The sequence below is a fragment of the Hyalella azteca genome, unplaced genomic scaffold (genome assembly GCF_000764305.2).
Source record: "Hyalella azteca isolate HAZT.00-mixed unplaced genomic scaffold, Hazt_2.0.2 contig3122, whole genome shotgun sequence".
Classification (NCBI taxonomy): domain Eukaryota; kingdom Metazoa; phylum Arthropoda; class Malacostraca; order Amphipoda; family Hyalellidae; genus Hyalella; species Hyalella azteca.
The window spans coordinates 116041-186443 of NW_025933375.1; the positions used below are offsets into that span (position 1 = coordinate 116041).

The following is a 70403-nucleotide window of genomic DNA, read 5'->3' on the forward strand; positions in this document are numbered from 1 at the left end:
GCGGGTCACGGGCCCATAGCGGGTTTCTCGCTAAGTATGGCAGATATTGGTCCGTGTTCTCTACCGCCGGTCGACAGTTTCACTGGGATGAAGTGTACGGATTTACGTTTTGCTAAGTGTTTGCGTTAAGACACTTTTTACAAAATAGTGTTTCATTAAAAATTGAATAACTCTATAGGCGTCTAATTCACATCATACATTCCTCATTAGTTGTACCTTTAAACAAAACAAAGAACCACCTCGTATCAATTAAAACTTCATCAAAAATTTAGTTTAAAAAAAGTGGGGGGTGCGCTGCCCCACGTTACCCTACTTCAGCAAAAAAATTTCCGAACTTCTCAGGTAAGGTTTTATTTTTGATAAAGAGCGCATAATTTCTTGGTATTAATTCTAGTGCATTCAATTCGAACTTCATTGTTACTGCAGTGGTACCGGACTTTCGATTGTGTCAACTATTGAGGTGCAGTACAATTAATAACAAATTCTAATATTTCATATCACTATTGAAGTTTTCAAAACTGGAGTGAACATTGAGTTCGATTTTACAAGGTTCATTGAATACAAGAATCATGTCGCCCTCCACCAACAACAGCTATATATAACGGTCAGCTTTATTCGGCTCACGCTGCTATAGATATAAGATATATAAAGATAAAGATATATTTAGAATACTAAGTTGTAGGAAGCTGAAAAACTACAAATTCATATATCTTAGCTATCATGCGTAGTATTAAATCAAAAGTATTTCGATGTGGTGTTTTATTTTAGTCTTTGTAAAATCATAGAAATTTTGCAAAAAAGGTAGTAGTGAGTTTCCTGATCCACAAAAATGCACAAGACATGAAAAGAAAACGAGACCATTCAGCTGCATTGCTTTGCTAATAACTAATTTCTGCTTTTATCAATTTACTTCGAAAAATGTTCAATAAATGCTAAAAATCTGTACTGATGATGAAATAATTAATTAAATCCGATAACTCGAAAGAATAGAGCACAAAATATAATATTATATTTTTAAACTGAAAATAAAACTTCACTGTACTCAGTAAATAACCAGCATAAATAAAATAATTACGTTGAGATCATTGAGGCTTACAATTGAACCAAACTTCGCCCACTTTAGATCTCCCCGAATTCTGTTTGCACGTCATTTTTCATGCGATGCGATGCCGACGCTTATTACAGCCATGGTGGGGTGTTCCGCCTAACAAGCTGCCTACAATCTGAAAAATATATAGCTCATATTGTCCAAATAGTGACGCACTCTCTGCATGCAGCACTGATGCTTCCTTTTGTCAGGAAAATCCGGGTCAAGATGACACACATAGACAAGAAGTGCATAGCTATTTTGACAAATTCTCCAAATTTTTCTGATTGCGCGCACTTCGGCAATTTGCCGGGAGCTACAGCGCTCTTAATCAATGACAACTTCACGTTTATTGGTGACACATATGCCAAGCAACGCTGGGTCGTAAGCCCCATAATGGTTGTCATTTCGTCGCAATTTCCAAGTCAGTCTTGACTCGGCCTTCAAGGGAAAATGGTTGAGAATTCGTTTGTAAAGAACGTGGTTAACTGGGTTCTAAAATTTAAATTAAGATCCGAAAAATCAAGTCATCCGATAACTATTTTCCATGTTCCAATGAACATTTATTATTCGAATGCCTAAAATACAAATATACTCTTATTTGAACTTCCAACAGACGTAAAAATTTTGATTTACGGCTCCCAATTATGTCTAATAAATAATATAAATTTTTCACTTTCAGTAGAGAACAACCAGCAAGACTAACCAAGTCTAGAGTCGAACAATTTTGTGCGTCAGTTACATGCATCTTTCCACATGAAAAGGCAATAAAATAAAATAACGAAGTTGATGTACACTAATGAATTTGCATTGAATATTAAGCTTTATATGGCTTCTAAATATTATGCTTATTAATGTAAAAGTCTCATGTGGTTATACGATGTAAGCGTTTTTAGGCCTCGCGCACGTTGGATGTCCACGCTGTAATATGAACTTGTCCAGGTTGTCCGCCGCTCAGGATCTGATTGCAACACGCGGCATAGCAGAAACCATATTGATTCTTGATAATCATATAATATCCTTGATAATAACACGTTGCGCGTTAATTAAATTCAAGCGAGCCTTATTGCTTAAAGAAACAAGCGAATATGAAGCTGACTGGAACCGGAATGCAACTGCTTAGAACTGCCCGCGGCGTAAGCAGAGCCCGCAGACAAACAAGTATGAAAGCTGCCACAAGTATGAAAGCTGCCACAGGTATGAAAGCTGCCACAGTATGAAAGCTGCCACAAGTATGAAAGCTGCCACAAGTATGAAAGCTGCCACAAGTGTGAAAGCTGCCTCAAGTATGAAAGCTACCACAAGTATGAAAGCTGCCACAGGTATGAAAGCTGCCACAAGTATGAAAGCTGCCACAAGTATGAAAGCTGCCACAAGTATGAAAGCTGCCACAGGTATGAAAGCTGCCACAAGTATCAAAGCTGCCACAAGTATACAAGTATGAAAGCTGCCACAAGTATGAAAGCTGCCACAAGTATCAAAGCTGCCACAAGTATGAAAGCTGCCACAAGTATCAAAGCTGCCACAAGTATGAAAGCTGCCACAAGTATGAAAGCTGCCACAAGTATCAAAGCTGCCACAAGTATGAAAGCTGCCACAAGTATGAAATCTGCCACAAGTATGAAATCTGCCACAAGTATGAAAGCTGCCACATATTTAAAACAAAGCCCATGAGCGCAGGCAACTCTTAATTTAAATTCCGGAGGTTGGATGGCTTCGCAAAGACGTTATTGCAGTGGAAACCTGCAGTAAATATGGCGAGAAAATGCTCTCAGAAATGTCAAAATATTATTGCAATAGAGGAAACTTGAAATAAATATAAAACCTACTCTCATGCCGAGTTGCTAAAAATGATCGGAAAGTTATCCTACGCAACTTTTTGTAGCACTTTAGAGACAGCAGAATTATTTTTAATGTCGCTTAAACCGAGATTTAGCCAATATTATTGACATCCCGGGAATTTTTATCAATTGTTTTTATTTATATTACAACCTGAACTATACGTGCACTGATAATTCACTTCCAAGCAACTGCTTAGCCATGTACTCTTAATACGCGCATCAGTTTCTATTCCAGATTTTATATAACTTTTCTTTTCAGTCAATAAGAGTAGAAATGAACAATCAGTTACAAAAATCCCCATACAACTGCCTTTATTTTGAAGAGTTTTACCTGAACTGAACTGACAGGTCACAGAGAAGTCTCTGACCCTGTTTTGCCGAGAGTGGAAAACACAACAGAGGTTTTCCCCACAAAAAAAAACTGCAGGGAGAATCAACAATCGAGCTAAAAGCTTTGACTCTCAACAAAGTGAATTGATATATAAATCAATAAAAAGCGATAGATAAATCTATTCAATCAAACTGAATTTAGATAAATATATCCGTGATTCAAGTCACTTTATTAATTATGATTAACTGATACATCATAATATTAACATCTAATGATATAATTTAACATTATAGGATAATTTCTGTGATAACAATAAACTAAAAAAACTCAACTAAAGTTATATGGACTATTAACGAAGGCTAGCAACACAAACACCGTAAAAAATGTCTGATATTATGTACGAGAATTTGTGCAATTCTAAAATTATTTTGTGTCAAGATTATAGTGAAAGACACGTTTCCAACTAAGGTCAGGCTGGTAGTAAAGACGCGTTCGAAAAACCTTAAGTTACTTTGACAACATCGCGCTTTGCTAAGGAAATTTACCCGAGTTTCTTAAAATTTTTAGCATAAATTTCAAGTATTTTGCATTGTAAAATCCTTGAAAAGTTTGGAAGCGCAAATATCATCAGCGGAAGAGAAGATTCGCGTCAAAATTTTGCAAAGCGAAGTAACAAAGGAAATATGTAATGTAAATTTTCGTGTTTCACGTTGCAAAGCATAAAATTGTACAGGTTCTTAATTAATTAAAATCAATAAAATATACTTACTGAAAATTTTTCTTATGTTCAAATCTATGAAATAAATTTTACTATGAAAAACACTGGGAAATTACGCAAAATTTGCTCTCATTTATGCAAACAAATTCGCTACGTAATCCGGACTCACTACATTCAATAGCAAATCCCATTTCGCGACTGAAATTATTAAGGCATATTTAAACTTCTTAGCCCATTTTTTGGGGGAAATGAAAGGAATCATTGTGAAAAAGAGTTCACAGTGAAGAAATGTATCTATGATTCTCCCTACTAGGCCATAAAATACTTGTTAGGTTTCGGAAATTTACGTGGGCATCCTTCGAAATTTCTGCGTGGCATCCCAATTCCGCAGATGCTTCGAAACTCTGGAACATTTACATCCCTCCACCTTGCATACGCTTCTCAAGTCCTCAACGTTTAAGTCTCCCCAAGTGCAGACACTCCTCAAGTCTGCAGTGTTTGCATCGCCCTTCCCTACAGACACTTCTCATGTCCTCCGTATTTACATCCACCATCATACAGATATTTCTCGTGTCTGCAGGATTTGCACCTCCCCACACTAAAGACACTCCTAAAGCCTGCATTCTTTTTATATCCTTGCCACGCAGACTCTCCTCAAATATGCAACGTTTTCAACCCCGATATATACATACTTCTCAAGTCAAAAGAGTTTTCAACTCGATATATCATACTTCCAATGTCTGCAGCGTTTGCATCTCCCATTCTACAGACATTTCTCAGGTCTGCAATGTCTGATCGCACAGTGCAGAGCAGCCCTACGGTCCTGCCCTCAAAACGCAGTTTTTACGTTTTTTGCGTTTTTAAGAAAGTTTTTACGAACCACACAAGTTGCGCTCAGCCGAGCGATTGCCGCCACCAGCACCCAACTCACTTGTCTAGGTAAAAACGTGGCTAAATTTTTCAGGGTAAAGGTATCAAACTTCGTAAAATTTTACAGAGTGCATGTATGTTACTCCACCGATATGTGCTATTCATCATTATATATTTAATTATATTAAAAAATATAATATAATATTTATTATTATAAGTTATAATTTATTGGTTACAGTATAATTATATATTTTAATGTAATTTGTAATATAATATCTGTGCATCAGACATTAATATAATAGAAAAATTTTGTCTAGTTCCAATTCCTCGAAAGAGTAATTGAAAAAGAAAATCAGATACCCCATTAGCATTTTTTTAAGCTTATTATTTATTGGGTGAATCAAAAGACCACAAGAACTATTTTGCAACTGACAAGAACACGGTACAAAAAAAAACTGTTCTTCCTATGCAATAATTGCCTTGATTTTCAATTTTGATTGCCTTTCATTTTGAACGAAGGTTGCCCTTCATACCGAATGGTGGTTACTCTTTGTTTTGGATGTTAATCTCCTTTTCTTGCCTATCATTCTAAATGTGGGTTGCCTTTCATTTTCATTTCAACTGGTAGAGTTTTTCTTACATTTTGATTAAAGATTCCATTTCATTCGGACTGGAATTTACCATTCACTCTGAATAGCAGCTGTTTTTCACTTTGAATGGCAATTGCTTGTCATTCTGAATGAGATACTTCTAAGTTTGATCATTATTGACCTTTAATTTTTGAATAGAGGAGATCCTTCATTTTGAAGGGAAAAAGCCTTTAAGTTTAAGCAGATGCTGCCTCGAGTTGTGTTTAACCGGAGGCAGTCGAGGTTAGCCGTTTTGCTGATAAGCCCAGTCGCGATTTTTCGGCTTAAGGTCAACAATGGAAAAACTAACAAGCTAGGGACCGGCATTCACCGCCAGCTATGTAGTTAGCATTGTATAACGGATGAATTTACATGGAAAAAGCTGATTTTATTAATTGTTAACAGAGCAGCTTCGTTGGGTTGTTTTTTTCGCTCGCATCAAATGATAATTATATATAATACAAACATACTATTGGCTAGTAGGAAAACTACAATTTTAAAAGATTGACAAGTTTGTAAGTGCAGGTAGAAATTTTCTGTAGTTTAGTAACCTAATTTTGAAAATTGAAAAGCTATGATTGCATCGAAAACAATACTAAAGGAGAGATAATTTTAACTAGTCTGATTACTGATCTTGTGCTATTTTGATAGGATTCGGTGTCTACATGTTTAAATTTGTCTTAAAATTAAGTGATAGTACTATTACTTTGAAATTTTTTCTAGTGGTGAGATATTATACATGGAACTCAGTACGGACGATTCTATGACGATAGAGACTGAGTAAATTAAATGTTAGATTTGCAGTCCGTAGACTTTTCCGTTCATTTTTCTGTGGCGTGTTTGTGGCCAAATGCCCGAGTCTAAAGTTCCGATAATATTTAACCGACTTAATATTTTCATGGCTTTATAATTTCACCACATGTCAATAAACGTATAAATACTTATATATAAAAATTTCATGAGAATTCGTAGCTTCATTGTGAGCTCACACCATAGTGATTTCAACGTCGACTCGATAACTACGGTTAAAATAATGTACAACATTGATTAAAAATGCTAACAAATCTCTAACAGTTGGAATTATATGCGCATAGCAAGTTAACTTGTAATCAAATTTCATGAATATATTAGGTTTTTATTGAATTAATCACGCCGAGATCGACGATCTACTGAGTTTCTTCGAGCCGACCATGAGTATATAAATTAAACTTATCTCACCTACTAGGATTTTTTATAGCCAACAATTGCAACGTTTTTCTTCGTGAAATTACCATTTAATTTGAACGCAATAATGAAACTGCCATGACAAGTCTCAGGGATGGGGACCTTCACTTTACACACATTCACACCCAGTCTTTTATAAGGGTTATATGTCAATTCTGTGCACAAACTAATCATGAAAGTTTTGCTAACCATAATCTTATTTATGATAGTGATTTAAAGTAATTAAGAGTTTGATAACAGCACAAAATGTTTCGGGTACGAAGGCTCTGACAGGTGTCAGCGGCCCACAGGTAGCTTACCTCGAATGCTAAGTCAGCACTTCTCCTTTATGAAGATAACCTCTGCAAAGCGCTAAGCGAAATAACACTTTTTATCATCATTGAATGCGACAAAAACTAGCAGCTACAGTTTTCATTCTACTCATTTTTGGCTTTGCAATAGTTATTCATAATCACGACTCGACCAGAGGTGTCTGGTAATGAGGTTTACGAGAGCGCGCTACCTACAGATGCACTCCTCACGACGGCCTGGCCCACACTGACGGAAAAAATCTTTGTTCTCGTTATATAGTGAGGAAATTTCCTGTTTTCCCACGTAATTCTTATTTGGTCGAAAAATTAATTCGGAAATAGTTTTAAATATTATTTTCTTCGTATAACTTATACAAAATATTGTTCGTCTCACAGCGAAAAATATTCGTTGTTGTTTGTAACTGCGTGAACTTTAACAAGGATAAAATTTTCAATTAATTTGATTTTGAAAATTATTTCAATTTGAATTTTAATTTTGGCTACACAAAATTTTTTCACTAATATTTGGATAAAAAAATTGAAATTAGTGAAAAGAAAATAATTCAATGAGATTAACTTTATTTTATAAATAAAGAAAATTATTTCCTATATTTAATATTCTTAATATTTTAAAAACTCTTGCTTCTCTCTTCAGACGAGATGGTTCTTTTCTCGGTCGACGTGTCTCGCCAGCCCGCGAATGCTGGAATAAACGTTTGAAAAATTATTTAAACTTTAAGTCCCATCACATTATTTACGGCAACTAAATAATTTATTTCTACAATATTTTCTGCGATCAATAATAGTGATTATTACTTGCAATAATAATGTAATAAGATGATAATAAATAATAATAATATTAATAATAATAATAATAATAATAATAAATAATAATAATAATAATAATAATTATTATTATAATTAATAATAATAATAATAACAATAATAATAATAATTAATGTTCAACGAAGTCACTGCAGTCAACGAGAGATGCAATAATTGGCGATAATTTAAAATCCATTGACAGTAATATCCTTATTAATAAAAAATTACTGAATGCACAACAAATCCAAGCGCATGAGCATATCCACAAATAAGTCGAAGAAATATACGTTATGAATACTTTTACGCACATTAAAATGCAGCTTTAACATTAAAAAATCAGTAAACAGTTGCAGAATTTAAGATTTTTTGTCGTCTGTAAGACACACTTCTGCAGTTTGTATTAATTCCCTGAGGAATCATGCGTGTAATGAAATTGCGTGCAATGAAACCGTGTCTTTGCCCCGACATTTAACTTTAAATAAATACTTAAATAATAAAAATTACAAGGGAAGTAATTATCACTTTTTAGATAACTATTGTGCAACATTTTCATGCCTAGATAATCAGCAATTTAAAGATTACTCGAAACTTTATTAAAATTCGGAATCAAATCTTACAAATCGCACATGAAACGTGCACATGCCGTACAAAAATACTACAGAAATTTAGGAATTTGTTATCAACGTTATCGATTCACTGTATCAGAAGAATCGCAATGATCCATCTAAATTTGTTAAATTACTGTTATTAAATGTTACTACAATTAATTCAAACTTACAATTAAATAATACTTATGAAGTAAATACCTCAACTTCTACATACTTTCAGTCTAATGTGAACATATATTCGCAGTTAATTAATTGACTGGATCTCATATCACATCATTTATATGCAGCTCCGAGCGTCCACATTTGCATAACTGCGAACATTCACTCTCAGTTAATCGACTGGAATTCAGCACATTTAAAGTGTCCATCCCGGAGGCTCTAGTTCCAAAAGACGAGACGAGAACTCAGTCATGTTCAGCAGCCTAGAGGCCGACTCCTCCCGATATTTAGGACTGATCTAAGCCGATAAAGAGCGGCCTAAGGGCTCAGAACTTGATCGATATTGGCCGTGGATTTCCAGATTTATTGGCAAGTCTGATCACTGGACTTGGAATCACCATAATTCTCCGTAAGACATCGCCATAATTCTCCGCGGATGACTTAATTTTCTACATAAGGATAAAATTACATAATAACAGCGATTTTTCCTTTGTTTTATTGTGGTTAACTCCTTTACTACGTTTATCATTCTTTATCATTGGTAACATAATACGGTATGCATCACCACACGATTGAAAACTTGACCCGCAAGAAACTTCGATGAAATGTAAACGCTTTACAACGAGCATTAGAAAGGTACGATACATTAATTAGAGACAATGTATAACTTGAGAAAGATTCCCCCGTTTTAATCGGCATGCCCTACTAACGATGAAGCCTCCAACACATGAATTAGGATTCAGTAATTCAGTAATGAATTAAGATTCATGAATTAGGATTCAGTAATTCCTAATTCAGTAATGAGTTAGGATTCAGTTAGGATTCAGGTTGAGAACTGCTAACCCTCTGGCAGGCTTGGCAGGTTCCCTATGGGATTCTATCACTATACGTTGACTCATTGTACCTCCGCTCGTAAATGTAATATCAATCTGAATTTTTTCATGCTTATCCAGCTTATCTGCACCAAAGAAATTTATCTATAGAAATAAAATATACTTATAACATCAGTTTTGAATGAAGAAAATGTTGTGCATCACTGTTCATTTTGCATGCGACTTGCCTAAATTTATGAGACATAAGGAATTACTTAAGTGATTCATGTCCCATTATAAGATCTGCACAGTCGAGGATGATATTTTGACAGGATCAGAGAGTCAGGATATTTGAATGAAACTAGCTTCTGGTGCTAAATACGACACTTGACAGATTATTTCACTAGGATAAATTTGAGGTTTGACGCTACTGAAGGGAGCAGAAAAGACATATAGAGGACGATCTAAAAAATTATTCCATTAGCCCTCAAATACTACCAGAGATTTAGAAAATTTCTTTGATCATTCTCTGGAATTGGAATTTTGCATTTAAAATTGGTGATAATTACATAACATTTACTTAAAAAATCAGAAATTAAGAATGTGACTAGACGGAACTTAAATATATAGCAGATGTAGAATAAAATTTTTAAACATTTTCAGAAATTGAGAATTGTGAGGGAACTGGTAGAAACATTTGAATTAAGTAAAGGAAGGGATAACCATAATAACCTTACAAAAGCATTGGTGTAACCTTTAGAATCAAATGCAGAACAGAAACCGCAAAACGCATAATTATGACAAATGACAGCGCAAGGTGCAAAGGCCGCCCCCTGCCGCCTGGGCCCCAGGTAAAATAATTAGAAATTTCAAGGGCACTGATATAAAATAATAATTTCATAGTATTTTTAAAATAGTATAGTATTAATATTATGTAATAGAATAATTTAATACTATAGTAATGGGGCAGGTATTATAACAAAAATACAAAATTATGAATGAGGAAACCACAAGACACTGACCAGCAGGCAAGGGCCGCCACCTACAGCCTGGGCCCCAGGTCAAATAATTAGAAATTTTAAATAAGAGCACTGATATGAAATAATTATTAAATAGGGCAAGTACAATCATATAAAAATTATATCAAGGTAGCTGTAATAAAATATTAATTAAATATGTCATGTATAATCATAAAAAAATATGAGTGAGGAAACCACAAGACTATTACCAGCAGGCAAGGGCCGCCCCCAGCAGCCTGGGTCCCAGGATGTAGAGCAGCAGCGTCGCGGCGGCCGCGTAGAGCAGCTTGCGCTCGAACATTGCCAGCACGCGCGACTGAGCGTCTGCTCGTGCAGTAATTGCTTTATTTAAGTCTTGGTAGAAACTTTATTTAAGTGCTGTTAGGAAAAGTATCTAGTAAAATTAATTTAGACAATTATTTAGAAACAGTATTTAGTGTAAGTATTTAAAAATGTTCAAGAAAAATATTAATTAAAGATATTTAGTGAACCCATAATGGAAGTGAAACCAAAATTATTTAGTGAAAGAATTTAGTAAGGGTATTTTTAAAGGATTTCTAGCAAGGGCTGGTCTAATCCAAACACTGAAGGCCGATCACTATTGAAGACCAGTCAATATATAGTGACGCCCAATCACTCTAAAAAGCCAATCACTATTTAAGGGCAGTCACTTTTTAAAGCTTATCATTATTTCCAGCCGACACTCCTAATTTCCTGAAACAAGAAACGGAATGCAAGTTCTGATTGCTAAAATCAACATCGTAATGAATGTTAATCACTGATTTTCTTACATTGACTTTCAACATTTTTTTCCTTTGTTAATTTATATTATAGTGTCAAAAATGTATCCTTTCCATGACTTAGCCTTGATAATAAATGGTTGAAGAAAGCTCTTTAAAGTGGCAAGTTAGGCGAAGGAAATGTTTGTTAGGCAAAGACGCCGCTGTTTGCTTGCCTCGAGTTGACTGGAAAATTTACTTCGAAGAAATTCACAGTGTTTGCTGTCGCTGGGACAGAGCACATTGGCATGGTAAGTACTCTCGCCAAAGTAGCACACTCAATTTTGGACTCGAGATTCCTGAGTCACTCAAATAAATGGGAAAATAATGGAAATTTTAATTTTCTAATTATCAACGATTTGAAGTTACGTGTTTTCGAATAATTTCGGTATGTGTTCATTTGTAATTATGAATAATTCACAATTACTTAGAGTTTGAAAATTAATTGTTCCTATTTATCGGCTTAATATTGACGAAAACAGCTTTTAAAGAACACCTCTTACAAAACGATAGGCCCAGAGGAACATTAAATCATAAAATACTATTACCTCAGATGTACAAAATTACATAGTAGCAGTACTCTTTCTGTAATTTTTCTGCAATTGCAATCTTTCTTTTTGTAATTTCCTGAAGATATTCATAAGAATATCTACTGCTGTTAATGTAATATTTATACTATTAGTACAATAGTCGGCCTCCTTACCATGCACCAGCACGCAGGCATGCCAGCCCTCGCCACTGCTTGTAGCGGCCGCCACACAGCCGGCGTGAGGCCGGAACGTGAGCACGGCCGAGTGTCGGCACCACGGCCGGCACAGCGCCCCTGCCGGCCGCTGCTCCTGCAGGGAGTAGCCTTCCTCGTCCTGCCACGTCACCGAGTACCTGGGAATGCAAGGTCGTCATTGGGACGTGGGAAGGCTCTTTAATGTATGATTCCTGCTGATATATGAAATATACTTAAATTATCCTCTAGATGCCATTTTACGCTACGTTTCACCTCGATGAATTTAAGTTACCCGATGACTTTTCCGTTCGGATGCTCCGGCGGTGCCCAGGTGACGTCACAGCGCCAGTGCGTGCCTGGCGCCTCAGTGCGGCACCAACTGTCGCCGGGTGTGGGTGGTCCTGGTGCTGCTCCACGAGTGAAATATAGTTAGTTATAATTTTTTATTTCGTTGTGTATTATTCCCATGTATAAATAATGCAATAAATTTTGTTGATATTTTGTTTGTTTATTCTACTGTTGATTTGTATGCAAAAAATTTTGTATTATACAATAATTTCATTGTATAATAAATTGATAAACATGCTTAAAGTTCATTATAAACGACGTTCATTTTAATTATAGTACGTAAAACTGTACAAATAATGCATGTCGTTTGTGAAAGGTCCTAAGGATGTAACTGAAAGAAAATTCATGTTGAACCTTGCTCGGCAAAACTAAGAACGAATTAAATATTTTTGGAGGACTGTCGAACGACTCGATCCATGAATCAATGTTTTTCAATGAAAGTACGTTAATGATATTTTTATCTAATTTGCTCTTAGAATAGCTATCCTCACAATATCAGCTCTGCTGGCAAAGTTTCTTGTTTTGAACTTGAACAATAACACGCTATTGTTCGAGTTCAAAACAACATGTCAGTCATTGCAATCAAAGGTTTTCTCAGAGTTGACTTACGACGAGTTTCGTTCACCAAAAATGATTTCCCTTCGGCACTCGCGAAAATGAATGGGTAATATTATCCCAGTAATGACACATTATTACACTGATACACTGATACCTCATAAATGGGTCAGGGTGACCCACACAGGAACAATAAATGCATTACTACCTCGACAAAAACTCACTCATAAATCATTTACTCAGAGCGCGCATTGAAATCAGATATCCTTCTAACCTATTGAAGTCTCCCTTGCTAAAAATTTATCTTTTTTAAACTTGGCAATTTTCTTTTATTTTAAATTCTCATAGAATTTGTAATTTAAGTTATCAAGTGATTTTATCACTCAAACTTTTTATAAAAAAATTCATTCTATATTAAAGTTTTTGCGACACCTGCTTCCAACGTGTGCACCACATCACACCGCGTGCTGTGCTCGGTCCTCCGCTGGTCAGTCACGCAAATTTCGTAACTGAAATAGAAAAATAAATTTAATTTAAATCAAACATATCTCAGGCGACAAAAATATGAAACTAAATTTCATACAGAAATTTAGCGGGAACATTTTTTCTCGAATTGAATGAGCGGTTAGTACATTATGTATAATAATAATAAATAAAATTCTTATTAATAATAACTATTAAAAATTGTTAAAAAAAGTAGAAATAACAATATTATTGATAATAACAAATAAATAATGAGTTTTAATATTTAATTAAATAATAAGTGATCTAATTATACCGCGTAGCAGGTCTCAGTCCCCGGACGAGGTGTCTGCTCGAGACGAGGGCTGCGGTCTCGTGGCCGGGGTGGCCCACGGCCCCGTCCACCCTCCTCCACGAGACTTTGAAGGACGCGTGGCCCTGACCATCAGTGGACTGGTGATGGCCGGTGGACAGACGCTGCCAGACCACTGTTATATTGGTGGCAGACACCGGGCCAAACACCAGGTACAGAGGATCTGGCAACAAACATTAATGGCGCAACGGGTCTGGCAAAAATCACAAATGGTGCAAAGGGTCTGGCAACAAACACAAATGGTGCAAAGGGTCTGGCAACAAACACAAATGGTACAACGGGCCTGGCAACAAACATAAATGGTACAAAGGGTCTGGCAACAAACACAAATGGTACAACGGGTCTGGCAACAAACAATCTGGCAACAAACACAAATGGTGCAACGGGTCTGGCAACAAACACAAATGCTACAACGGGTAAAACGGGACTATCCACAAGCAAGAAGAATTCAAGTGACACACCTAGTAAGTCAACAAACACAGATAATTTTAACCAAGATTCCTTTAATTGGAAATAGTTCAGTACAGCTTCATCATCAACAAACGGCTAATAAAGTCATTGCAATCAAAGGCTTCCTCTGAGTTGACTACGAGTTTCGTTCACCAAAATTTATTTCCCTAATTATCTTTACATACAATACGAATTCTAATTTCTCTACTGCACACGATCAAAATGCGAGTTAATTGTATGACAAATCATTATATTGATTAAGAAATAAATTCTCAAAGTTACTATATTCACCATGATTCGTGTTTAGATCTTTCGACGGCCTGGGTACGGTGAAGTAGGACTCTGTCGTTGTGATGTGACCGCAGGCATCGAAACCTTTAACTTCTACGCGGAACTGAGAGTCGAACTTCACTTCGCCCGTCAGCTGAAGCGAACTGGAGTTCGGGTCTAAGAATTTTTGGCGTCCCAGTTCCCGGCACGTCATCTGGAGGGAAGGTTGAATTATTTAGCTCAATCAAAGTGAGCGCAGGTAAATCATTAATAGTTAAGTCTGAATGGAGGAAACATTAATGATGGGAGAACGTAGGAGGCGAAATATTTGAAAAACTATAATTTTAATACTGTTAATTATCGGATCTGCGGTTGCGTTTTGTTTTAAGGAAAATCAAGAACCAAATGAAGTTGATTTTAAAATCTAGAACTTTCAGGATTTCAAACGCATTGTAGAGGAACGGTGCTCTAAAAACTGCGAGCAGATCTCAATTACAGTTTAATTATTTATTGTGATAGAATTGTTTAATATAATAGTTTAAGTTAAGTTTAAGTTTAAAGAATAGTTTAATTGTCTATTGTGAAATGTAGCTGTTAGTGCATGTGTGTAATAATTAATAAAATAAATTAACAAATACGTTCATCATAAAATTACACATTAGTAGAAGTTTTTTTGCACCTGGTCTGAATAAGTACATTGCTGCCAGGCGACCGTGACCTCAACAAAGGTCTGGACGGCAGCCCATGACAGGTTGATGCGCGGGTGAGAAGATGACGCGTCCGCTGTCGCTGAGACGGTTAAGCTCAGCGCTGCAACGCCGTTCAAACAAACAAACATAATTCATTAATCATTCCTAAAAAATCCTATCTCATTTATTAACGTGATAATATACTATGACAATTACTTAGACGGTTAGTGCTCGAATAGTTAGGATTCAAGGAGCAATTAGTTACTGGTTCGAAACTGAGCTAAGCTGTGAAAATTCTGGTCGAAATCGGCGCGATGGCCAAATGTTAAGAACAGCAAGCTCGAAACAGTGAGCTGCGTACCTGAAACCCAGCGAGCTGTAATAAATTCGCAATGTCTAGAGCAGGCCTTAAGCTGAAAACTATGAATTATAAATTATATTAAAGCAGCAATAACGGATATATCAGGTAGCATACAATAATTTGAAGCCTGAATGATCCATGTTATTTAAAAAATAGGCACTGGCAAAATATTTGGTTTGTTTCATTACATTCGTTCAACCTTAGATTTGCGATTTCAGCGTTTATAATATTATTAATTAGGCAGTACCATTATATTAATAATTATGGCGTACTATTAAATTATTATATAGTCAATTTATTATATTATTAATTAGGTCGTACTATTACATTATTATATATGTAGGTTGACTATTATAATATGAGGGCGTACGCAAGTCGCCGATTCTCAACATCGCGAACATTAAAATTTGCGATATAAGAAAAGATTTTCTGCTCGTGTTGACGAATTTATCATAATATAAATTGCGTCATCAGGTAACATAAATCCCTAGATTATTTAAATAAATCCTCATTGACGAGCTGTTTTCTCTACAACGATTCATATAACATGACAGTTGATATTCGGCAACAATTCTTCGGTCGCAGCATTTTCCGAAAAAGATTTCACTTCATGAGAAGCAAGAAACTTAATCAGGTCAATGCTACTTTGACGTATCTAACCATTTTCTATGTTCATAGACATTTTTATTTAGATACTACGAAGTTAGATAACAAATTAACACAAATTAATCGCCAAAATTTACATTTACCCCGGTCATGTGTGTGGCGTTCTCAGGAGGGAAACTTCACAATTTAAATTCAGACCGCAGACATGATATTGCATGCTTTCGCACAGTTTTGTTACATTCATATGGATAGAGGTTTATCAAATCTGAAAATTCTTGCTGAATTAATATGCAGGCATATATATTAACCAGGATCCAGGAACTACATGGGCACCCAAACGTAAGTTCCTACACGTAACGTAAGCCTGTCTCCTATCATCGAGGGTTGAAGAGAGAATACAATAATTAATAAAATAATAAATAACAATAATATTAGAAAAAATAATAATAAAGCGAATTTTTAATCCGCATTGTATTGTAAGTTTACGAAAAATTAAAAAATTACGATAGCTCAACAGCAGAACGCTTATTTATTTTTACTCTACTTACATTCAGTAAATGATGAGCGTGACCACAGAAGAGTCGACAAAATAATAAATAATAAAGTCATTTCCTTATAAATACTACTAATAAAAACAATAAAGGAAGCAATCAGCAGTCAATAAACTTTCACATGTGAACACTCATTTCTTAATAAAAATGTGACAGAGGTTCTTCGTTACCATAAATCTTTCAACGTATATGCAATCCGCAACGAATAATCATTTTAAAAATTATATTCGGTCTCTAAAATCAAGCCAGAAAAGATGTATATAATTCAGACCGGTCCGACACTTCAGCGAACTCGCGTGCGAACTGGCCTGCGGACTCGAATGCAAAACCTAACTTCAATTTCAACTCAACCAGCCATAAATCCATCAATAATGAACGGATTTCATTTAATTTTGAAAATTAAGTAGATATTTTCAATAATTTATGGACGGATTTATTTCAGATTTTTACATCAATTACTTTTTTTAATGCCACAAAATACTGAAACTTGACCTGACTAGGTCCTAACCTGCGAGGTGAACGTGAAGTTAGGGTTTCCGTATTAATAAAAAAGTAATTGATGTAAAAATCTTAAATAAATCAGTTCACAAATTATTGAAAATATCTACTTAATTTTCGAATTTTAATGAAATCCGTTCATTAATGATGGATTTATGGCTGGTTGAGTTGAAAATGAATTTAGATTTTCCGTATTGATAAAAAAGTTATTGATGTAAAAATTTGTAAGAATTCCGCAAAATACCGATATTATCTACTCATATTTCAAGTTTGACTGAAATCCGTTCTTTATCGATTGATTTATGGCTGGTTGAGTTGAAAATGTTGTTGGGTTTTCCGTATTAATAAAAAAGTTATTGATGTAAAAATCTGAAAAAAATATTTCGTCCACAAATAACTAATATTATCTATCTATATTTCAAATTTAAATAAAATCCGTTCATTATTGATAAATTTTTGGCTGGTTGAGTTGAAAATGAAGTTAGGTTTTCCATATTAATAAAAAATATAACTCAGTACTCACAGCAGTGAGTGACAGAGAGAGCATTTTCTCGTCGACGAAAATTTGAGGTCACGGACGGATGGACAGACGGACGGACAGACAGACGGACATGGCGAGCACAATAGTGCATTTTTTCCATAATTGAGAAAATGCGCTAAAAAGTTATCGATGTAAAAATCAGAAAAAATGCTGTCCACAAATTACTGATATCATCTACTTATATTTCAAATTTGAATAAAATCCGTTTATCATTGATGGATTTATGGCTGGTGAGTTGAAGGTGAAGTTAGGTTTTGTAATCGAGTGCGCAGGCCAGTTCGCAGGCGAGTTCGCTGAAGTGTCGATTCGGTATAATTCAGAGTGAACCTGAATTACTTTTTATAATAAGAAATCAACAAACCAGTATTTTCTAGTATTTTAACATTTCAGTTCTTAGATCATTGTGTTACAGTTGGCCCAGCATTCAAACACACTGTGAATTATGTCAAATGCACCGTACCACAGGCTAGAAATGAATCAAACAATGTAGCTGGCCCCAGACTGAAGTAACGTAATCAACGTACTCGTACGTACTTGGCGTGCCGAACTGTTATCGTGATCTCAACTCCAATATAGAGATACTCAAGTTATCACTTAGAACATCAAGTACTTGGGAGTAATTGTTATAATCCGTAGTTTTCATTTCTAGTACACAGTATCCGTGGTACATGTACATATAACGTGTTTGTTTTAAGGTCAAAGCAAAATTAAAATCAGTGTTAAATGGCTTAATTAAGGGGAGCGTCTAGGGTAAAATTTTGGATTTCGGCTTTTCCGGTTTTTAGTCTCATCTTAAAGCTGACATTCTGATCTATCCAACGGTACCAAAACCATCTCTGTACGTTGATTTATGCGTTCACGACAGATCATGAAAGGGAGGGGGACGGGCGTTTTTCTAATTTCGTTATAGTTTGGATTTTATTCCGCAAAAGGGGGGGTGGCGGGGGGGAAAATCGAAAAATTTTCAAAAAATTTACGAAAAATGCTCCCACACCCACAAAAATGAGAAATCCTAAAAACCCTCGTGTTGCGTTTTAGATATGGTCTTTACGCATCGAATGATATGTGTCTCAATGTTGTAACTTGAAAATCCTAGGAGGAGATAGATTTCTACGGAACCCCCTTTTTTAGCCGTTTTCTAAGAATTTCACGTTTTCTTTCATTTTTTTCGAAAAATTCACACGAACAAAAATGTCTTAGAATTCTACTTTACATATGTGTACCAAGTTTCAGAGTGATTCGTTCGTAAATAGCCGAGATAAATTTTACCCTAGACGCTCCCCTTAAAAAATAATTTTGTTCAATTCACTGCACGAAAAATATTTTTTAACATATATTAAGAATAAGTCTGTTACAAGTTATTTCCATTTTATTTGCCATTTCATTAGGTTTACACATTTCACCGCTGTGCAAAAGATGCAAGATTTATATGCCCGACCCTTCCCGCAGAAATACTTTTAGGGTAACAACCTTTACTTCCGGGTTAAAATAAATGTAAACAAAACGACGCAATACATGGAAGTGATGGATGGCGGGTCGTCCGTTGCATCACTCATTGCTAGCTAATTTTTTGTTTAATTTGCAATGAATGCCATATATCAGCAACTAGAAGTTGTAAGTATCACCATAAATATATCAAATTACTTTTATATAATTTTTTATTTAGTATAATTCCATTATATTGTAAGTGTAACATGTAAGACTTTCGCCACCTTGTGTACCTATCATTTGTCAATGATTTGATGAGCACGTGGTGAAGTTCTAAGTTCTAACTTCAATGCGCTAGGAAAATTGATGATGATAAAACATATTATTATTATTAGAAATATATTGCTTGCTATTTCATGATGAAAAATTTAATTAATAATCTTTTTTGCTAATATGCCAGGAAAAATTTTGTTTGACTTGCCTATTAATTTATTTTTAAAAATGGTGAAAAGTTTTTGATGCTGTTCTAAAGTTTTAAATATAGCAAAAGGGATATCAGTTGGCCCTTCGGGCCTCAGGGTAATTTGGGATACCCCTAAAAATGCATTTACAGTAGAACCTCAGACCTCAGTTACCTAGTAAAGGCTCCAGTTAATAAATAAAATCAATTGACAACAATGAATTTTGATTACATTTACCTTGCTCACTGCTTAGCAAAAAAAAATAATAATTTTCACTTAATGAGAAAATAATGCATCATTGGTCATTACAAAATTGTGCATACAATTTCATAGATAGAATTGTGCACCAGGCAACATAGAATGAAAAGTAATCAATCTGAACTACAGTTTATTTCTCCAAAAAATATGGTTTTCACTAAAATATTCCTTTCAATTTTAGGTATGTTTTTTACAATCTTTTTGTATTAGGGTAAATGCGGTAGGGTAAATGCGGTAGGGTAAATGCGGTATATTCCGACACTTTAAGGACGCATCGAGAAATGAAAAACTATTAAAAAAAAACGTATGCGTTAGTGTTACGTAAGTTCTGTTGCCTTCACATGACTCTCAAAACACTTCACTACTTGTCAGCAACGATGATGAAACGTCACAAAATGTTGCCATATTTATTAAAAAGCCTTTAGAATGGAAACCTACCAAATCCCTATATTCCGTCACTTTGTGTGGCAACATCCGACACGTGGTGAGTCGTATTGCGTCAGCGCTTAATGATCTCACTGGGTAGCATGCATTGTCTCTCTTTGGATCTCAATATTTTCCTGCTAGATGGCCAAGACCTAGTGTTTTGGCAGTAGTTTGACGCGCAAATGTACAACGTCACCATTTCAACCATCAACGAATGCATGGAACTAAAACAAAGCTTAATATAAAGGAAAAACTAGAGAGGTGACGGAATTACCTACGATGTCGGAATATACCGCATTTACCCTACAGTGAATTACCTTGACTCAATTTAAATGGTGCAAAATTACAAGCTGTCCTTGATCCTGTAAGCTTACAGTTACAGAAGAAATGCTATATGGCTGCTGAAATGAAGCTTGCAGTGGACAAGGTCATTGTCAATGCTCAATGGCATGTCCATAGATATGGTAATATCACATTAATAATATGGTTGTGTATGGATAAGGTAATATCATATCAATAAAGAAAAACGAGTAAAAACCACGGAAAATGTCATTTATTCTACATCTACATAAGAAGAGGAGGACTTCAGAATACTGTTAGTAATGGTTTAAGTGCCCCTTGTTGCCCTATTCCCAGGGGTAATTTGGGTTTTGGGAGGCTATTATTTTGCATCTGGCACCTTACAAATAGCATTTGGAATTTTTTTGGAGCTACCATATCATAGCCCTAGCAAAGATCTTTAAAATGAGTCCAAGTTTGTTTATGACACGTTTCAAGGTAAGAAATTTTTAACAAAAAATGCACTAAACTGTCCCTTTTTACCCCGTTTGGTGGTATGTTCAAGAAACTTATTGTGATAATGAGAATTCAGTGTATAAGAGAAGAGTCAACTACCACAGAATCAATATACACTGTATATGTATATAAATGTGCAATATAAGTAGCAAACCATCGGTACTGCTATGTCCAAAACATATACTAAGAATATAAATAACATACTTTAAAGACAACACTTCTAACGAATCCAGTGTCTCCAATGTTACAGATGTAGAATGAATTTCTCATTTAATTTTCGAATATCAACAAAATTAAGTTTTCAAGCTTTTTAATACATAAAATTTTGTTTCGAAATTGTTTATTCTGTCAATTAATACATGCATTGTCTCCAACTTTACGCAAGTGTGCAAAATTTCAGATCAATAGGATGAGTAGAAGTGTGTTAAATTTTGATTATAAGATTTGTAGCAGACAGACAGACAAACAAACACATATGAAGTGAAGTTAAAGAAAAGTGTTATAAAGAGATGAAGTATTATTTTGTTCCATAATATCATGTCTTTGGTCTACTTTAAAACTATTCAATTTTCCAGGAAGTTGAGAAACATCAAGTTGAAGACGTTGTCCTAGCTCTATTTCACACTATTTTGTTGCATCGCTCAAGTGGGAAATTCCATTACCAGGCGGATGACAGCTACCACATCAAGGAGCTAGCATTTGAAGATGTTACATGCAGCAATCTTCAGTTGACCTATGTGAGATACCTGTACATATTTTTTTCAATAATGATTAATCAGTTTGTAGCATGTGGGAGACATCAACTGGGAAGTAAATTATTGTAGTTGAAACTTATATACATACATAAATGCACTCTTTGTGATTTTATTGGCTCTGTGAGTGTTCTTTGGAAAGCAAATAAAATTACATGAGTTGCAGGAGTTGTGAAGATGTGTGTGGGAATGAAAGAAGGAATATGCTACATTAAATAAATTGAGCAAAATTCTCAGCTTGACATTTTAATTGAAAAAATATAACATGAAAAGTCAATGAAGATGAACTTGAAGGCTCAGGAAGCTTTAAATTCATATTTTCATGAAAAACTATTATCCTGTAAACAATTTTCCACCTGCTTGGCTTAGCCGATATTCCTAGAGAATGGGAATTTGTGGCTTGCTAGCTATATATAGGAAAGCCATTCTGGGTCATTAATCTGAACTAGTTCAATCTCTGGTGTGCAAGGCCTCAACATCTCTGAGAACTCAACCTGTAGTCTTTGGCACTTTACAGTAATGTGGCAGTCTATCAGATGTATCAGTGTCCTATAATAAGGTTAGAATGACAATTTTCCCTACTCTGTAGATTTCTATTCTTAATTTATGCTTATATGAGAGCTCCATTTGCAGTTGGATGCTCACCTTTAAATATAAAATATTTATTCTTATATTGACTATTTAGTGAACATGATGCTGGTTTAAACTTTTCAGACATCATGATTTCAGTAATACTCATTTTTTGAATTGAGCCATCACTTATCATATATTTATCTCTGCAGAATTATGTATTTATTTCTGTTTATTCCATTGTAAAATTTATTATAAAGTTCCCTCTTGCCTGCAGGTGCGATGTCAGTCAAGAGAACTTGACAGGAGCCTCCGAAGCCAGGTAGCTGGTTTTGTTAACAAGATGGGGCAAGCTGTGGTGCCTACAAGTGGAAAAGTATGTTTTAAACTCTGAATGAAGTTGCCACTAGCTATAACTAAAATATTATTATAATAATTCTTAATATTACGGTAGTATTATTTAGTTGCAGTGAATAGGTACTTTTTGACTGAATAGCTTTTTTTAGAAATTTCTAATTTCTGCTCATGCCTAATAATTTACAAGAAATTACCAAAAATTGGTCTTGCAAAAACAAATACAACAGCAATTAACAGTTCAGTAATAGAATAGTGTTATTTTTAATAATTTCATCTAGTTGGTATGATATATTTTTGATGTGCAAATATGCAAATAAACCTTAAATGATATAAAAGTTTCACGTCCCATAGATGAAAAAAATTGAGACTGTGTATGTTACAAATCATTATTTTTGGTCTTTATCTATAGGCATTTTAAAACTGTTTTTAGTTCTCTTCATGTTCAGGTGGACAAAATGCATAAAAACTGTTTTGTACAAGTTGAATGAGTAGGTACATACCGGTATGGATTATGATAGCCCTTTGTTTAATTTGCTTCCTTCTCTATTCAGGTTGCACTAGAGTTCTATGAAAAGAAACAGAAGAGGTGGCCTCTGGGGGGTGAGAACAGCGTGGCTTGGGAGGTGTGGAACGTTCAGCTTGGCGTGACCCAGCCGTCGTCAGGTTAGCTCATGTGGTTGATGAAAACTGAAGAATCATCACCCATGTTGTGACATGCATCTTCATGCCGAAGTAATGGCTATAAGTACATAATAATTACAATACAGCATGGTATGATGCAGCCGTCATCAGGTTAGCTCGTGTGGTTGCTGGAAACTGGAGCATTTTCATCCATTTTTTGCCCTGCATCATCATGCTGAAAAAATGGAACGTGCCTCAAATGAGTTATAATTTCGATGCATGTTGAATTAATTTAATATCAATGTGACTAAAAACTATACATTTGATGCAATTTTTGTTAATTTTTTTGGCGCAATTGATTGATCATTAATGTTGGTTGCTTAGGTGATATCATCTGGAAGTTTATGGAAGATTTTTTAGAGGTTTTTAATGTACATTCTGTACGTTTTAATCAATCTTTAAGACAATGAAAATATTGTGCATAATCTTGCTAATGAAGGTATAGTAGTTTTATAAAATTATTATTTGGTGTAGAAAACATATGCTTTATAAAATGTGAAATTTTAATCTCCAAGAGATTTGTTGAGAAAACAATTTTTTCAATTCATCTCTCTAGGTAAAATAGGAATGTTTGTAATAAATATTTATGATAGAGCAAATGGTAGTTTTTGTGTTTCTATGTGTTAGCGTTGACTGTCAAATTTAGATTCTAAATTTTCTAGAAAAAGTAAAAAAATATAACTCAGTACTCACTGCAGTGAGTGACAGAGAGCGCATTTTCTCGTCGAGGAAAACTTGAGGTCACGGACAGACAGACAGACAGACGGACGGACGGACATGGCGAGCACAATAGTGCATTTTTTCCATAAATGAGAAAATGCTCTAAAAATTATACTGTAGATAACTAAAGATGTTTATTTCATAGTAATGTTCATTTCGTCGAGCCCTAAGCTCCAAAGAGCGCATTTTCCTTGTGTTTAGCTTTGACTGTTAAATTTAGCGTTTGAATCATATAGGATGATGGAAAAAAAAATTGTTGACTAATTAAAGTGTTTATTCCAGAGCGATGGTCGTTTCGTGAAGCTCTGTGCTCTAAAGTGCGTGAGTGCATCTGGGACATTCTGCAGGCTGTGCACCGACACGACTACGTCCCACCTAACCCCACTCACCTCGAGCTGGGCAACGTGTATGAGACGGAGTACAGCGATGTGCAGCCTTACCTCTTCAAGGTGATACCTACTTTCTCACATTTAGAAATTCCGCAGAGAGAATCAATTCAGCTATGACTCAAGCTTAATCTATTTTATTAAAAGATTTTCTGTAAATTGGTACAAACACGTTATTAACTATTAAGGGGAGCGTCTGGGTAGGAAACCATCTTGGTTATTTACAGACGGATCACTTTGAAACTTGGTACACATATTTCAAAGAGAAAAATAGACGGTTTTTTTTTTCATGCCAATTTTTCGATTGGCTGCTTTCTATGAATTTCACTTTATCTTTAATTTATTTTAATTTACACAAATAAAAGCCTTCTCTTTTTTTATTTTACATACATGTACCAAGTTTCAAAGTGATCCGTCTGTAAATAACCGAGAAAGTTTTTTACCCAGCCCTTCCCCTTAATGTTTCCTGCTCAAGTTGCCACTAAAAAAATTATTGTGTCAATGATGTACCAATTCAGTTACACTGTTTACCGATGATAAACGAATAATCTGTGAATTAGTTTCAATTTTATCGAATGTTGAAATTGTTGAAAATTTCAAGAGTTCTTGGTTGCAGGTGAACTATTCCGTGACGCCCGGCCAGACGACCAGCAACTCCGTCACAAGCACCGTCACCAAATTGCTGCGCGATATCTCAACCTCCTAGGGACATTCACACCAACCTTATAATCATCTATAATGTTACTGCTTGCTTGGCAACGATATACGTGAAGTTCGTTTTTTAGCAACGGAAATTACCGAACCAGTAGGAACAGAGTTTCTGTAAAGAGTGGTTGATGTTTTTTTAGCCTTGTGTGTCCATGAGTCATATATATAGTGTAGCCTACGAATTAGATGCAAGACCGAATTACATCAGTGCTACCGGTGTGTCCCAAAGCAAGGTTGTATAGCGGTTTCTTAGATCTGCAGGTCTTATTCTCATATATTTTTTCTAAATAGGATTTATGGAAGATATTCCTGTCTTGGCGTTTGTCTTCAATGTGTCCACATGTATTCTGAATTGCATTTGAATTTTTGATGCAGATAATGTTATTCAATTTGTCCAGACTACAGCAAGCCCAGCTGGAAACGTTGTCTTGTACTCCACACGTTATACAAACGTCCTTGAACGTTGCTTAGAGGCGGTGTGTAGAACCAACTCCAATTCTTCGTCCATTTTCTGCTCGTAGGCACAATTATAGTATGAATCTCGGTGAACTATAATACTAATTACAATCACATGCTAGTGATTTTCACCGGTATTTTCCATTCATTATCTCCTCGTTGTGAAGTGATAAAGAGCTGTTATTTCTAAACGTAAAACGCCTTGCATGATAGCCACGTTTTTGCTTGCACTTTTCTTTTATTTACTCTAATTAGTAAATTATTTATTTCATAGCTACCGCTCCACTGCCATTAGGGCTTGCTTCAGAGTAGGTACTTCTATCTTTTCAATGCACATGCGTTGTACTCAGCCGTGTGGTAACAGTTGTCAAGCATGAAAGCTGTTGTTTCGGGCTGCCCATGATGAAATTCTTATACTCGGGTCCTTTGCCAGCGAGATTTATTGATATTTAATCTCGATGGCAACACTTAAAAAATTAAAAGACGTTACCTTGATCGCATAATCTTGAATAAGATTTTGTAATATGAAGCATTTAGACTAGACATGGCTTTTCTTATATTCAACATAAACTGTTGGAATGAACTTAGAACAAGCAAATAAGGCAACGTCTCCATCATGTGACCGTTTAACTGATGTACTAAGAAAGTGATAGTCAATACAGTACAAATATCCTTCACCGCTGCTCGTGTATCTCTAGTGTGCTGGAATTACCTCTCCAGCTTACGTATGCTTTAATTTATATACTTTCCAATATTCCTTATTCATATAGAAGCGAGGAAACAACTTGCAAGAGTGAGACACGGGCTTACCGCACGCTAGTTTGCTGATGCGATTGTGCTGTCGCCATCTTGAATTAATGTCTATTAGGCCTGCTATTAGTCAGTGGATTTATTATATAAGAAATGTAGGTATATGCAGTCTGTTAGACACACTACAATGATCTGCTATATTGTGGGTCGAAGGATTCTTTCTTTATCGAGGAAGATGCTTATTTTAAGCTTTTAATCTAATATAGTTGGAAGAATGTCTTTGGAATGACTTGAATTTCATGACGACTTGGTCTGTAATTACTACGCACTCAGTTTCGTCTCTGCTGTAACCATTTTCAATTGAAAGATTGAGAGAATTGATACTTATGATCAACCCTTGTACGTAGCAGCTCACTGAAACGTCCTTGCGCTGCCATTGGACTCGCTTCTCTAACACAAAACATGCGAGTTGATGACGCTATATCTGCTGTCTGCGTCGTTGAATCATCGTTGTTCTGCCATTTTAATAGCTAAGAATAGTTTTCGTTTAAATTTATTGGATATTTGCAATGTATACGTCTCATTTTTGTTAATAATTAGAACAATGCAATGGTCGGCACTAGCTTCACGTAAGGATTTTTGTGTTAAGATAGGCTTACTACTGTATTTGCCTTCATTGCTCAGCCAGTCGCCAACTTGCGTACCAATTGTTGCCGTCGGCACACAACCGACGTACTATATACATTCATTCGTTGTATATGCTTCCTGTCATGCACTAAAATATCTGACGTGAAAACGTTCCCCAGCTCGTTTTAGCTAGATTCTACATCGAATACTGCTAATTATATGGCAGAATTTAAACTTGGCTCTAGGGCCAAAGTAATCTTTCAAGCCTGGCGTCGAGGCTGGCGTTATTTCGCGACTGTTTGTTCTCACGTTGATGTTCCACTGAAAACTCTGTGAGTAAGCTCGAGTCCTCTCCTAGCTTGTAAGCAAGTCGATTTTTTACATTGGATGCATTATGTGTATACTATTAGAGTCTCCACCACCTGTTTCTTCTATTTATTCTTTGACCTTTCAACCAAAACATCTGGACAACTATGAATACATTTGCGAGAATTTCTCAGCTTCTCAAGGCACGCGCAGATAGCTATGTTTATTGGAGCTTAGACTTAGTCCGCATTAAAGGTAACTGAAAACACGAAAATTTTGAAACAAATGTACTTAGAGCATGACGGTGATACCTGGACGGATACCTGATATAATATGAAAGCTGAAACACGTGCGCGTGCAAACGCAGTCTTAGTGAGGTGAGAGTAGGATGATCCGATGCGATGCATGCTTATAAAGCCCTCGTGATGACTGAAGAATATTTAACCGAGATATCAGTAGAGAAATTAAACAAATTAATCAAAGATAAAAGAAAGTAATGAAATGAACGAACGCTTGGTAATGAGGCGATTTTTCGTCCTCGGACAAGAATAGACTAGAAGCATCTGTGCAATCCCGATGTGGTAGGACACAGTCGCGAAGGAAAGACTAAGTTCAATTTGTTCAAAATCACGGTAAAATGGCATCGTAAAAGCAAAATGTCATCGCTTCAATTCAAGTGTAATTCGATGCATTAGCAACCACGAAATTAGTTTCAGATATTCAGAAACAATTGAACTGCTCAAATGTAGACACGTCAGTCAGTACCTTTCTTCTAAATTATTCTAGCGTTAAAGATGGCCAAAAAAAATTCCTTAAAATAACAAGTCAAACGAGCTACAGTGCATTGTTTCTCAATGACGTGACGGAAATAATGTAAATTCATGACACGAGCATTCATGATTATCGAGACTAATTTCATTCACGTTTCATTCCTGACAAATTCTTGATTGAAAATTACATAATCTTTAAATTCATTCAAAGACTCGAAATTCTATTGATTAGATGTTAGGAATAGCAAAGTTTTCGGGTTGATGGCTCCCATGGTACAACCTCTGCGGAGCATAAATCACGTTGCACGTGGTCAGAGTTAATTCACGAGGACCGACATGTGTACGCGCCCTTACATCAATGAGGCAACGCATAAATGGCAACATAGCAAGGACTTAGAGATTAGTCATGAAAATAACGATGTCTTTAAACCTAAACATTATCAACAACTAGAAGGTAATTGGTCCCTTTACTGAGCCTTGGTTGTGACTGAATCTGACAGCCACATCGTTACATCGCTTTAATTCATACTTAATTTATGATGTCTATAACTATATATCAACGATATGCAATTGGGTAGAAGTTACTTGACATCGTTTTTATATCTCTAGCTTTCAAGACGCCATTATTTAGAACGGGGTATTCGTCATAAAGATACAAGTCTACGGTCCATCCTTAATGGCGTTGAAATTGAAAATTTCTCGTTGAAGAGAGCACACAAAATGACACTTAGATCCTCTCTATTCTTGTAATAAATTGATAATAAAAAATGAAGAATATCTGTTCAAGTCGAAGAAATTTTGATGATAACAAGACCCAGACATTTGAAGAATATCAGAAATAATTTTAGACACTAGATCAAAATGAAACTTACCAGCCCGATTTTGATAATGGATTAACCAATAATATATACATGACACAATACGTTTGTCATGAATTCTTCGATGATCTTCATCCACAAAGCTTGGATTTAATGAAATCTGAGATATCTATGAACTCAAGCGCCAAGTCCTACAACAAAGACGCAACAGAAAGAAGCATGAACACAAACATCATAACATGAACACTGATAATTCTCTAATTCTCACAAGAAAATGGGCATACTAAATACAAAATTTCATAAGAAATTTACATCAAAAGTTAACTTTCATCGTTCAAAACAGAGGCAAGCACAGAAACATGATTAGATGCAATTATTCGAAGAGTTAAAATGATTCAACGAGTCTTCTATTACTATTAAAGTGGGTCGTCGAGCGGCGTGTTTCTGGCAGAGGCGTTGATTTATGATACAGTTCCCTAAATATTATTTAACACGTTGCTCAATTGATATTAGCTACTAGACGGCTTTTCTGCCATTGGTTAACTTATGGCTTAGTAGTTACCAAGTAGTATGGCTTAGTATTAACTCCACCATGCCCTACCAATTACTGGTTAGACAATGTCTTAACTAATGTCATTTTCTTCATCCCGGTAGTACCATTGAAGTAATTAATTTCTCGCACAAAATCATGTTATCTGTTCACATTTCACACAAGCTGGCAAATCTAAAAAATCTCTGCAAGTACACGTTTCGGTTCCCACTTTTACTCCCTGATAATATTAGAGCTAGATAAAAGGTTTATTGATTATTCAGTAGTACAATTCGGATGGAAATGTCTTGGGAATTTGAGCGTAGCTCACCTTTTCAGCATATGATTAACGAGCTCCACTTAATATAACATTTTATTCATCTTTTGATTTTTCATTGAACGTTGCATTTCAATAAACTGGTCACATACTCGAGCCAATTAACATTAATCTATTATTTGTGAATAATAAATGTATATTACCAATATAAAGGTAAAAAAACAATGATCTTGACAACCACGTAGAGTTCCTCCGCAATAGGTACTCGAAAACCTGTTCATTTTACTTACAAAAATGTAAGTATGTAATCTCAGCAACCGCATCTTATATTTAGCTGCATGCTAAAGACCGTTTATAAGAAAGATTAAGTCAATCGTTGGTTACTCAACGGAAAACATAAGTAATGACACAGCAAGTAAGTAACAATTGAAAAATAAAGCGCAGTCGCCATATCTCAAAGCTATTTAAATAGAACTGCAAGAGGTGCAATAACGCCGACGAGTTGAAAAGAAGTCCAGCAGAATGTGTGCGTTTTGTCTTGAAAATAAGAGCGAAGTACATTCTTACATGCAATCAATTATAAAGTAGGAATGGCATTCGTTTTCGTGACGAAAATGTACAAATAATGAGTTTACACGAAAGAAAGAGCTACTTAATATTAACAACTTCTTATTCAAACAACTTAGGACTCGAAATTGGCCGGTAAGAAAAATATACAACTTATTAGTTTAATTCATCTAAAAGGAAGATTTACTTGAAATCAACAACTAATTCGTCAAAAAACGTGATACAATGTCATTGATGGCCACACCTGGACCATGCTTGGTGCAGTCTCGATTATTTCCATACGCGTTAACAGTTAACTAATTCCAGGCACGGATTTATTTTGAGCACAATCACGACATAAGAAGACTACGTACTAACCTCGCCACAGACATGCACCATTACATTCGTCCACATGATGAATGTAAGAGGCACAATAAATGGTGAATTTACGAGGTTTCATCGCTGACTAGACACTTGCAATACTATATAACTCCAAAGACTACCAGCGTAATTCGTCGTATTTATTTTCCATACAGAACAAAATAAAATTACAAAATAACTGAACGCAAAATTAGACGTACAATGAAGACAAAGACGGAGCTTATTAGCCGTTAGTGCCGCCCGTGGACAGTACAATAACAAAAGTTGCATAGGGAAAAACAAACAACGATGTCAACTATAATAAATATCACGTTAAAAGTGGAACCTTTCGTAAGTTAACTAGCAACGAATATTCAGAACTGAAAAAATTGATAAAAAGAGATTGCTGCTGAAGTTACAATTTTAATGAGGTATGCCAAGAGCATTACATTTCAAATTTGATAGGAAATTTATACTTTGAAATTCGACTGAGTTGAAGTTAGTTACTTCAGTGGCCAGGGTATCTCTAACAAAATAATAAATGGCCAACTAACAAATATGAACATCAACCGTGAGTAACCATGTAAACATGAAAACAATTTGCAATAAGCACAAATTTTTGCAATAGTTTTCAACAGCTGCATTCGTAAGCTCCAGTTCAACTCACTAACTTGTTCTGGTAACAACCTTTGTATTCATACACAGAGATTTTGTTCCATTCATTGCATCAATGCACTAATATTGTGTCAGTAGGTTAGTGCAGTGATGCATATGCATGCCAGTCGTGCGGAAGACTGTGCGTTTAATGTGATTTACAACAAAACACCACGGCGGCACACTTCGGTGTTGCACTAGGGAATGTTGCGCTGCACTAACGTCGTGTTCTCGTTATATGTAGCCACTCTTCATCGGTGCACTCCTCGTTTGTGGTGAACTCGTGAAAGTTGCACCAAACCCTAACGGTGCACTCGTGAATGTTACGCTGCACTCTCGTGGTGCACTAGTGAATGTTGCACTACACTCTCGTGGTGCACTAGTGAATGTTGCAGCACACTCCCGTGGTGCACTTGTGATGAGGTGCCACGCAGGTGACGGTAGTTTGGTTCAGCAGTCCGACAGCTCAGATGTAGAACAGACGAACTTTAGACGTCGAGACCAGTAGGTCGTCATCGTAAAACTTGGTTTCGATAACCACGTTACCACTGCAACAAAATAATATATTCAGTCTTACTAAATTCAGACTTGACGAAGCCCTGTGAAAATGCAAACAATTACTTAGATAACTTTTAAAAATCTTGAACAAAAATACTAGAATTTCGTCCCATGAGCTGCATCGTTCCTGAATGTGGACACCAGAGTCGACTTTGAAGTTTATAAGACAGGAGAATCACGTGGAGCCCCAAAAAACTGCGACAAAAATAATCATACAGATTGAATACATCAAATAAATTGCGTGTTTAAATTGAAAGAATTAGTAAGATTTTATTGAGGTAAAAGTCATGCATCGGATTATCACATTCAATCCGAGATCAGCAGAAGACCTCGGTGCTCACATATCGTCTCTAATTGCTTGATCAAGTGAAACTTAACTTACCAGAAATTATCAAGTTCCAGGTCTATTAAAAAGGTCACTAAATCGTCGCTTACGGAGAAGATACCTTCCAAACAATCAAAACTTGATGATAATAAAATACTTAAAAAAAATTAAAAAAAAACACGTTTTCTTGAGGACTAAAAAGTAGAAAATAAATTATGGCTCGCCCCAAAAAACGTGGGTCGGGCTGTACGTTCACCATCAAATTTCCAAAATTCGTGTGTTGTGTGCTTTTTGCTTTGATCATAAATCTGCCCGACACACGTTTTTTGGGGCGAGCCATGATTTATTTTCTACTTTTTAGTCCACAAGAAAAACGCGTTTTTTTTAAAAGTTGTTTTCAAGACTTTTATTTTCTCCTTTTTAGTCCTACATAATATTCATTTTATTTCAGTTGGCCACGCAAATGCACGAAAGAAAATTCTTTTCGAAGTTCTGTAGAAAATTGTATTCGAGGGGATACATTGGTGCATGTAATTTCATTTCATTTCATGCACAAATTGAATAAATTCCACGCATTTCATTGAATAAATACGCCTGGAAACGTGCAACAAATTATTGATTATTGTATTGTCATCGGGAGCTGAGCTTCCCTAAAAGTTTCAGAGCGCTAGCTAGCGGGAATGTTGGTGAAATATCGATTGCAAGATTTGATCATCCAGACGGACACGAAAGCGAGCTAAGAAAAACGTGGTAATAAACCGAAGTTATCAGTTATCACAAAAGCTAACGCTTGTGCTAACAATCAAAATCTCGCACGTATTACAACACCCGTGCTAGTAAAAATTGAAAGATATCATGAACTAGAACGCCCGTGCCAGCATTCAATGTTATCATTAATTCTAACACCCGTGCTAACAATCAAAACTTGGCTCGATTTCTAACGTTGTCACAATTCTAACGTCCATAACTACAAAAAAATTTTTAGCATGAATTCTAACACTTGTTAGTGTTCGAATAATGATTATTCTAACAGTAGAATAAGTGTTCACCTGAGCTGGTCAGCGGGCATCATCTGGGACTCAGGCGCCGCCTCGATGAGGCTCTGCCAGGTGTTCGTGCTGTTCGGGATGACGCAACCGAAGTCGAAAAACCACTCCTCTAATATGGCGTCCTGCACGCCAAAAATAGACAAATTGATACCGCAAACAGGGCCATAAAATGAAAACTTGCTTATATACACGCGCCGGTCGATTTCTCGTCTATGATTGGTGGGTTTAGCTGAGAGTCTGAGACAGCCGTCAGTGATTGGCTGACGGAGTTACAAGCACTTAGCTTTGTTGATATTACCGCCCTAGAATCTCAAGTGAATATTTACGAGCGTACGCAAATTAGCGTATATTTCATTACAGTGCTGTGTTAATATATAATTATTATTTGTAGATTTGCCTGCGCCGACAACGTGCCAGAGAACTGTCGACGCTGCATAAGGCAACGCAGTAGCGCGAGTGTTGACCAATATTGATTCTCGACGCTGTTCTCTATAAATAAATGTACCAAGTCGAGATGTCAACCCAATCATATTATTAAATAACTTAAAAAAATATATATAGAACACAAATTTACCATATGTTATATTTTTAAAAGACTTGTTAATATGAGATTTAAGCGCTCAAGTTACCTTATAACTGAAATAAATAGTGAATTATAAGTTTATGTAGTGTCTACATTGATTTTGTCAATATTCGTGTGGATTGGAGAGGAGAATAATGATGGCAAGCCATCAAAGTGACCTAGAAAAGAAATTACTAGGGCAGTAGAGGTATTTTTTATGGGTAATAAATACGGAACAAACGGGGAATAAGGGGACTGAGAGGCACTAAAAAAGGCGACAAATTCGAGTCACGAACAGAGACCATCGATCGACTGAGCGGTCATGGAACAAGTGCTGAAATTAGAACAGTTATTATTTTAGTTATTAGCATAAGAAATAAGTAGCGGCGCTTATTTAATTAAAGATACGGTACATTTTCACGTGCTGACGCTCGTTTCGAGCGTTTGGATCAAAACTCAGGATTGCGAATAAAGGAAATTCAAGGCAATTTTGAAGCAATTAAGAGATCACAATCTAACGATCTTGTCACAACTCAACGACTCCATTACAGTTAAGTTCAGCAGCTTTGCTAGCTCAATACTTCTTGCTTGCTTCTTCGTTAAGTATTCAAGATATAAAATAATAAATTGCTTTACTGAATTTATCACGATGAAGGGGAAGGGAGCAAGGCCGCTGAAGTTCAATAAATGTTGGAAGCTCACGGCACAACCTGGCGACTAATCGATCCATCAAACTCAGTATAAATGGGTATACTGGAGGGGCATGGCGGGAGGGGCATGGCGGGAGGGGCATGGCGGGAGGGGCATGGCGGGAGGGGCATGGCGGGAGGGATATGGCGGGAGGGTCATGGCGGGAGGGGCATGGCGGGAGGGGCATGGCGAGAGGGGCATGGCTGGAGGGGCATGACGAGAGGGGCATGGCGGCAGGGAAGGGCCCAACAAGTAGCAGCAGAGGGGTAAGTAGCAGGGCGGCAAGTTACTCAGAAGCTCGCACGGTGACCGTGAGCACGGCTGCTCGGACTACGTATGCGCGCGATCAATGGCGACGAGCGGTCTCTGCAGCAGCGGCCGCTGACCCGCGCGTGGCATGCAGCACTGAGCACCAACTCGCTATCATATTATTGAACACCGTGGCGCGTGAGATTAGTGATCGTGACGTTAATACATCCCATTTCGGTGCGTTATGCCTCACGCAATATCAGAAGTCGTGACGTTAATACACTTCATTTCGGGTACCGTGGCGCGTGAGATTAGCGGTCTTGATGTTAATACATCACGCTTCGGGACATAACGCGTCACGCAACATTAGTGGTCGTGACGTTAATACATCTGATTTGAGGTCGTTATGCGTCACGAAACACTGTTAGTCGTGACGTTAATACATCACACTTCAGTAGTACATATTGCAGCATAAAGCCATTATAGTCTAGGTTTAATCAATATATTCTGAGAATAGTGAAAATCTACATAAACAAGAGGGCCTCACACAATGAAAACTTTGAATGGATAATCACATTAGCTTGTCTAGACTCAATTAGGTCATAAATGCTGACGAATTTGAGTGATTCGAACTTTTTAATCAATAGGAGATAAGTTCAGTTTATGGTACGAAGATTGCAACACCAAAATAGAGGTTACAAGGATACCTATAATTCAAATCATCCAGTAACTTACCTTGTAATACACTCGCTGTTCAAGTCTGAATTTATCCATGGGCACAACACTAGAGAAGGAAATCTCACGGGACACAGCTCTGGACTGTAGAATTTTGCGCGGGACTCGAGCTTCATGCTCCATGTCAGGCGCAGTGCTGAAATGTTGGCATACTCGTATATGCACCAATATGTGCCTCTTTGTCAGAATACTATATAATACATAAATAGGCATCATATATAACAGACAAAATTTTGTGTTTATCAGTATAAAAATAAATTATAAATTTTATATAATAGACACAGTATCGCGTACAGGAAGTCAATTAAGATAGGCTAGTTATTTGAATAAAAGCTTACACCTGAAGCATCATCTACACCAGCAATGACAAACCATCGCTCAAATTGATGTGATCAGGACCGGAATAATTAGTTCTTGCATAAGCCTAACAAATAAAACATTCAGGGTTATAAATCAGTAATGCTGCAAGCAGTACCACAACTTTTTAGGTGAAAAAGAAATTTAGAAGAGGAATAGAAATAGTTTACTGATTATGATGAACACTATAACTACCCTGAGCAAATAAAGTATGATAATGAATAATAAAATCAAGCCAGAAGCAAATTACTACACCTAGAAATTCAATATTTTTAAAAATATAGCATAAATGACTCATTTGCAGAAAATGCTTACTAATCATCAGTTCCTTGCCACAATATGCGTCCTGTGTCAGCATCCCGCAAGTTCATCCAGTTGCTGAGGAAATGTTCAAGTAGTTACTGGGCAATGATTGTGTAATAATCCTTAGCTTCAATAAATACCTAATGCACAGTTGCGAACATAGAGACAGTAAAGTTAATGAGGGGGAAACCTTATATGAATTTGATTCATGAGAAAAATTTGGTGAAATGAATAAATAATTATAACTTATAGTTTCTATCCCCAAATGACACCATTATCATAAGCAGCAAAAATCTGAAGATAATTTTGCACGTAGAGTAAATGTGTATGTGAATTTATATAAGTGTATTTGATATACCGTAGTACATAAAAAACGTTCTCAATTCTGGTATAACAGATTACTATTCATAGATTTTATGGCTTCCTCAGCTTTTTGGAAGTAAAAAAGAAATTGCACTCACATTTGGAAACCTTCTAAGATGTCTTCTGATCGCGAAGGCATGTTAAACAAGGTTCAATACACTTGTGGCACCTGGAAAATTAAATTTTAATTAGGCCCAAAATAATGACTTTCTAGTAATATAGCATTAATAATGAATAAACTTTTTTTGCCTACCCAAGAAGTAGCAACATGAACATCTTTCTTCACCTAAGATTTATTTAAACACATAATGTATTTTTCAAGTTTTGTGCAAAGAAAACGTGAAGTTAAAATGTCTCTGTTATGATAATACCTAACTACAAGATTGTGAATAAAACATTTTAGGTGAAGACATTCAGGGAGTAGAGAAGTAATCAAATATCAAAATGTTTTTAATAACACTTCAATATCAAATTTTATTTCTTTGGAAGATCTTGTCAACATATTTACTTTGCAAATACCATCAAATAGGGTAATAAGGGATGAGCAGGTTAAATTGGCACAGTCCTCTGTCACAGCGTAAAAATTTTATAGGATCAAAACTAATTGAAATATTGCAAAACTAAAAACATTTTTCCGATCTATGAAGCATAAAGGAAGTTAAGAAATTGTACATTTACTAGCTCTAGATAATCCCTGAAAAAAAAAACTGAAAAGTGATATTTTGAAAATGTACTTCTGTTAAGGTTTAGTTAAAGTAAAAAATATATTTGCCATATTAAGAAATTTTGCTCAAAAATGTTTCAGACAGGTGTGGGCTTTAACTTCATTGATGGAATTTTTGTACCTCAATCCAAAACCAAATGGCTGCCATTTCCACACAACAGGGTAATATGGGACATCCCCCCCTCCCTGATGTCATCTGGGATACCCCTAAAACACATTTAAGGTAGAATCTTGGTTAGCTAAGGCTCCAGTTAATGATAAAAATGTTAATAACAACAAATTTTTATTATATTTACCTTGCACAGCAAAAAAACACACTCAACAATTTATTACTGCATCATTGGTCATCACAAAATTGTTCATAGATTGTCAATTTTGTCATAGTAGATTAAATTGCTAATACCTTTAAAATGGGCCCAAATTCATTTACCAAATGTTTCATGGTAAGAAGTTATAAATGAAAAACGGTCAAAATCACCCCTTACTACCTCGTTTGACACTACAATGTGCATTTGAATTGAAATTCCTAGCCAATGCACAAAGATGGGCACAGACATATGCCCATTACTTTTGATATGACCAATGCAAGATGATCAGCACAGACATTCCTGCATGACAATTGCTGTGGCTGACGGATACTAGCACTCAAAACGAGTGGGAGGTACAGGCAGCAACAACTAAATACTGCTGACAACATTTTAAGCCCAAAAATAATATAATGGTAGGTAACATATTTGCCATGGACTGCACACTGGCTGTCATTGTTTCAAGATACTTTTGCATAGCATGGTACTGAATAGCAGAAGCTCCATATTTCCAAAAATTATAGGTTTGAGAAATGGGAACTTTAATATTTTTATCTAATCAAATTAATGACTTCAAAGCCAATCTGGAACATTAGGCAAAATTTCCTTAAAATTACTGGGAACTAGGATGATCAATTGTGTGTTGGGGAATTTTCAAGAATTGTAGATGGAAATATGCCAATCTTCTCATTTTTAATTAAATACCTAAATCATTAAGGGCCATAGGAATGGCCCAAATGGCTGAAATTTGAAAATTCACAGATTTTTTCCAGTTTTGTCTGATTCACAGGTGGCTTCTGGCCAATTTTCCTGCTTAGGATAATTCATACCTACCAAAATTTTGCATACAATATTAAAGCACAAATATTTCAGAAAATAATAGGATTTTCCAATCCTGCCTGAGTAGGATTGATATACTAGTGCAACTTCTTTAGACAAATATTGCTATTTTACAATTATTAGAGTAAACCAATCACAAATCCAAATGATTTAAATTTTCAATGATTATACAAATAGATTTGCTTCAATTTGATCTTGTTAATTTTGCCCCAGAAGTAGCCACTGTGCAAAAAGTGGGTGAATATCACATGATCTTTGGCGATGCATCAGCAGCAAAGTTTATGCTTTCAGAAGTTATTGCTGACACATTTGGATTGAAATTATTGCATTCTAGATACTTGCTAGTCTTTTATTTAGAAAATAGTTGAAAATCTGATGGACCCGCAAGTGGCAGATGCAGTGAATAACGAGAATAATAATTCTAGAACTAAACAATGGTTGCTAGGACGTAGGGGCCCCCGATCTCTGCCGTGTCTATGTCGTGGGGGTATCCTGACCTGCGCGTCGGCCGGATGCCCGGCATACTCACGGGCCAGGCCAAACGGCAGAGGCCCCCCCGCCCAGATCGCTACCAGACGGAGGCTCCTTTCTTCATTTTTTCGACCAAGGGTCGGGGAACCTCGGCCTCCCCTTCTCCCTACCCACCTCTTTGGCCGCCTATCTTTCCTGAGGCACACTATGCTCTTCTCTCTTCTCACCTTTTCTTCCTATTCATCCTTCTCCTCCTGACCCAGGGTATCCATCCCAACCCTGGCCCGCACCCCTGCTCAGTCTGCTCCCGCCTGGTTACAAAGCGATGTTACTCGTTCGTGTGCTCCACGTGGAACGCCTGGTACCACAAGCGGTGCTCCAGCCTTTTCTCCATCCACCTATACTCCGCAGACTGGATCTACCCTACGTGCAGATGGTCTGACCCCATCCCAGCCAGACCTCCTTCCCCCCGGCCTCCCCCCTTGCTGGCATCCTGCCACCTTTGCGTCCTCCAGCAACTGCAACAGGATTCAATTGAGTGCAGTTGAACTGGCCACTTACCTCGCCAAGAATGACATGGTGGTTGCTTGTCTCCAAGAGACCAAGCTATCAGCAGCATCCCAACCGCATCCTTCCCGGATACGCGCTGGAGCGCAATGACCCCCCCAGAGGTCACGGCCGCGGTCTCCTCATCCTGATCTGCCATGATGTCCCCTACACTGGACAAGACATCTCTCCCCTCCTACGTGGCAACACCATGGAGGCTATGGCAATCTCCACTCCTCTCAACGGCTCACCTCTCTGTATCATCAATGTATACATCCCACCAGCCTCCTCCTGCCCCACGGTATACTCCCCGGAGCTCGCGGACATTATCTCCATCCCGGATGACTGCCTGATAGTGGGTGATTTTAACGCCCATCCCTCCTGGTTCTCCCACACGGAAGACCAGAGAGCCGCAGCGCGAGGAACCGTAGTCGACGACCTTGTCACTGGTTCCTCCCTCACCTACCTCAATGAGAACTCCCAAACCCACCTCCCCTCCCATGGCCCGTCCTCCTCTCTGGACCTCGCCATCATCAGCGGTCACCTACTCCTCAGCACCTCCTGGGCTCCGCAAGTTGCCCTCAACTCGGACCATCCATCTCCCTTCCTCTGCTGATTCCCCACCCCCCAGGCTGCCTGCTCCTATGTCAACTTCAAAAAAGCTGACTGGCCCACCTACACGGCAGCCATTGAAGACGGCAGAGTCAACCTTAAGGGAAGTCCTGACAACCGCTGCCAGACAGCATATCCCTGCCGGATTCAGGAAGGACTTCTCCCCAGCAGGTAACCCTAGCACCCGGTTGCTCATGGAGCAAGGGGATGACATTAGGGCAAGTAACCCAGCCGACCCACGGCTCCCAGATCTCAACCTGGAAATAGGCCTCTCTATACAGACACATCTTGCGTTGCACAGCAGATGTACCAACCAATCCAAACATTGGAATCTCCTCCGCTCCCTAGCTGGAAAGAGGAACCGCCCTCCCCCCAATCAGCCAATCCAATTTGGTCAGATTTCCCTCTCCTCCCAACGCAAGATCTCCGCCTTCTGCAAGCTTTTCACTTCGGTCGCTCCTCACTCTCAGAGCCCCTCCACCCGCCGCCTCATTTGTTGAATACGAGCCCAACATCCCCTCGACAGGGACTTAGCCCCTTTTACCCAACATGGTGAAGCTTGCCATCTCAGCTGCCAACAACTCTTTCGCTAGGGGTCCTGACGGCCTCACGGTTCTTCGTCTAAAGCACCTCGGCCCGTATGGCCTCCAGTTCCTCACCCATATTTTCAACATCTCTGTCTCCACAGCCTCAATTCCATCCATTTGGAAAAATTCTATAATTATTCCAATTCTTAAACTGGGCAAACCCAGATACCAGGGCTCCTCATACAACCTATCTCCCTCCTTTGCCCGGCTGCCAAGATTCTTGAGCGCCTGGTTCTCCCATACATCTTGAGATCTCTCACCACCAACCCTTCGCAACATGGTTTTAAGGCGGGACATTCCACTGTCACTGCCCTCCTCCTGCTCGCGCACCAGATCGCGATGGGTTTCAACTCCCGGCACCCTCCAGCCCGCACAATCGCTGCTGCCATCAACCTCTCAAAGGCCTTCAACAGCGTCAAATACCCTCTCCTTTTGAGCATGATCGTGGCCTCGGACCTACATCATAACCTGGTCCGTTGGCTGTGCTGCTACCTTAGAGGCAGGCTGGCATCCTGCCTCTATCTCAGAACGCAATCACCTTTCAGGGCTGTTCACTTTGGAGTGCCCCATGGTTCGGTCATCTTGCCGGCCTTCTTTAACCACTTCATCTCCGACATCCCAGTTCCAACCCCCAACATTGCCTCATATGCGAACGATCTTACCATCTTTGTGTCGTCCCCGAGGCTCAACGCTGCTGAAGCTGAGCTTGCTGTGTTCCTTCAGAGCGTCTCAGATTGGTCGGCGGCCAAGAAACTGGGTGTGGCTCCTGGTAAATCTTCAGTCACACTCTTCACGCCAGACACCCACCAATCTCGATCCCACCCTGCTACAACTATCTGCAACAGCGTCATCCCCCTGGATAAAACCCCTAAAATCCTGGGCGTCACCTGGGATACGCACTTCACATTCTCCCCTCATGCAAGAGCCATCGCCACGAAAGCGACAGTTTCTCTTTGCATCCTAAAAGCCCTAGCTGGTACTAACTGGGGCTTCTCCAAGGGACATTATTGCCACCTACCGAGCCATCACGCACCCAATCCTGAACTACGCAGCCCCCATCTGATACCCTGTTGCCTCACGCACAGCAGTTGCCAGCCTGCAGATAACTCAAAACACTGCATTGAGACTAGCCACTGGCTGCCTCAAAATGGCCCCGATCTCCCACCTTCACCAGGAGACTGGCATCCTCCCATTAGCCACGCATCTGGACCTGGCTTGTGCCCAGTTCCTTGCCAGCCCCCTCCAGCCCTACCATACCTCATTCTGTATCGTTTCTGCCCCCCCCCCCTGAGTGACTGCCCCATGAAAGCCTCCATCCAGTTAAGGTTCGGTCACCTGGTCACACCTTTCTTGGATAATGGCATGATGCCTGTGGGTGCCTACAGAGAGACCAAGCAGGCCCTCCGCAGGGAGATTGCCGTCCTCACACCGCACTATAGGCAGTTGTTATGCGTAGATTCTGGTGCCGGCCCCCTGCCCGCCACCAGAGCCTCCCCCTGGCAAGCATGATGGTTGCAACAAACAACAACAGAACGTAGGGTTCACAATACTGTAGCTTTGTTGATATGAGCACAGTGCCATCTCTTGGAGGTCCGGGTGGCAGAATCGTGTTGAGCCTCGCTCTACTTTGCTGCTCTTTCAATAGATGGCACCATGAGTCATGGCTGCCAGATAGCTGCCAAGTTATATATGTTGAGTTGCAAGTGTTGGGGTAAGGGATAAAATAGTAAGGGATACACACAAAGTAAGGGATATACTATCAAACTTGTTTGAAGCATTTTCTAATTAAAATTGCCAGGCAATGAATCTTGAAAATACTGGTGATGCCTTGAGCTATAAATCCATATATTGGCAACACTGCTTGCACCCTCCTCCTCACCCTGGACATACCACTACCAGCATTATCATACATAATAAATTGGTTTAAGTCTTGAGTAATTGAGGAAATTAAAAATGAACTGATTCTAAACAAGCTCTGGTTTGCCACTATGCCCTGGAAAAGTAGCAGTAGGAGGGACACAACAGCATTATCAAATACCATCTGGAATATCAGGCTGATTAACCAGGGCGCAGAGGGTGGATGCAGCATTGCCAGTATATGGGTTTTTAAGCCCTAAGCGTCGCCGGGTAACTTTAAGATGCATTGCCGGGTAATTTTTAATGAAAAGCCATTTATGCTGAGTAATGAAAAACTATTTACAAGCCACAAACTTATTTATGAGGTTGCATGCACGTGTTACCCCAAATAACTAATTTTTCCCTAATAACAGTCCGATTGTACAGCAAGTGTCAACTGAACATGTGATAATGCAGTCTGACCACTCTAATGTGACCGCAACTATGTAATTGTAAGCTTGATGTTTACATTTTTTTGGCAGGAACTCATTGCAATTGATTTCCGGACAAGCTTCACTGCATCCTGATCCATCCAACATATCGGAAACCTTACTTTTTTTTAAATAGTTGGCTGAAGACTGACAAATATATTAAATGCAAGAAATTCAATCTAAATGTGTCGGCAAGATCTTCTGAAGGCGTAAATTTTGCTACTGAAGCGTTGCCAAAGATCTTGCAATATTCATCCACTCTCTGCTCAGTGGACAGTGCGCTGATATTTCCAGAAATTGCAAGTAAAATGGGATAATTTTTTACAGATTTTGCAGGTGGAAACAGGCCTTATGTCATTTCTCTTCCTTTGCCTGATGAAATTAGGAAAGGGGCCAAAAGGCCCTGGCCCACTGTGGACAAAGTGTCAGAATATTCAAATATCTTTGGTGACTAATTATCAGCTAATTATGTGCCTTCAGAAGATATTGGCGACAAATTTACCTAAAAATGATTAGTAACAAATTTATAAATTCACTTTTGCCGACTCTGCTTCCAGAGAGTAGAGACTCCTCTCAGCTGACCAGCACTCACCAGCTCCAGCTGAGTATATATGTATTCTTCTATATTGAATGAAAAGGTTTTGTTTAACAATATGAATTTAGTCAGTTGGATGAATGAACGGAGTCAAGCAGTATTCAAATAAATGTAGATGAATCAACTTGAACAGTGGTGCTTATACCTAGCATCAGTGTGTAAATTTCACTGCTCGTATTATAGTTTTATTTGCATCATCGCATGTACCTTCCATTGTACCTACGGACCCATAAATCTTTGTCATGTCTGAATTTCTTTGTTATAAAATAGAATTGGCCTAATTCTATTTTGAATTTCTATTTTTAAAAATGTAATTCCCAATTAAATTGGGTAGAAATATCTTACTGAGCAGTCTGAGCTCATTTATCATGGCAGTTTTCCCAGCGCGCCGTAACCCATGCAATTATCAATCCCGATCATAGTAGACTGTTGTTTCACTAGTTAGGCCTACTGGGTCATGTTGACAAAAAAGACCTAATTATGGCATATTATTATTTATTTTTTGGCCACAAACTTTAGTGGCTAATCATGCTCTGGCGACAGATCTCCAATGACAATGGCGACATTTTGAGCTTGAAAGGGCGATCTTCGCGACACAAATGACACCTTGTCCACAGTGGGCCCTGGCCAATGAGTGGCCATGGGAAGTTGGGAACACTGGATTTACTCATTACTGGAACTGTTCAACTGGAACAGTAGAAATCGGCCAAATTTATGGGCATTTTTGTCCGAGTTGTAGAATAAAGAAACAAAAAAATGATTAAAGAAAATTAAGGATAAGATAAAACAAAATTTTAACTTTGAACTGGTATACCTAGTTCATGGCCCAGTGGTTAAAGTTCAGAGTACCAAGATTGGCTCAGATAGAGGCGCGGGTTCGATCCCAGCTCTGTCCGCCAGTTTCTGGTCAGAATCGGCAAGGAGGCCGGGCGGTTAAGCACAGCAGAATTGGAGCAGCAAGTGGCGAGTTCGAGACCGCAAAATGCTGTGAATGTTCTGCGATGTTAAGAATCGCCAACAGGCCTATGGCGGATGGCCTAATAAACGCTGAAACCGCTATTATTATTATTATTATGACTTCATGTCATATTCATAAACTACCGGCCTAGGTATAATATTGATCATGAACTTCATGATGATCAATCTCCATGGCTCTAAGTCAACACATTCAAGCCTCAAACTCAACTGAGTCAACTGAACTCAAGTGTCAAGTCTCACCGACTCGGCGACTCCGACTCCGACTGATGCTTGTCACTTGAAAATCATAAATGAAACTCATACATTACCGTTACGCTTATATTATAATTTATGATCATACAATTACACTGTAAAGTGTGAACTGGATCTTGTACTCACCAACAATTGATCTTATCAACGGGAAAACTACACGTTTGTATTTGTAGGACAAAGTTATTGAAATTACCGGCAAGATTAACCTTGAAATTTGAAGCTCAGTCTTGCTGCACAACTCATGCCGCTGCCAGCTGATGAACTAATTTGGGGGAATCAATGCTGCGTTCAGAGTTCATTTATATTTGTCTTTGATTGAAATTTACCCTAAATCCCAACAATTGATACCTGAGAAGTCGATATAACCTTCAAATTCTTTCCTCTTTGCTAATTTTCTTTACCTTATTATTTGAGTTGTAATATGAATGTTTTGATTGATTACATTCGTGTATTTTCAATCAATCATTCATAAAGGGAACTGACTCGCCCAGATCTATTTTCAGTGATTTAAGGTAAAAAAATAAACGTTGTCCAAAATCCAAGTCAGAATTAGACGTTTGCACTTTGCGGTGCGACGTGGAGTTCTGCTGAAATTGATTGACATTGGTAGGCTTAGTCAAGTTTCCCTGTCATAAACATATTACAAATGTCAGTTTGACTTGGACTACCCCTCTGGCGTTATCTGGGTAGGCTGGTACTGTCGCGTTCTTGAAAACTAAAGCTGCTTTATTCTTAAAATTGCGTCGTATCTTGTTACTTTTTATAAATTGTTTGATTGGACTGTGTAGCCTACTGTGTTCCTATTAGACTGTTAGTCATGGAAAAAAGTCGAAAAAGAAACATATCTACCAGTACTGAATTTTCCTATTCTGTAAAAGGTTAGTGTTAAACAGTTAAAGTAGCAAAATATAATTCTAAATTATGTAAATACTATGCTTATCTATTGAGTTTTGACTTATCTTTATTTCTGTGCATTCCTGTTTTGATTTTGTCATCTTTGCAGTTTGCTATGTCTTGTGATTTGTGAAGTAAAGTTGTAAGTTATACTAGCTAACTTGTCCACTTTTTTTCAAAATGATGCCATTTTTTTACTGGATAAGTTTAACTTAAATTGAAACACACAAAATACAGGTCTATACTCTAGCTTTACTCACCATAAATTGCTGGCTCCTGCCTCTCATAGTTTCGATGTAACTTAAAAAAAGTGATGGTCTTTGTTACCCCAGCTCTTGGGGTTTCTTTGACCGGGTGTTAAAATCGATTTTATTTTTTGGTAAAATAACTCCAGGTTGTGGTGCATTGTAGTAGAACTCTTCTAGTTACATATGCAAAAGACAAATTTTAGGAAAGTGTCATTATATACTGTCATAGTTTGCAAATGGGGGGCGCTGCCCCCAATGGATGAAATGTGACCACCTAATGGCAGCCGTGATGGGGTAACATTGACTGGTTTGGAAATTAAGTTAAAATTACTATATATAAGGCTCTGTAGACTGTAGAGTCTGAAACATAAAGAAAAAAACATGGTATTATTGCAGATTAACTACATCCAAAAAAAAGGGTGTTTTTCTTTTTGAATTATATGTTTTTTGGGGTGTAGATTACGAATCTGAAATCCATTTTTGGCGGTCGGCATCGGAAAACCGATTTTTTTCATTTTGGGTCGGAAAAAAATCGGTTTTCTGATGCCGACCGCCAAAAATGGATTTCAGATTCGCAATCTACACCCCAAAAAACATATAATTAAAAAAAAAAACACCCTTTTTTTGGATGTAGTTAATCTGCAATAATACCAAAAACATTAATAGCCCAATAGGTGTATCAAACATAAAATAGGTTATATAGGTACCTATGGTAATTGTAACTTAATTTCCAAGCTGGTCAATGTTACCCTGTCACGGCTGCCATTAGGTGGTCAAAGTTCCCCCATTGGGGGGCGGCACCCCCCATTTGCAAACTATGACACTTTCCTAAAATTTGTCTTTTGCATACCGGTATGTAACTAGAAGAGTTCTACTACAATGCATCAAAACCTGGAGTTATTTTACCAAAAAATAAAAAATTTGGAGGGTGTACTCCGACAGGCTTTAAATAATAGCTCTTTTTTGTGGGTCACATTATTAATTTTTTAACCTATTAGATATGCAAACTTTTTCAATCTTTCTATTGTTACTTAGCCTCAGTATTAGGCCTTTGACAGCCATTGACAAAATTTTTCTATGTCAAATTGATTTTGAGTTTTGGGGGTTTTTATTAAAAAAATGAAAAGTGGTCAAAGTTACCCTGCCGGTCAAAGTAACCCCATTTTACGGTACCTAGCATAAAGCAACTTGAAAAATCCTACATTTGCTACCTCTACAAAATCCCTGAGAAAAGTGTGAAAAGTGAGATTTGGGAAAAGTAGGTACGTACCACTGCTGAGGTTGGTAGCACAAAAAAAATTCACTGTATTAAAAAATTTTACTTACATAAAAGTTGCACACAGCCTCACACTCACAGGTGTTGGCTTAAAAATGTAATTGATGAAATTTTTGTACCTCATTCCAAAATAAAATGGTGGCCATTTCTGCACGATGAAAATGGGGTAATAAAGAACACCTCACTTGGGCCCAGTGTGGAATTCTAGAGGGATATTAAATTAACCAGTACACATAGCATATTGGAAAGCAGGACCTGAAAGCTTGGAAAGGCCAGGAACTTTACACTTTCAGTCAATTATGTACACATCCTATCCCTTTCCAGAATTCCAGCTGTGATTGATTGATAAGATAGTGATTTTAGCCCCTTTCAGCTTTCCAGCTGTGATTGGATTGGTTAATGGAATTGTAATGTTATTTTGCTTTCTAGCTGTGATTGGTTGATGGGGATGCTTTCAAGCTGTGATTGGTTGATGGGGATGCTTTCAAGCTGTGATTGGTTGATGGGGATGCTTTCAAGCTGTGATTGGTTGATTGGGATGCTTTCAAGCTGTGATTGGTTGATGGAGATGCTTTCAAGCTGTGATTGGTTGTGTCCATAAGCCCCGCCCCCAAATATGGTATATGTGCTACAGTACTGGTTAACTAAATACTTAACACAAACTTCATTATGAACAAAGGGCCTGGAAAATTTTTCAAAAAATCCATTAAATAAAATAAAAAATATCTATCAAACAACATCCAAATTATTCTATAACAAACCTGATGTACTATACAATTGAAATTTGAAACAGTTTGTCCACTTATGATCCATCTTTACATTTATATATAGTCAGTAACATGGCAGAGCACTGTATCAAAGGAAAGCTTTTCACCTTGGGTGGAAAGCTTTTTTATAAGTGAACTTCCATTCTTAGAATTCCAGCCTGCTTGGGCCCTGGGCCTGGGCCTTGGGGTAATACTGGACACCCCTGAAAACTTATTTGCAGTAGGTATATTGATATGATATTACCTTATACATGGACCTGCTGACTGCTGTTGACAACAACCTAGGTCCTAGTCTACTGCAAGCTTTATTGCATCATCTGTATATATAGCATTTCTTCTGTATCTTCAAACTTACAGGACTGGGCATGTAATTTTGCACCTTTTTATTTGAGTCAAGTGAATTCACTATCACAAAAAGGATTGTAAAAAAACACCTAAAAAGAGAGGAATATTTTAGTGATAACCATCATATTTTTGGAGCAATGAATCAAAGTTTGGGTTTATTACTTTTCATTCTATTTGCCTGGTGCACAATTATATTTATGGCATTCCATGCACAATTTTGTGATCATCAATGATGCATTAATTTTTTGTCAAGTGAATTTTTTGCTGAGATATGTAAATTTAGTCAAAATTCTTTGTCTTTAACTAATTTTTTTGGTGACTGAAGCCTTCACTAACCAAGGTTCTGCTGTAAATGCGCTTTTAGGGTCTTAGGGATGTCCCATATTACCCTGTGGGGTGTCTCTTAATACCCCATCATGCAGAAATGGCTGCCATTTTGTTTTAGATTAAGGTACAAAAATTCCGTTGATGAATTTTAGCATACACAGCAAGCATAATTTTTTACTATGGTCAATATTTCTTAACTACAAGCGCAAAAATTACTAGATTGCTTAAGTCGCAAGTTTACCAGGAATTTAAAAGCAAAGAAAACAGCCAGAATATTAACCATTTCTTAAGAATGAAAACGTTTCGGAGTCCAGCTCCATCGTCAGTTCAAAAGTTCATCCTTATGTGTATTTGTTTTTATTTTGTCAATTTATGTTTTTATCTTCGATGTGAATTTAGTTTTCTAATTGATTCTTATTTTCTTATAGGTTTTGAACTTTTGAACTGACGATGGAGCTGGACTCCGAAACGTTTTCATTCTTAAGAAATGGTTAATATTCTGGCTGTTTTCTTTGCTTTTAAATTCCTTCTTAACTACAACTAAACCTTAACAGGTGTGGGTACATTTTTAAAATATCACGTTTCAACATTTTTAGTGCATTTTCTCATTTATGAAAAAATTCACTGTTGTGCTTGCCATGTCCATCTGTCTGTCCATCCGTGACTGCATGTTTTTGTTGATGAGAAAATGCGCTTTCTGTCACTCACTGCAGTGAGTTTTGAGTTATATTTTTTAGGGATTATTCAGAGCTAGTAAATGTATGATTTCTCAACTTACTTTATGCTACGTAGATAGGAAAAATGTTGAAGTTTATGCCACTATCTTTAGTTTTGCAGTATTTCAATTAGTTTGGCTGCTATAACATTTTTATGCCATGGCAGAGGACAGTCCCTTATTACCTTGTTTGATGGTAATATAAGTAGGTGCAGCATCCATGATTAAGCTACTAACATTATTGCATTTTAATATTCATTTCCCTCTTCTTATATCTGTATTTATTATAATGCTTTTAAATATTCCAGAAACAATGTTGGAGAGCCATTCAAAATCAGCAAGTTCTGTATCTACAAGAGAAAAATCTGAGGCAGGCAACATCTGTCTATTGCTTTTCCTCTATATTCTGCAAGGCATCCCATTGGGCCTCTCTGCAAGCATCCCAATGATCCTTCAGAACAGGAACATTTCCTACAAGGAACAGGTAAGTAGAAATATATAGGTATAGGTATATTGACTAGGTAGTGTTTATCATTTATGCTGCCTTGAGTGTATTTGCTGTCAATCTGTTATTTCATTTTCCATGATAATTGCCCGTAAAAATTACCTTACCATTTTTGAATCCTGTGTCTTTAGAATTTAATGCACTACCGTACTACCTTTTTTTATTGCAAAATTTGTCAGTAGTTTTCCAAGGCAATTTAATCTAATTAGTTGCCCCTAAACTCTTTGTTTTGCTAAGCTAAGATCAACTTTAAGACTGGTTGAGAAATAAGAAAAAAATCCTTTATGTCTATAAAAGCATTTAGCAGTTTTTAATTGATTTATTTATTGATGTTTTCTACCTGTATCAGAGAAGACAAAATTAGTCATGCTAATAGGTCCCATAATTATCTCTGTCAACATTCTTGTGTTGCATTTAAACATCATGGTCTAAATTCAATTCAGATAATAAAAATATAAATTAAATTTTTGTCCTAACTTTTTGTTTGACTTTTAAAAAAACTTTATTATTCTTCCTAAGTTAATTTTTCTTGACTGATGAGATATGTCAATTTGTGGGATATAAACATGATAATTTCCTTGTAATTTAACTGATACTATAATGACCGCAACATTTGTTTATATGTATAAATGACATCTATTGTGTATTAATTCAACTATATTGTTTCATGTTTTCCAGCCATAACAAATGTCTTATCAATCACACAGGCAACATTTAGTTTAGCCCTGTGGCCCTTCAGTGTGAAGCTATTATGGGCTCCTCTCGTAGACTCGTGCTATTGGCCATCCATGGGAAGAAGAAAGTCGTGGATGGTTCCAGCTCAGTACCTCATTGGTGAGCAGCTGCTTGGAGAAGTACATTTTAATTTATATCAAGTGTGCCAAAGATGTTTAATTTGAAATTGATGTATTTTTATACTTAAAGAATAAATATATAATTTTTTGCAAGTCAAAAAGATTAACACAATTATCTTCTAATGAGGATAAATAGTTTTATTCTCAAAAGCAATATTCAGGTGAACCTAACGAATAATATGATTGCACTTTCTTAATTTTTTGCAACCCGCTAAATTAGCAAATTTATTCATTTGAAAAACAAGTCAGCAGTTAGTGAATGTTATCTCACACCAAAATTTTTAACAATTTTTACATGCTCTTTTCAAAATTTTATTTCATTAATGTGTAAAGATTATACATGTGTTTCAACCCATTCCCAGGTGTGTTCCTGCTGGTGTTGTCATACAGCCTGGACACGCTGCTGGGGTCTGAAGATGACCCTTCAACTCGACCAAACATCCTCTTCCTAACATCAATATTCTTTGCCTTGAATTTCCTGGCTGCAACACAAGACATAGCAGTGGATGGCTGGGCACTCACCATGCTATCCAAGTGTGTCTATTCCTGCATGTTTCTTTTAGCAATTAGTATACGTTTTCTATGCAACTTTTTGATATGTGGATGAAATACCGTATTATATCGTCCGCATTATTTTATATATTATTTTGATATGAAATATTTGCACAATTTGACCTCTTCCTATTTTTGCAGCTTAGGGAAGTGAATTGTGCAATTTTTCTCAGCTTAAGCCTGCCGGAAATTTTAATCTTGCTTTAAATTGAACAATTTGTTTTTGTATAGCACTTTTGTACCTATACATACCACAGTGCAACCAATAACAAAAATCACATTTATGGTCTAGTGTCATTTATGTTACTGAAGCAGCTAAAATTTGTGAGCATAGTACTTTATGAAATTTATTCCATTGATTTACTTACTGACTGCTAATATTATTTAAAAAATTGCACGAGGATAATTTAAGTGAAAAGTATCAAGTAATAAACTCTAATTATCATTAAATATGTTTTTAACGTAATTATGTACAACTTGACTGATCCCCATTTCATAGGAATTTTTCCATTGTAACTAACAACAAAAACAGGGAAATAGAGCCAATTTTGATCAATTACCAAGAAAATAATTGAGGTTATGTAGGTACTTCTATATAATGAACGCATTCGTCCAATATAAGGTTTTTGTGAGCTAGTAATATTACAATTGATGCCAAAAAAATATAAAAATAAACCCTTCGTTCTCAGCCACAAATTTAATCAGTTGGAGAATAACATTGAACAATATTTTCAGAGAAAAAGTTGGCTATGCCTCAACGTGCAATTCGGTTGGCCAGACTGCAGGCTTCAGCATTGGGTTTGTTGTGCTGCTGGTGCTGGAGAGCAAAGACTTCTGCACCAACTACCTGGGGCTGCAGAGCTCCCTTGTCACTCTTGATGGTGAGCTTCTTGCAACTGCTTATATTTGGCTGCATTCTCAACATATTTTTTTTTTTTCATAATGTGCTTCTTGCAACTGCTCATATTTGGCTGCATTCTCAACATATTTTATATGATGATGAGCTACCTGCAACAGCAAATTCTCTCAACATATTTTATATGAAAATGAGCTTCTAGCTACTGCTTACGTTTGGCTGCATTTTCCACATATTTTATGTGATGATGAGCTACTTGCAGCTGCTCATATTTGGCTAAATTCTCAACATATTTTATATGATGATGAGCTTCTTGTAACTTCCTATATCTAGCTAAATTCTCAATATATTTTAAATGAAATTGAGTTTCTTGCAGCTGCTTATATTTTGCTACATCCTCAACATATTTTTGTATGCCACATGATAACCATTCTATAATGTGCATTTGTACAATATTCGTCTCGAAATATTTCATCATGATGCTCTAGTTGCAATATTAAATTAACATTAATTCTGTATATCAACTATCTTTAGATAACCTCTAAAAGTTGTTTAATAAATTGAGCAGGGATATGATAACGTTTTACCTCCTCAAATGTTACAGGTTATTTCTTCTTTTGGGGCCTCGTATTTTTGGTGACAACTTCTTTTGTTTGGGCCTGCAAGACTGAGGTGAGTTAAGCTGTTAATTTAAGTCAGATATTACTCAATCAGAACTCTCTGTGTTAGAAGTTACAAGCATGTAAGCCACCTATCTGACTATCAATTGTTCCGGTAGAGTTGATGTAGTTTTCAGCCTTTAATTCTCAGACGTAAATTTCCAATATCCTGTTATTTATTTTTATTTACAAAATATATGACTCAGGCGCTTTGTAACGTTATACCTTCACCCCAGGATGACTCCAAGGATTCTGACAACCAATTGGGCTTCCAGGATACATACAAGATGCTTCTCACCATCCTTAAGAAGCATGACATACAGCGCTGCGTGCTGGTGCTGCTCACATGCAAGGTTGTTTGTGGTGTCCTTTTGATTAATTTTTCTCCTAATTCTAATATTAAGCACTATTACAACAAGTTCAGGCCTAATTTCATTGCAAAATTTGAAAAAACAAATGTATAATAGGGGAATAAAAACACTCATAGCTTTCCATTTATTTAAAACGGGGAATTTGCTTCAAATGATTTCTTCAAACTAACGACACTCCGGTAGTGACTTGTATCTTGGTTAGTGAAGCTACATCTTCGCGGGAAAGAACAATCGAATCAATGCTGCCTAGTGTTTACCTCAGAGATGATCATTTTTTTCTAAATAACTCATTTTTATTACTTATTTTACTTGTTCTCAATTATCTCTGACAATTATATAATGCATAAAAATATCAAGAATCCCAATAACACAGCGCCCTCATTTGTGTAAACAGTTTCAACTCTTATCTTTATTTTACAGATTGGGTTTGCAGCTACTGACGCTCTGACAGCCTTGAAGCTCACTGAGGCCGGTGTTCCTAAAGACAAACTCGCGCTGCTCTCCGTGCCTCTCACGCCAGTGCAGGTACTGCTGTTCGTCTCTTGTGTTGCTCTAGCTTCTTTTGCGTTGTTAAGATAAATTTTTAAGGAATTTAAAAGCAAAGAAAACACCAAGCAAATTCACCATATCGATATTGAATTCAATATCGATATGGTGAATTTGCTTGGGGTTTTCTTTGCTTTTAAATTCCTTGTGAACTTGCGATATAAGCAGAATGATAATATGGGTACTTAGATAAATTTGTGCGTTGGTATAATTTATTTTATGACGAACTCTTTAAACTAATACTTACTAGTAGATAAAAGACTTTAATTATTCTTACCTTTGCATGGTTCCAGCTCCTCCTACCGTTCATCATTTCTCGGTACACTGCTGGCCGCTACCCTATGAATGTATTCAACCGTGCTTATCCATTCAGGTTAGTCAATGCAAGATGCTACAGCATACGTTGTTGTGTCTGTCTTGTAATCTGTGGCAATGCGGTTACCTTCTGATACTATTTTGTGCTGATGTTTTTATCACATTTCTTTGAAGTGTGCTGTAATATTTCTTAGTAATGTATTTGAAGTGTGCTGTAATATTACTTAGTAATGTTTTTGGATTGTGCTGTAATATTACTTGGCAATGTTGATATACGGTATTCATCAATTGAAGAACATGTCCCTTGCGCGCAGAGTTGTGATGGGCCTCGTATTTGCTGCCGTGATCTACGTAACACCGCAGTTCGCAGACGCTGATGGGGTCTACCACGCGCCGTACTACGCCCTCATTGTCTTCGTGTATATGCTCAACTCGGTGTGTCATTAAAACTGCTTAGTGATGGTTTCCTGCCTTCCATTGCATCAAATTACATCATTATCAACTTTACTTACAACAGATTCTTTTAAAATTTACTAATCTTATAATTATTTTAATAGTTTTGACAAGTATGATTGACTCTTGATTTAAACAAGAAGTTGATCGTAGCAAAACTGATATGTTGCCATAACAATGTCATCAGTAAAGTTTTGTTGCACACTAATTTACATCTCAAAAAGAATTGAACGCAATCCTAAACTAAATTATTTGGTGTGTTGGTAGCGCTCTGTTGAAAATGCCATCCATTATAGTTGGTATCAAGGTAATGATCCAAGCAAGCTGTCAGGACGGAGTGACCACAGTCTGGCTTACACTTAGCTCCATCCAAATACATCAGGAGGAAAAATTATCCAATTAATCGAGAAAAATAAAATAACTGGAAATAATCTAACTAAAGCTCATCTCTTCTTATGGTCTATTGTCAATCTAAAAGCTAAACGCAAAAAAAACACATTCTTGGAAAGGAATTTTAATGTACAAGAATAATAAATCATACTGCTTGATTATTCAATTGTTGATTTTCTGCTATTAAACCTTTCAAGTCTGTTAGATATTTGATTGCTCCTTCTTCATCGATCCTTGACGTTGACAAGACTTTCACTACATTTTTTATTCATTCGAAAGTATGGTTTTGAATATTATTTAAATATTTGTAATTACTGACAATGATTTATTTCAGGTAGCTCAGAACTGCATGTTCGTGGCGGTGATGGCATTCTTCGCAGTGATCAGCGACCCGAGTGTGGGCGGCACCTACATGACACTCCTGAACACCTTCACCAACCTGGGCGGCAACTGGCCCACGTGGGTCGCCCTACGCTACGTCTCGGACCTCACCTGGAGCAGCTGTCTTCCTGACGCCCTCAACGCCACCGTTGCCGCCGGCAGCACTTGTGACTCTACAACACTTAAGGAGGTTCTTACCTTACAGTACTTGATCTGGAAAATGATCTAGAACCATATTTATTTCGTCACCACACTCTTAGATATATCGCAGTCATGGCGTCGGCAGCACTTGATATTGGGGTGCCAATGTTGGAATATTTTAGCCTAAGTATATACCGTACGCGCTGTTGGATTATGAATTTTTTTCCTTTTTTTCGTTTGCTTTATAATCGGTTGGTGATAGCAGTAGCTTTGACGTCAAGATACTCGATAAGGTTGCAGTATGAAGCACTTGGTCCTTGTTGTTACTACTGATCACTTGTTGAGCTGACCCCCCAACATTAAGTGATGATGTTGGACCATTTCTAATTTGGTATTTTGCCTACGAAAGGGATGTGATTAGTAAAAATTGAATGAATTTGCACAATGACCTGTTGTTGCTATCAATGCCTGTGTTACCGCGTCTCTCAGGCATATTGAAAAATTATGAAGCCCACTGAATCCTCGTGTTGAGTTCATGGACCATTTATTTTAATTATATTCTGTCCAGTTGGTACAGTTATATTCCAGGGTCATTTGCAAATGTCAATATTCTGTCGCTGACTCCTGTGTATCCTAGCAGAACGCCATTGTTAACTGCAATAAGCGTCAACTTGCTTTGATGCCCAATCACATGCGGGTATTTTAGAATATGTTCGGTTCTTTAATTTTACTTTGGTTGTAATTTGTAGTTTTGAGCGATTATTAATCACTATAAGGGTTTCTCCTTGCCAAGGACTATAAATACCTACTTCTTTACAGGCATGCCTGGCAGCTGGAGGAAAATGCGCGACCACGATCGACGGCTATTACGTCGAGAGCTTCATAGGCTTTTTTGTTGGCCTCCTCTGGTTCGTCTTATGGGGCGCCAAGGAAGTAAACCGTCTACAGAGATTACCAACCAGCTCCTGGCTCGTCTCCAGTCGAGGCAAAAAAGATTCTAGGGTAAAAAGAAGCGACTGACTAGGGTATGAGGTGATTTGATGTTAATATAAAAGGGTGTCCTATTCCTTTGAGTGCCTCATTTGGTACAAGTTATGGAAAAGTTGTGAGTAATGTTTCCAAGTATTGAAAGGGAGGTTAGGGATTGCCTTCCTGTATTGTTTTACAGTTAGCGACGGAAAATACTGTGCCTAAGAAATATATGGTCAGTTAAGAATTGACTTGGCATGAATTCTGTGATATTCAGAGTTAAGATGATTTTAGCGGGAATATTACGCATGAAATCAGCCAAATATTCAAATTATGATATTTGGCGTAAGGGACTGGACATACATCAACCTGCACAAAAATTACTTTACCATTTCGCCGCTAGTAAATTTTTGGCCATTTGGTTATGTAGTTTGGGTGGGGGGAATCACGTATAAATTCACACTCTTAGACTTTATTATTGGAATTTTTATTGACTATCCGGTTTTCTTTGATGGATAAGTTTTTTCTTGGACACTGCGATATTTTGTTGGATAAAAGAACTTGCCGTTTGTTAAATACACGCAATTTTTTTCTAACTTGTTGAGAAATAATTATCATTTATACTATATAAGGAAGTGCATGCTAAAAGTTGACAAATTTTTTGTCTAAATTTCTTCTATTGTTGGTATGAAATAGCGTGCAACTTGAAATCAAGTCTCGCAAGTTGCCCAAGATATTCATTCTATAGGCTCTAAACATTCGCCATTTCTATAGACTCTAAACATTCACCAATAACAATTTACCGTCATTTACTTAATATTTATTGAAAAACTCTCATTGAAAAATGTTTTCTGCTCAGGACTTTTTACACTCCGTTTCTTCTTCGACATTCTTAACAGCATTCCATCATTTGTTGACCCGCAAATGATGAAATAATGGTGCCTCACCATTACCTTATCTAACAGTAATTTGAAAACTGTCTATCTTTCAACATCTAGATGACATTACATATTCTCCATCCCGAAACCAGATGAAAGTTGCGCGTCCTCTTACTGGGGCCATACTTTCAAAATTCCCTTAGTGAACGTAAGTACTTACGCTCTATTTTCTTGTCTATGATTGGTGGATTTTGATCGAAAGGCCGTCAATGATTGGCTGATGAACTTACGATATCTTAATTTTTTTAAAGTATGGCCCTGCACTATGGGCGGTTGTTATGCGTAGGATCTACCACGTCTTCCTTGCATGGTGTCCTTGTATGAATAAGGTGGTATTATTTTTGAGTGAGAATTTCACTCGAATGGTTTTTGTTTCTGAATGTTTATGCTTACCTCATATGAGGAAACATGGATCTGTGTTGTCATTTATACATCAACATTTATTTGGACATAAATGCGCGATATGCTAAGATATTATCAGTGAAAGTTACTGTTGAAATACGTGATTTTTACCTAAAAGAATCCCACACTTTAATCATCATAAGACCTGATCAGTGTGCATTTCAGGGGCATTATTACTGAATGATCCACTGCATAATAAGCATTTTTCCTGTGCGAGACCTCAGGTGTTAGCTTAAGTATACAGAAAGCTAAGTAAGTTGGGGAAATTTCAAAACACAGCACGTGTGACTTCTAATGTTTCAATGTCGTTGATTCTTCGTTTCAACGAAACCAACTTGTAGTCAACGTTATTTCAATGTTATTTGCGTGTAGACAAAGATATCTTACACTTGCATTTTGTGGCTCGGGTAGGTATCCTCTGGTTCATGTCTCATCGTTTCTATTGCTGCTCATGTGTCCCCTCGTTTCTATTGCTGCTCACGTGTCCCCTCGTTTCTATTGCTGCTCATGTGTCCCCTCGTTTCTATTGCTGCTCACGGGCCCCTATCTTTTCTCTGAGATGCCAACTCTGCTTTTAATCCAGCGATGGCGATTTAAAATCAGCATCTGATGAATCCTTAACCCATTCCTAAAAATTTGTACCGTAACTTGCCGTCACGTTGTTGTGAAACTGATGATGTGTTGGATCCCCAGTGCAATATAGGGTAAGTTTCCAAACTGAACTACTGCTCATGAACTGCTGTTGTTCTCTGTTGTATGTTTTTCAACGACCCCCCAGAGGTACATGCGTTGCAAATTTATTTATTCAGGATTAAACTGGAATAATTTTTTGTTAGAGGGTATTTAATGTTGATTCAGTGTGATACTGGAATTAATTTATAACGGGTTTTAATTTCTGTTTGTATCCGTCAAATGTTTGACACTTCGTACTTTTATTTTGTTTTGAACTTGTTATCTTGGGTAATCCCGAGCGCAGATTTGTATTGTTCCATGTATTTATTCCTGTTTTACAATTTCTTATGTGATCCTGTCAAATTTTTTTGGAAGGACTTGTACGTTTTGAGTTGTATTAACTTTTTATGCTGTGCGTGCTCATTATTCTTGTGTTCCAATTGTGCGCCATTCTTCAATGATGACGTCACGACGAGTGATGATGACGTCACGACGAGTGACGATGACGTCACGACGAGTGACGATGACGTCACGACGAGTGACGACGTCACGACGAGTGACGATGACGTCACGACGAGTGATGACGTCACGACTGTATCGTGACCACGCCACTTCATTGCGGTCTTGTTGGTCATGGAGTTTAGGACGACAGGTTATATTTTCCAGACTTTTCCCTCTTGATCGATTACAGTACGAGTCAGGAACCCCGCAAATTTTATTTAGTATTTGTTTCTTGATTGAATGCATATTATTTTAATATTATGTTGTACTAATTTGGGATTTATATAAAATAGAGCACTTATTCGAATAGAACATTGTTGGGTTAGTATATGGTTGAAAGGTGGAGGTATGCACGCTGAATATATGGAACTTATGGACTTATGGTATGTAATCATGTTTATTGTAGATTCTACCATTAACTTTTCTTTTTAATTTCATACAATTCTAGTAAATTTTTCGTCTGCTTTCCTCAACATTACCCATCTATTCTTGTATTTTTACATCCGATAATGCAAATAAAGGCTCTTAATTTCGTAAGTAACCAACTACTCTATAAAAACTCCATGTAATTTACACGACGTGCATGTCATCTGAGCTCTCGTTACACGTGGCCATTGTAATACCTAAACTCAGATATTTTTCATCAGTACATTTTTTACTGAAATGTAGTCTTTGTTTTCCTTCCTGGAAAGTTTTTCCTCCAGCTGCTCCCGCTCGCCTCGTATATACCCAGAAAATAAATGTACCGTGTAGCTAAAATTCTTTTAAAAATATGTATTGAAAATATTACGTAGTTAACGCATTGCTCGCTCATTGGTAGTTTCATCTACCTATACTAATTACGTGGTTCATTTATGTGCAAATGTACGCATGAGCTTTTTTTATTTTTTATTATTATTTATTTTTTTATTTTATTTTCAGCTCATTAGTAGATCACAATTCCAAGACTAGGATGTCAAATGAAAGTTTTGATCAGCGAAATGGCAGAGGATGGGGATTTTTATGCTTTCTATATTCTCGTATGCTTGCTCCGTGGCGGACTGGCAAAATTCATGTTTGTATTAATTCAACCATGGGCAAAATTGGCCTCGTTCGTGAACCCTGGCGTCTGTAATTGGGCAAAGCTTGACAATTTTTAGAACTCATATCTGCTGATGTTACTCGTGTAACAGAAGAAATGGTATTGACAACATTAATGCATCCGAAGACTTTGTAGCGAAAGTCGAGTTACTGAAAAACAACATGAATGGAGCAGTGAGTTCGGGTTCATCCCCAAGCGAGCTGTGAAAAAATTGTGCTATGTCTATATTCGGTGACAGGCCAAATTTGGCCGTCATCGCTTTTATTACTGAACTACACTGTTAAACTTTACTTTATAATATTATTTTATACCAACTCTAATCGCCTCGGGTGCAGGCAGGAGGCTGCAACATTGAGTGCAATGGTTTCAGGTTTTCCTTCATTGAATAGAAATGTAGGCACTGAAGAAATAGGCCCATGGCCTGTTGCCGATTCTTGAATTTTTCGTGGCTTGCTTCACAAGGGATCGGGCCTTTGTAACCTGATCTTTCCATAACTGACGATTGATTGAGATAGCTGATGAGTTCTGTTCTAACCGTTGAGACAAGAGGTTATTTGTGCTGAGCTCCCGTGACAGTAGCCGGCTTCGGCCGGCTGCTACGTCATTGTTCTGGAACTATCTTTCTCGAACTTTGAAAATGCCGTGCTGTCCCGCTCCGAGGCGTTGAGCCGGCGGAAGTTACGACCAGCTAAAGTGAAGTTTAACTCCTGAACACCTATAAATGCTCCCGGCGTCTAACTGCCAAATTTCGTTACAAAGATTTTAAGATGCCTCCATGTGTGGTTAGTGCCCCCGGGTTTGTGGTTAGTGTCCCCAGGTAGTGGTTAGTGCCCCCGGGTTTGTGGTTAGTGTCCCCAGGTAGTGGTTAGTGTCCCCAGGTAGTGGTTAGTGTCCCCTGGTGAGTGGTTAGTGTCCCCAGGTAAGTGGTTAGTGTCCCCAGGTAGTGGTTAGTGTCCCCAGGTAGTGGTTAGTGCCCCCATCTGCCCTGGAGTGGGGCTTTCTGCCCTGGAGTGGTGCTCTCCGCCCCGGTGTGGTCTCCACTTTAGTGGCCCCATTCTGTAGCCCTTCAGCCATTGAAAAATCTTGATTTTTTCCGAGACATCCTTTTTATGCCTGAAAACAAAATTCAGTAAAATTCCTTGAACTGTTCTGACATGGGACCGCATTGAACCAGTCTTCAGAGGCTCCCATAAATTCCAATTAAATAAAGAAAAGAGATAGCTGCTTGACTTATTGCCTGGTGCGTAATTTGCTGGGCATTTAAGACTGAACATATGCTCCTGCATAGCTTCGTCCAGTCTGTTCTTGAAGGCGTTCATGCTCGGAGCGTCAACGATGCTATCAGGGAGGCTGTTCCACATGTCGGTGACTCGAAGCGAGAAGAAATGTTGTCGCATGGATGTGTTACAACGCAGTTTTTTTAGTTTATAGCTATGGCCCCTGGTGTTGGTTCTTGTTTCAAATTCTAGCAATCCTTCTGACACCTTGTATAAGCCATGAGTATACTTGTATGCTCCAATGAGTTCCCCAGTCTGAAGAATTTTTTGTGTCTTAAATCCTTCCGGTGCTAATATCCTTTGAAATGATTTGCGAAATATATTCTCTTTCCTTCAAAATCTGCCTGCAACCACAGGACTGATGAATGGTAGCGCAAAACTACATAGCTTTCTTCTCTCGACCGACCAGTTGAGTAAAATTATACTAAGAAAACTATAAAAAACACGGCCTAGCTGAAATTTCATTGATCGTAGAGCAAAAAAGTATTATGTTTAGGCATCTCGACACACAAGCACTTGCGAATTTTCTTTAATTTAAGTTTAGGCATGAAATCGAGGTTGTTATCACGCGCACCTACACTGATTATAGAGTAAATTTATGGCCCACTGAGGGTAAATAAAGTTCTCAGACCATGAGGTTACATTAGCATCGACGACGGTTTATATATCCGCTGAAGAGGGCGAACGAAATGTAGCAGCGGTTGTGCGTCCCCTCTACACGTTTATTTTACATCGGCGACAGAGCGTTCCCGGTCGCCGCCGCCAGAACATGGAACAGTCTGCCGGCTTCTGCATAACCGGCTCCTTCGTTGCCGGTGTTTCGTCGACGCATAGACGGAACTATTTCATAGAGCCTTTAAATCTTGTGCTTAGTTATTATTATCCGTTCTCCTACTTCCTCGTGTCTTTTCATTTCTTGTCTGAGCGCCCCACCGCTGAGCTCGCGGTGTCTGTCTGCAGGTCTCAGTTGTGGGGTTAAATTATTATGTAGGTTGGATTCCTTACATTTCCTTTCTCTGTCTCTCTCGTGCGGGCGGCCGACGTCCCGTGTAAGCGACATCTTGTTCGAGTGTCTTCGTTTCTGTTGCTTTTCACCTGTCCCTCCTTGTCACTTCGTCTCTTTGAGATGATAACGCTGCTTCCTTCGAGCCAGCTTCAGCGGGCTGGACAATTGAGACCTTCCGCCCCTTGCGGGTGATGATTAACTTTAGATTATTAATAATTGAGACCTTCCGCCTTGCTGGCGATGTTATATTCTGACCTTCGGTGCGAAATAGCTTGATAGATGAAGCGCTAGCAAACCATCATACTACTACTACTTTCATTTCTTGTTTGCTGGTAAACTTGTGCGTACCATACCCTCGTTCGTTTGAGCAAGAGGTCATGATAATCGCTTCGCTGACTTATGAGAATAATAATAACAATAACGTAATAACTCGATGAAGATGTGATGCTCAGCTTCGTACCTAGGCTCTGTGACTTGATGCACCTCCGCATGTCATGAAACAACTATTCGAAAAGAAAATTGGATAGGTGATATTGTCTAAATAGTGACACACTTTCTTACCCCCGCACGAGCAGAGAACGATCATAGCACTGATACACCATTTTCCTGAGCCAAAATGGATCGGCATGACTCGCACTAGGGGGGAAAAAGTATCGCTGCCCGGACCAAATCTTACTCATTCCTTGCGCCAACCGCTGTCTCTCGAGGCCATGGTGGTGGCGCTCGTTCTGACCAGATTGAACTAAGGCAGTGCCACACTCTGTGGACTCCCGACCACAGCACTTAATAAACTGCAATCCGTAATGAACGCTGCTGCGCGACTCGTGTGCGATAAGCGGAAATTCGAACACGTGACACCAAACGTGCTGTTGCGAACTTCCTACAGCTGTTACCACGATACTTCCTACAGCTGTTACCACGATACTTCCTACAGCTGTTACCACGATGTTTCTTACAGCTGTTACCACGATACTTCCTACATCTGCTATCACGATACTTCCTACAGCTGTCACCACGGTACTCCCTACAGCTGTTACAACGATACTTCCTACAGCTGCTACCACGATACTTCCTACAGCTGCTATCACCATATTATGTGCATACATGTCATCGTTCCACCTTACCTCTGTCATCAGCGTTTTTGCCTCCCGCAGTTGTTGACTCCTGACTCGTACTGTATCTCTGACGTCATGCTCCGTCGTTATTATTCTCCGTAGGGGTTGCTCTGACGTCTAGTTCAACTAAACTGCGATGGTCGTTACACAAAAGTTTGATAGCCACCAAAAAAGGAGAAGAAATAAAACAATAAAAAAACTTTTTAAAACCACGTTTTCTTAACGGATAAAAAAGAAAAACATTTACTCCTACATAACATTAATGTTATGTAAAATGTTATGTAATGTTATGTAAGAGTAAATGTTTTTTTTGTCCGTTAAGAAAAATGTGATTTTTTAAAGTTCTTTCATTTGTTATATTTCATCATTTTTGGTTTTTTAAAATCCAGAAAAACGTGGGTTTTAAAAATGCTTTTTATATATATTTATTTTCTACTTTTTATTTCAGCAATTTTAGCAATTCAAATCAATTTCTAGGGCTGGTAAGTCTGGATGTGCGACAAAAAATTCGATGAAATTTTAATTTTTTTAACTTTTTTTTCTAAAAATTTTTCTTTTTAATTAATACTTCTGATGATCAAATCTTGAATTGTTAGGCAACATTAGCATGGATGCCAAATTTCAAGTTTCTAGGATGTTCAGTAGAGCTCTAAATTAAGGTCTGAATTTTTGATGACAGAATGACAGACACGAAGCGAAGCTAAGAAAAATGTGGTAAAAACATGACAAAATATAAGTATGGATAAATGACTATGCACAACAGTTGAAAGGCTCTAAGATGAAGTTCCATTTTTAAGCGTCGACGAAACACAGGTAAAGAGCGACTTCTTTGTTCACTAATTTGTCGCTTAAACTTGAAGTGTATGGTTCATATTGCCTTTTGTCACTATAGCAGCGCTGCTGTCGGCATTTGATCGTCGAACTTTCGTGGTTTAATGCACTACCTACCCTTTAGAATGGCACTTGAGAATTAACTAATTAACATAAATGCACACTTTAAAATGAACTAATTAACATGAATAAACGCTCTAGAATGAATTACCTAACATGAATAAACGCTTTAGAATGAATTACCTAACATACAGTATATAAAAGTTTATAATTAACTAACATGAACGGATTCAATGTTATATTTGACATGCTTTCTAACCTCCATGAATGCTCTTTAATTCTTTACGCAATGTCAGAGAATACGAAATTAATGACGTTTTTCCCATTCAGAATCCAAAACAACATAAGAGTTTTCGATGGCTCCTCAATTATAAAAATTGCAGCTTTTAAATGGTAAGGTTACCAGAAAATTTTTTAAGAAAAATATTCATTGTCAATTCACTGGAAACTTTAGATCACTAACGAGGTATTTTTTCATTAATCTGGAAATTTTTTATATTATGAAGTCAAGGGTTCGTGGTCAGAAAAAAATTCACAACTTACTTGCTTTTAGAAGAGTTTGAGAACAGCCTAAGTTGGCGTCAAGTTTAGTCCGGAAAAATGACTCCACCCGCCATTTTTAAATCGAACTTCAATGATGTTTTGGGCTTCGTTGTTTGTGCGCTTAACAATTAGAAACGGCGAGCTCGTTAAATGGGGATCTGACGAACAGTAAATAATATAATTTTTCAATACTCATTTCAAAAATGGCAATTAAATACACTAAAAATAACATTTTTCGATGATTGTGTGAAATTACCATAAGTGTAAAGCTAATTAACATTTATTATTGAGAGAACATATGTGAAAGTGAAAAGCATATATAACCAAAAAATTTCCAATTATTTGTTAATGTTCACTTGTTTCTATATTATTCTTACCTGAGTTCTCGTTTGAGCCATTAACTCGTTTTCAATCCCAGCCAATGCTTGATTTTCGAGCAAAATTAATTTTATTTTTTTAATTAAAGTTAGAGTGACTTTAGTATTTAAGTAAATTATGTATTTTGTTTATATATTCCTCAAAAACTGCGGAGTTTTTCTTAGGAATAAAATTGTTACTGGGTTGTCGTATTTCGTTTTATGATTGAAACGTTTAACCTAAATTAAAATCAAACGTTTACAAAATTACTTTACTGGCTTTCGATTCTCCAGGCTTTAAATGGATTGTTTGTTTGAATCATTCGCTTTTTAATCGGTGGAAAAGACTTTCGTTCTCCTTATTTTTTATTATTATTGAGGAGTTTTTCAATACCAAATTGCTAAAAACTAAAGTACTAAACACTTAATGGCGGAAAAAATCTTCATTCAATTTCTAATGGAAAAGATCAGGTAACTTTTGAATAGCAATTTTTGCTCTGCGTTCACTAGCGATTTTGAGCGAAGGAAACATCGCAGCCGGAAATGATCATTGAAACTTTGAGTGGCGCAGAGAATTTATCGTTTGATTATTACCATTACGTGTTTTTCCTATGGAACGTTGTTGATCGGCCTTTTTATATCCATGGCATGAGCCTATGTTATTCCTACGAGATGAGCTGCTAACCTTGCTAATGACTGGGCGATGTAATTATAAAGAAGTTACCTGAGCTTGTAAACAACGCCTTACAAGGGGCCACCGCCGCGATCAAAATTTCGATTTTTTATTATTTTTTTCGCTCATGAATTATATCCAATTTTTTCTGAAGCTGCAGGGCGTCTCCAGGCTGATAAAAATCAATGCCGAAAAGCATTTTTTGGGGTTCAGGAAGGAATTAAATAATGTTTTTTCAACTTATTTTGCCTGTGTTTGATAGTATTTTTCATGAAATCCGCGACGGGGAATTAATTTATTCAGAACCAATGGTTAATTTTTTCACACTAAGCCATTTATTTTTGCCATGTTGTGTTATTTTCTTTATTTTTTTTGTACTTTTTTAGCACTGCAATTTTCCAATGTCAAGCAGTAAGTAACAATATCGTCTGTTGCATGTTTCCGCCATTGTATGTTTAATATTTCATACATACGATTCATTTATATGTATTTGTGTAGATCAAACTTGACGAAATCGTCCCTAAAATTTGGCGGATTTGAATTTATAAAATTATTGTGCGCTGTCTGAATGGTTTGCTTGCATGGTGATTGATCTTGTTTAAATTAGTGTATTAAATAATTCTGCATGATCCCAGGTTATTTTTTAATAATATTTCTAAATTTTCTAATACTTGTATGCGTTCACCCAGTTGAATCGCAAAGATACTACAGTATTCACTTAAATGAAAGCAACTTCAAACCCACAATTTCAGTGGCTTGTGCACATATCTTTGAACAAATACAGCAATAATTAAACCTTTTAGTGTTGCGGGTTTGTCATAAAAATTGTTAAAATTCACATCAAAACTGAGGCGTTGTTTCGGCTTGCTGAAACTCGCCCTACCTAAATAAATTTAATATATCTTCCAAAACTTGATAACACTTATTCGAGCAACCATACTGCAAGATGACCTACTTTTGTTTTAAAGAAGCATACTCATAAGCATAAGTAGGCTATCAAAGTTACCGTCATTTGCAAACTTGCAATTCAGTTTTTAATAATTATCTCTAAAATCTGCGGAACCGCGATTGTATATATTACATTTGCACAACACTTGAAAAAATTAAAATTCTCGCCACTCCGTGTGTGCAACGTATCTAACTAAAAAACTTGTTACCATCCATTAAAATTACTCTAGCCTCCATAATGATCGCGTGCATCATACTGTTGTATGAACATTTTATTGAATTTCTCCTGAACATTCTTTCGTATTTTATGAAACTACATCGCCGATAATTCCTGTCACGAGCGGCGTTTGCCGCAACTTGTGTGATTGGTGTTTGAGTTACCCTGAAGTCCTGGCGGTGCTTTGCTACTCTATATAACTCGAACTTCTTCATGTCGTATGGTCCTCTTCATTTCTTCACTGGCTTCAACTACATTTTATTGCTCTCCCGATTTTCATTTCTATGATATTTTTAGCCCGATTATGCCGTTTCCATTTTACCATGATTCTATTGTACTATTTTCTACTCCCTCTATTGCATCTTCATTGCAAAATTATTCAAATAGTCATTTATTTGTTTCTACCACTGCAATTGCTCCCTTTGTTTAGCTTTTGTTTTTTTTGTTAATACGAATGACTGTTTTTGTTTATGGTTGAACTAGTAGTTGAACCATGGTTTTTGTTTATGCGTCATATTTGTTCTATTTCGTAAGTCAAACAACATTATCCACAAAACCTCCCGACTGAGAACATGTAAGTGCCATAATTTAAAATAAAATCAGTTATTTTCTTCGAAAATTGTTTCTATTAATAAAATTCATTCGAATTTTTTTTAATTTATGACATCAATGTCGAAAATAATGCTCTAGCGCAGCGGCATTTGTTTGGAGAAAATGTGTTCCGTTACTCAGGTCATTAGTCGCAGTCGGTGGTACAAGTGTTGCTTCTGTGCTTTGTGTCCAGTGTGGTATAGCTGATCAAATGGAAATATCTATTGATTTGAAAGATATTATCGAGTGCTGCGTTTTTCCTTTCATACAGTGAACTTTTTTAATGCTGAACACAACTTCCATTCACAAGGAAAAATTATGTGCGTGAGGCTTAGTAAGTAGTCAGGGCTTACAGACTACCTAGAACAGATATAGGCCCGTATGCTAAATAGGGCACTAGCACTACGAAGTAGCACTATGCACTACGAAGTGTCCTGTTGGTATGCTAAATACGTCACAAACTTCATAGTGCTAGTGCCCTATTTAGCATGCCAACCGTAGTGTTCCATGTCGCACTAGTACGGCACTACGGCTTGTAGTGCGTAGTGCTACTTCGTGGTGCTAGTGCCCTATTTAGCATACGGGCCATAGAAGTCATATACGACTAATACGAGAAAAAAACATAACTACCTAAGTAGCTTTTCATCCGCTTCCATGTCAAAGTAGATGTGAGGTTACTAATATTGACTGCTTAAAAATGAAATATTTTAGTGTATTAAAAATGTATATAATTTTTGCTGCTCATTTTTTTGTAGCAGGATATTCCGTTTTTTTAAACTTACGCTTGCAAGTTGGAAATAAAAAATTACTCTCATAATATTCAATAATATAGGTAGACGTCAATTTTTGTAGTAACTTAAATAGAGAATCCTATTATTATTAGTTAATAATTGTGCAGTCATGAGTAAAATTGCAATTTTCTTTGAATTTTTTATCCACTAGATGATTAAATGGTAGATGCTTTTTTATGACAAACTTAGTACGCCATGGCTTCTTAGTGACACGGCTTGCCGTTTATATCTAATAAATTGTTGGCTTGACCCTCACTCAGACTTGAAGCGTATTTCGTCAACGATAAAAAATTCAGCTACTGCAGTTAAGATCTCAACAAAGATGAGTACCCGCCTAAGCTGTTTAAAGTCTTTCACACTAACCTCATTTCCTCTTATATTGCTAAATGCAAGTGTGCGACTGTGCGTGTACGATTCGGTGTAGCGTGACCCTGACTTCTCGACACGCCCTCTCTCTCTAAGACGACGCGTTCTTGCATTGCTCTATGTTTTTCTTATTCATGTCTTCGTTGGCTTTTCTTACTCTACATTTGCTTTCTTTCATTCTTTTTGCGTTTATTTATCTAATCGGATTAATAAATTATCTATCAAACATGTGGCAGAAGAAACGTTGACGGGTGTACAGGCTACTGGCAGATGTGACTGCTAATTTTAAATTGTTACTTGTTTATGCAGTGTTATATATTCTAAATGAGGCGTGAGAGCAGGTTTGTAAGTCTCACTGATAAGAGAAATAGTTTTTATCGCTTTTATATATTGGGATACGGTGCCTCATGTACCAAAATAGGGCAGATCTGCTTGCTAATGTAGCCGCTAAGTATTTCATGTTCAAAATGTGTGACTAATTAAGTCTGCCAATGAGTGAATTATTTAATAATTAAGGCTGTTAATATGTGAATTATTTAATATTTAAGGTTAAATAAATGTTAATGCTGACGATCAATGAGGTCGTTTTGAAGTACGAACAGTTGTTGTGAAGACGTGCTTAAAAATTGCTAATTCGTATTCAAAAGCGGCGTGCATAAGCTTGAATATTCATGAAAATTTTCATTGTTTAAATTAATTATTTTCCTAAGTTATTAGTGGAATTTTTTTTCCGATTTATTTGCCGCTCTCTCAACTTTGCTATTGTAATTTACGGCAACTACGCTTCTTAAACTTTGTCCAACCGTATTTTCGATGCTTTTATAAAGGACCTCCGTTTCATTCATAAGTGATTTGATGAAGGTTCTCTGAAAATATGCCTTTGCGCAAATCGTACTTCCCTCTTGCACAGACATTAAGCTTCTTGATAATAATTCCAGTAATGAACAAGTTAGTCAGTAATCGCTTAATTAGCAGGCGATAACCATAATGTGTGTTACGTGTGCTACGTGGTTTCAAGACGAATTAAAGTTCTTGTATTAAATGAGTACATAATTTATAGCAGTAAATCAACTAAATGTCATGTTTAGATCATTCGTAGTAATGTTTAGCTTAAGAAACTTGCCAAAGCTACAAGTTTTTCTCATGAAAGCTTGATGAAGAATTTGGGAATCGGAATCTTTTTGTAGGAGCTGTCTTGAGGAGCGGAAGCCTGCGACTGTTTGGAACACCCAAATCCTTCTGGCCGCCAAATCCCTGGGACTTGTTGTAGGATTCCAGTTAAAAGTTGCAAGGTGCTTCCCGCCAAAAGTTGGCCGTTTAAGAAACATTACCGACCAGAACTTAGCGATTGCTTTTATGGAGATGAGGGAGTAAAGCGATATGCTATCTGGCTCTGATGTCGAGACCGAGGCTGCTGCTGTCACACCTCCTCGCTCATGCAAATTCTCGTGACAGATGGAGGAAACCACACATACAAATTAAGCGTGTGAACATCGTTTGACTTCACAAGGTAATAAGTTCCCGTTATGTGAAATAAGTACCACAACTGAGCTTGCGGCTATGGCACACTAAACACTTATTCCAAATTTTTGAACGGACCATTGACAACGCTGGATTCATTATAGTACAAGTTCTCAATCGTGAGCAAATTTTGAATTCTAAATATAGGTATGTAATTATTTTTAATATTGCGTCAAAATTTAATAATTATATTTTCTAACCTGAACAAAAATGAATGAACTAATTATTTTCCTGTTTTGTTGATAACATTTCAAGCTTTTCCTTTTG

General features: G+C 37.2%; 4 protein-coding genes across 4 annotated transcripts; 2 read left to right on the top strand and 2 right to left on the bottom strand.

Moving 5' to 3' along the window:
* Positions 1-7630: 7630 nt before the first annotated feature.
* LOC108674296 lies at positions 7631-16815 on the bottom strand. The gene is made up of 9 exons (XM_018162232.2): positions 16579-16815; positions 15054-15184; positions 14396-14588; positions 13598-13817; positions 13252-13328; positions 12209-12323; positions 11896-12074; positions 10623-10737; positions 7631-7693 (listed from the first exon to the last, which is right to left on the bottom strand). Exons 1-9 carry the CDS (start codon positions 16637-16639, stop codon positions 7642-7644), a joined length of 1143 nt encoding a protein of 380 aa, XP_018017721.2. The 5' UTR covers positions 16640-16815; the 3' UTR covers positions 7631-7641.
* A 2286-nt stretch (positions 16816-19101) lies between these two features.
* Positions 19102-27422, top strand: LOC108674313 (autophagy-related protein 101). Its single transcript, XM_018162252.2, has 6 exons — positions 19102-19234; positions 21564-21725; positions 22588-22686; positions 23219-23330; positions 24351-24517; positions 25071-27422. The coding sequence occupies exons 1-6, from the start codon at positions 19205-19207 to the stop codon at positions 25158-25160; spliced, it is 660 nt and encodes a 219-aa protein (XP_018017741.1). The 5' UTR covers positions 19102-19204; the 3' UTR covers positions 25161-27422.
* Positions 27423-27574: 152 nt separating this feature from the next.
* On the bottom strand, positions 27575-44992 carry LOC108674312 (retinal rod rhodopsin-sensitive cGMP 3',5'-cyclic phosphodiesterase subunit delta). The gene is made up of 6 exons (XM_018162249.2): positions 44810-44992; positions 36545-36615; positions 36096-36158; positions 35424-35559; positions 33188-33309; positions 27575-31803 (listed from the first exon to the last, which is right to left on the bottom strand). Exons 2-6 carry the CDS (start codon positions 36583-36585, stop codon positions 31722-31724), a joined length of 444 nt encoding a protein of 147 aa, XP_018017738.1. The 5' UTR covers positions 36586-36615; positions 44810-44992; the 3' UTR covers positions 27575-31721.
* Positions 44993-45157: 165 nt separating this feature from the next.
* On the top strand, positions 45158-57337 carry LOC108674304 (acetyl-coenzyme A transporter 1). Its single transcript, XM_018162241.2, has 12 exons — positions 45158-45561; positions 49564-49739; positions 50468-50594; positions 50977-51148; positions 51902-52047; positions 52627-52694; positions 52918-53034; positions 53473-53577; positions 53892-53971; positions 54228-54348; positions 55091-55327; positions 56098-57337. The coding sequence occupies exons 1-12, from the start codon at positions 45501-45503 to the stop codon at positions 56296-56298; spliced, it is 1611 nt and encodes a 536-aa protein (XP_018017730.1). The 5' UTR covers positions 45158-45500; the 3' UTR covers positions 56299-57337.
* Positions 57338-70403: the final 13066 nt, after the last annotated feature.

Excerpts from the sequence above, each read along its gene's own strand:
- LOC108674296 (XM_018162232.2), bottom strand. The coding sequence starts at position 16,639 with ATGACTTTATTATTTATTATTTTGTCGACTCTTCTGTGGTCACGCTCA. Across the intron at positions 12,324-13,251 it reads GGTGCACACGTTGGAAGCAG|CACCAGGACCACCCACACCC; the intron begins GTGTCGCAAAAA and ends CTCGTGGAGCAG. Across the intron at positions 12,075-12,208 it reads CCGAACGGAAAAGTCATCGG|GTACTCGGTGACGTGGCAGG; the intron begins GTAACTTAAATT and ends TTGCATTCCCAG.
- LOC108674304 (XM_018162241.2), top strand. The coding sequence starts at position 45,501 with ATGGAAAAAAGTCGAAAAAGAAACATATCTACCAGTACTGAATTTTCC. Across the intron at positions 50,595-50,976 it reads TCCAGCTCAGTACCTCATTG|GTGTGTTCCTGCTGGTGTTG; the intron begins GTGAGCAGCTGC and ends ACCCATTCCCAG. Across the intron at positions 51,149-51,901 it reads GCACTCACCATGCTATCCAA|AGAAAAAGTTGGCTATGCCT; the intron begins GTGTGTCTATTC and ends CAATATTTTCAG.
- LOC108674313 (XM_018162252.2), top strand. The coding sequence starts at position 19,205 with ATGAATGCCATATATCAGCAACTAGAAGTT. Across the intron at positions 22,687-23,218 it reads TGGTGCCTACAAGTGGAAAA|GTTGCACTAGAGTTCTATGA; the intron begins GTATGTTTTAAA and ends TTCTCTATTCAG. Across the intron at positions 24,518-25,070 it reads TGCAGCCTTACCTCTTCAAG|GTGAACTATTCCGTGACGCC; the intron begins GTGATACCTACT and ends TCTTGGTTGCAG.
- LOC108674312 (XM_018162249.2), bottom strand. The coding sequence starts at position 36,585 with ATGCCTTCGCGATCAGAAGACATCTTAGAAGGTTTCCAAAT. Across the intron at positions 35,560-36,095 it reads TGGCAAGGAACTGATGATTA|CACTGCGCCTGACATGGAGC; the intron begins GTAAGCATTTTC and ends CCAACATTTCAG. Across the intron at positions 31,804-33,187 it reads ATGCCCGCTGACCAGCTCAG|TGGTAACGTGGTTATCGAAA; the intron begins GTGAACACTTAT and ends ATTTTGTTGCAG.